General features: G+C 39.4%; 2 protein-coding genes across 2 annotated transcripts; one reads left to right on the forward strand and one right to left on the reverse strand.

Annotated features, from left to right (window-relative positions):
- Positions 1-6,171: 6,171 nt before the first annotated feature.
- DCLRE1A (DNA cross-link repair 1A) lies at positions 6,172-21,635 on the reverse strand. The gene is made up of 9 exons (XM_083865933.1): positions 20,548-21,635; positions 17,557-19,047; positions 16,132-16,265; positions 14,896-15,014; positions 13,247-13,390; positions 12,213-12,358; positions 11,076-11,230; positions 7,520-7,661; positions 6,172-6,885 (listed from the first exon to the last, which is right to left on the reverse strand). Exons 1-9 carry the CDS (start codon positions 20,960-20,962, stop codon positions 6,719-6,721), a joined length of 2,913 nt encoding a protein of 970 aa, XP_083722059.1. The 5' UTR covers positions 20,963-21,635; the 3' UTR covers positions 6,172-6,718.
- A 263-nt stretch (positions 21,636-21,898) lies between these two features.
- Positions 21,899-53,648, forward strand: NHLRC2 (NHL repeat containing 2). The gene is made up of 11 exons (XM_083866243.1): positions 21,899-22,269; positions 24,157-24,309; positions 27,583-28,038; positions 30,358-30,479; positions 31,556-31,685; positions 41,262-41,361; positions 41,779-42,010; positions 42,451-42,573; positions 43,653-43,862; positions 44,921-45,146; positions 46,017-53,648. The coding sequence occupies exons 1-11, from the start codon at positions 22,107-22,109 to the stop codon at positions 46,280-46,282; spliced, it is 2,181 nt and encodes a 726-aa protein (XP_083722369.1). The 5' UTR covers positions 21,899-22,106; the 3' UTR covers positions 46,283-53,648.
- The last annotated feature ends 18,441 nt before the right edge of the window (positions 53,649-72,089 follow it).

A 72,089-nucleotide genomic window follows, 5' to 3' on the forward strand; every position in this document is an offset into this window, starting at 1 on the left:
CCAGTTTTGCCGCACAGCACAGAGAAAGCACCTATCCTTGCCCCAGTCCCAGGGAAAATAAGAGGCTGTTCCAAAGTCCAAGGCACTCATGCGCAGAGGATGCTGCCGGTCACGGTGACAATACACTGAGCCCCCCCAGGCAGCCCGATGCTTTTCCCTGCTCACTGACGTATTTGGAGTTCTGTCTGGGCAATGGCTCGCCTGCTCTAGGAGTTTTTAGATCCCAATCCCACTTTTGCCGGGTGCTGAGGCCCACGGGAGTTCCCCTCATTTGCACGCCGGGCGGTGTCATGGGTTGCCATGTGGGCTCAGAGACCTCTGTGTCAGTACCTCCGGTGTCTGCCGGTCCCTTTCTGTTCCCTCTACCCACGAGCCATGGAAAAGCTCCCTTTGAATTCCGTTTTTCATCTTGAAAACACTACTAAAAAAATGTTACATCCATTTGGAAACTGCTCTCAATCCAAGCTGTGTCAAGACGCGGCCACACTGGGAACCGAAAAAAACCACAAAACCCGTGGGCCGGGCTCTGAGTACGTGCACTGCTGTCAAAGGTCCCGGCGGGACACAGTGCCTGTCCCCAGGCAGGGATGGGGGTGGCCGCTCCCCGGGAAGCCGCGGTGGGTTTGACCCTGCAGAACCCCCCGAGTCCCAGCACCACTCTGTTTGGAGCTCCATGGAACGCACCGGCTCTGCCACAGCAGCAAGCGGAGCACATTTCCTGTTCCCAGATCCTCCACAGCTGACGCTTCCATTCCGTTCCCTCCCGGGCTTTTTGACCGAAAGGTGTGTCGTGGTTTGAAAGCAAAATGAGTGAGAGGCTGCAAGTCAGAAATATAATTTAATAAGAAGAAAGGTAAAAAGGTAAAAATAAAATAAAATAAATGCAATAACACAAAGGACCACTGACAGAGTCAGAATACAACCTGAGCAGGATGGTGGAAGCAGTCCAGGTGAGGTGCTCTTCCTGAAGCAGTGATCCTGTAGAAAGGTCTGGTAGCTCTGCTCCTCTGGGAATCCAGTAGGTAAGGGCTGCTTGTCCTGTCCCAAATCCCAGATTATATCCAGGTGAGAATGCTTGGCTCCTCCCCCTGGGTGGAGCATCTCACAATGGGATGATGAGTTGTGAAGTGGGTCCTTGATGGCCCATTAAACAGAGATAACTCCTGGAGGGAGTTACCTGTGACTCATGGTCAAGGCGTTGATGGGCCATTAGCAGAAGACAGCCCTACACTAGAGCACTGCCCCAGTTGGTTTCAACAGTTCATGAAGACGGTGATAGAATAAATACTTTGTGTACATCCTACACTACAACCCAGGACAAGGTGGGATGACTTGGGGCAGTTTCTGTGGGCAGTGGCCAGAGGGGAAGATACGGTAGCCACGGTTCCTGCCCTGGTCCTCCAGGTAGGACAAAGCCATGACACTGTCAGGGAATGGTGTGCAGCAAGGAGCTTTAGAAGTGTTTAGAATAATGAAATTCCCTGAGTTACCCCAGCTGAGGTGGTGGCAGGGTGCTGGCGGTGGTGCTGGTGTGGGCAGGGGGGATGCAGACCCCAGCTCCTGCTGACAGCAGCTCTAGAGTCATTCCCTGCTTGCCTCCCACCCTGCCGTCCTCACCTGACTTCTCCCGTGTTTTGGGTCATCATTTGCCAAATGAGCCCTGGGGGTATCCCCACTGCCCTCCACCCCACTAATCTGCCAAGGCAGTGGGTAATTAATCATTTCCTAATGAGCTGTCACTAACTGCACACCACTGTCCTGCTGCATTCCTCCCTCTCCCTGCTATTCCTCTGTCAAATACAGAATACTTTGGGTTTATACGGCAGAAAACCAGGAAGCTTCACACATTACTGAAATGTTTGTCATGTCCTGGAAGCACCAAGAGTCCATAACAGCCCTGCCAGGCCCCACTGCCCCCCAGGGCTGTCTGTTCCTGCCCCAGCAGTTCTGTGGGATGCCAATTGCCCCTGCCCGGCTGTTGGCCTCACAGATGAGCTCCAAGGAACGAGCTGGGCTGTGACCATGAAGGTGTTAGTGGAAAACCAGGCTCCTGCTGTGCTGCAGAGCTCAGTTCCTCAGATGGTCCCTGGGTAGCAGCACAAAGAATAGAATTTCAGCTTTACCTCTGTTGTTCAGGCAATAGATGTGACCAAGAGCAGGGCAGAGAGCCAAGTAAATAACAAGGCCTCAGTAACAAGAGAAATCCAGCCTGCCTTTCTCTGACTGAAGAAGCCCTGCTGAGATAAATGCTCCAATCCATCTCTTCTCTGGAACAGCAGCTGAAAAGTGGGTCATATCCTGCTGCTGGCAGTGCCTTGTTTGGGGAGGTCTCTGCTAGGAGCTGACAAACGACTGGAGTGATCAGAAAAAAATCAACTTTGCTTCTCACAACAGAGTTCACTGAAATCATGGCTTCGGGAGGGAGGAAGATCGTGATGGACAAGCAGGAGGAGTGGGAGGCAGCAGGAGGCAGCCCAACCCCACAGCCAGCCCTGGTCTTGCTGAACTCTGCCCCAAAGTCACCCTTGTTGGCATTTGTGTCCTCGTGTCACCTTTTTCTCTGGTGCATTGCTTGTATCTTTTTCCCTGAGGTGGTGAATTTTCTTCCTGTTCTACCCCTAACAAGCAAGACAATGTACAAAAAGAAAGGTGAACAAAGTTAAACTGAAATGCTAAATGGGAAAGCTTTGAGGTTTTTCAGACTGTTTGGTTTATATAAGAATTTATTGGAAACTGGCACAAACAAGGGCCTATCTGCTCTGAGATACCAGAGCAGATGTGACAGAGTGGAAAATCCTCTTCCCTGCCAAAGTATTTGCTGGAGATTTGATAACAAGGTGCCATTGTACAACAGTGGGTAAAGATCCAGAGTAGAAAGGAGAAAGAGAAGAGGCCTCCAGGCAGTGCAGGGCTCTGCCTTTGTGGGCTGCAGCTCCTCCACCAAACCTCCTGCCTGCAGACAGCAGGTAGAGCTGGTTAGGTTCAGTGGGAAGGCAGCAGTCAGCTCTTCCATGCTGTCTTCCTTCTCTACAAACAGTGACAGACTGTCTTATCCCTTCATTTCTGTTAAGAGGTTGAAATCTCCTTCTAGCTTTTCTTTGCACTGCTGGGGAGAACATTAAATTCAGCACTCCAAATGCACATTTATAATTTGTACCAAGATGTGAAACTTAGGTACAAGATCTTCAATTTTTAAGATTGGTACTGACAAGCTTTCAGTACTTCCTGGGAATTTCATTCATCTGGGTCATAACTCCCATTACATACTAATGCTGTGTGGTTTACAAACATTAACACTGAATTGCAAACACACTTGGCTTGGAATGGTGGCTATTGAATAAAATTTCAAATCGTATTATTTCACTATAAATCCTTAACACATAAAGCGGCCTGTGACCCACCCTTAAAAATAATGGTCTTATTTGTTTTGGTTCTGAAATGAGAAGCAGCTGGTTTTGTGTAGCTAAGGGAGGATGGAAATGTTTGGGCTGCATTCTCTTGTTCTCACTACTCACCTGCTGCTTTTTTTTCTCTATCAAAGAAAACTCAAAAAACTTACTCAGGCACAGAAAACACATCAAAGCAATAACTGCCTCTTTACCCTAGCATGGAAATAAGTCTCCCACAATCCCCCCAAAGCAGTGTTCAAATTCAAAATTCATGTTCAGTCAAAATCAATCCCTAATTGCATGAAGGATGTATCTCAAGTCAAACTTCCTTAAAAAGAAAACAGAATTGAATGGCAATTTATCCAACAACCTTTACGAAGCTCATACAAGCAGACAGGTTTGATCAAATGAGAGAAATCCTTTAACCACGCCAGTGGCATCTCAGTTCCTTTCCCCACTCCAGGTTGCTATTGTTTCACATATTGCTATGTGAATTGATATTTCACATTGAGCTTTAAAGAAATACTGGCACCTTGAAGTTCCCTTTAGCTGCCCCTATGCTTTTATTCTGCAGTGCTTCACACGTGCCTCCCCAGTGGTGCCACAGGCCGTGCGTGCTTTCATTTATCACACCCAGTGCCTGAGTCAGCACAGCCAGGAGCCACTCTCCTCATCTCCCCTCTCTCCTCCTGCCACCCTTTTCCAACAGAGTTGCTTTTAGCTCATTTATCTGCCTGTTGGGTGATACGTAATCAGAGCAGGAGTCCTGATGGGAAATACAAAGTGATTCTTTAGAGGGGTTGGCTTTGAAAGCCACTCTGGGCACCGATCAAGCGAGTGTTACAGCTGCCCCTTTCATTTGCTTTGCCTCCTGCCCTGAGCCTGTCAGCACCAGACAAACAGGAAAAGCCTCTGGGATGGTCACAAGCCCATCTTGCTTTAGTGAAATCTGGTAGTATTTGTGTCAGTAGAGCCTGACTCCTCCACCTCATGGTCCAGGGGATCCTAGTGTTTCTATAGCACCGCAGAGATCCAAGTCCCCATCCACTGACTGTGAAAACATGGCACCTTTGCCGTAGCCAGAACCTCCTTTCTCAACCAAAGTAAGGAATGCTTTCATTCATCCATCTCTAATGCCAGCATAGCCCAAAGACTGAAAAAACCCTCAGTTCTTCATTAGGAAAAGTAGAGCCAGACTCAAAGTCCTAATTAATGACATCTGTACAATAACACTGAAATTTTGTTTATCCCAGGTCTGCGCTCGCCAAAGGACTTAAACTGCTGAGATCAGAGATGCCCCTTGGAACCACCAAGACAAGGGTAAAAGTCTTGCCACACATCTTCCTGCAAAATTCCTGTTAGTTATAGTTTTCCACATCTGCTTGTATGTCCTCCCACGCAATCTAATCCTATTATTAATCTTCTTCTTTATTATAAAGAGAACAAAAATAATTTATTCCTGAGTTTGGATTCTGAAAATACTTTTTTTTCCATAAAAAGGAAGCCAAGTAAGTGGGTAAGGCAGAGATCTCCTACCATGAAGGTGGATTAAATGCTGCAGAATTCACTTACACACAAATACCAGCTTGTGGAAGTGCAAATACAAACCAGAATGACTATTCCTACAGAGAATGAATGTATTCTTGAAAATGCAACTATGGAAGCAAGAAGATGTCTGAGCTGTGACTAAGATTTCACTCTGGATTGCTTATTCCAGCCTCTTATACTCTGTGCAAAAATTAGTCAGGAAAAAGACCCTGAAGGCCAAAACCTCATGCATAATTCCTTAATGATTCAACTGGTAAAAACAATTGCCTGCCAAATAGAATCCCCAAATTCACTCTGATTTGTACATGGCATTAATTCAGGTTTGGTATTTGCAAAAGCCATAAAAGATATTTCTTCATACACCTCCAAAAGGGGTGAATCCTATGAATGAGCACTCTAGTCCAAGACAGTTACCCATTCTTGTGACAGCCAGCTAGCACTATGCATGATGTAAAACAAAACCTTCAGATTCCTTTAAGTGCTTAATTTAAACTGAAGCATTTAACAATGCCATATGTCAGTGCAATACTCATTCACAATTCATTTAGTACAAAGATTCTTTTTGCCATGTTTCTCAGTTATTTCCCTCACAAGACAGAAATAAAACAAGTGACTTCACATTACAGAGCTTGTCACTCAGACAAGGATGTATTTATACTTACATCGATCATTCAAAAAATGTTTTTACAACTTAAAACAGCATTGAAGATTCCAGACAAGCTACTCTGAGGGGCTGGGGGATGATTCTTTACATGTGTTTCAATCCTGGAAGTTTGGAACAGTTTTTATTTTTAGTGATTAAAATTTTACTAGTGTGCCTGCATCCACATACTTTAGTACGTAAACACCAGGCAGATACAGAAAAAGCAGCACTGGATAATCTGGTAGGAATCAGGGCAAAAAATGCAAAGTGAAATTTACCTTTCTGCTGCCAGTACTAGTATTTGCCTTTGTTTTTCCAGAATTCAGGTGACAAACCTGTATATAAACAACTCTGCAAACCCCAATGGAGATTACGTGGTGAGGAACCAGCTCTGTGCTTTGAACACCTGATGAGCACTGGCACTACAGAGGACATGAGCAACTTTAGACAAGCAACACACACAGCACATTCACCAGAGATAGTGCAGACAGGTTGTTCAGGTTAGCAACTCTGGCACTGAAAGGAAATGAATTTTGCAAGGAAAGAACACATAGGCATAAGATATATTCTTTATTTTAAAAAAGATCACCAAAAAAAAAGCAGAATCTTGAGCGGAATATAAAAATGTCTTTTGTAAACAACTGTCTAAAATACATAAGTTGCAGGAGCCCAAGTCAATCTTCTTTCACAAGGTAAGTTTTTCTTAGACAAGATTTAGACCACAATAGTCAGTTCTGCCTCATAAAATGAGCTTCCCTGAAGCCTGAGTTGACAGCATGTGACAAGCTTAGTATTGTCACATTTATTACAATAACTTATTTTCAGAAAGTACCCTGGACTGTTTAATCCCCAGCATTACACATCTGAGCATCTCCACAACCTGAGGAAAATTAAGACCAGGAGAAAAGGAGCAAGATAACAATAACCCAAAATATGAACTTGCAAAAATGGTAAGTTATGGGGGAAAAAAAGTAGCAGATACACAAGAAAGAAAGGTGCCTTTTTTTTCTTTCCCCAAAGAATGGTAGTTTAGTCTTCCCTAAAGAAAGCTTTGTGGAAAAGGGAGATAAATAGAACTCACAGGAATTCAATTCCCATTCCAGCCTACTTCCTTTGAAATATACATTCTTCCTTCTATTTATTTATGCGTATTGCCCTCAGTCATCCAGTCTCTAAAATGCATTTCCATCAAGCTTCTGTCTCTCCAGTCACCAACATTCACAGTGGGGATGATTTTCTGTGGCTTCAACCACTGAACAAAACGCTTCATTTCCAGGTAACTGCTGTGTTCACTGTAAGGAATCCCTGGAATGAAAACAAATCACAACCATCTGTCAGTCTACTTAGCTTTCTCCAAGCCTCCCAGAGAAGTACTTTAGATAAAACGGTTTTTACAATTCCTATTTGGGATCTAAAGTTGATAGCTAAGGTAAAACAACCTCCTCCCCCTCCAATTTTCCCTTCTAGGAAAATTACCTTGAATTGAGTCACCAAATTATTCATCAGTGCAAGCTAAGCAACACCAATGACCTGGTTAAAGGAATATAAGGGATTTAGCTCCACCCACCAATAAGAACTGAGAGGAAGACATACTCTCTCAGAAACAAGTAAGACACAGAATGAAATCTTGGCTCTGGAACTACACTCCCACCTGCATCAGTCAGGCCAAGACTCCATTCCTGAAGTCTCCGCCTGTATCAGATGAAAAATCTGTATTTGCATGACAAGGACAGGGGGAAAATTTAAGTACAAATCTGCATTTATGGTGTTCTCAATTACTCATTTCACACATCTCTCCTGAAGAGATCTGTGCAGTTTCTCAATGAGTTACCAGAAAAATTACCACAGCAATTACAAAAATCAGTAGGCATTTCCAAAAGAAAAATAGGAAAAGCATCCACACAAAGCTAAATGCACTGAATCTTTGCTACTTTTATACCATATATAGTGACTTTTCCTCTTGTCTGAGGCTTGATATCCTCCAGAGAATGGCATGAATCAGAGTAGGTCCATCCCGTAGGTTTGAAAGCCAGAATTTGATCAAAATTCTCAGAAAACTTATTCAAGTGATCATGCAAGCCCTGTGGAAAAAAAAAAAAAGCACATACTTTATCCCATTAAATAGCTAATTAGACTAAAGGTTGGCTATTTCATGGTGGAGAGGCTTCAGACTACATTTTAGTTTCATGTGCTGCTATTTTTTAATTTTAATGATTAGCTACCTTGAAATTATTAATGATAAATATTGACATTTGCAAAAACAACTTGTCTGTCCCTTAGGATTTAAATTTCTTCATTTGAATTAGGCTCATATGAACAGCTATGCATGACAGATTAGAACACATAAGGAATAATCCCACCTTCTTATAAATCTTGCTCCACAAATTATTAATTTCCTCCTCTAAACTAGAGGTCAGCAGCTGAGTGGAGATAGAGGATGATGAAATGCTGCTTCAGTGCAAAATCATCTGGTTAATTTGCAGTGCCACAGAGTTCCTGGCACCTGCTTATGCCCAGAAGTAACCAGAGTTAATTAACCTACCCCAAAAACCTTACAGCAAGCCAGTGCACAAGCTGAGTATTGCTCTGAGCACTAAACCATGTTTTACCACCTCTCCAAGACAGGAAGGAAACCACCTCTCATCTTCTCACTCTAAAGCGAAAGTTACCTTGAAAAAGTTTCCAAGTATGTACAATCCTATTTCTGGATAAAGCAAAGTCAGTATTGCTTCAAGTTAAAAATAGAAAATCAATTTCATGTGTCCTGTATAAAATCTTACAGGCAAATTCCTAATATGAAAGTCCTAAAAGGTTACAGAACTCAAAGTCAAACTTTACATTAGCAGGAGGGAATATAAAATAAAGACTGATTAAAAAGGAGGTTAGAGGGAGATAGATGGGCTATGATAGAACATTACCCAACCTGTCAGACACTTGACAACTATAAAACAGGGCAGCAAAAAGCTGCCACGTTTAACATCACCTCCAGCACAATGCCCAGTAGCAACATACAGAATCCATCAAACCAGGTACAAGAAAGAATTTTTAAAACCCTACCACAGCAGACATTTCATTCAGCAAAAGGAATTACAGCTCACTGCTGTGACTTTGAATACACTGTGAATGTTCAGTTCTCAGTTGATTAAAGGTATAACTGTAGCAGTCTAATTCTCCTTCACACTTCATTTTGGGAGGATTAACAGATTAAGGTAATTATTCACATATTTGCTCCCCTTGCTCTAATGAAATCTAAATATAGTACTTCAAATGCAATGGTTATTATATTAACAATGCTAATCAGCTTTTGAATTTTGTTATAAATCAAGTATGCAACATTCACATTAAGGATGCAATTTCAATCTTACAAAAAAATTATTTGTGCATTTCAGTCACAAGCACTTCTGAAAGTCTCACCTCAATGCCAGTACAAAACCTTGCTGAGTTAAACAACATGAAATAAACTCATAGATCCACAAAACTCAGTTGCCTGGAAATTTTCCACTGCACAGTCAAGTTAGGCAAAAGCCTCAATTTTTGAGTCACAAAAAATTGTTTGTTGCAAAAGAACCATGCATGCATTTTGGAAAAGACAGTCTCTTTCCCCAAAACAAACAACTACAGTGTTTGCTCATAACAAGTCCATTTTAAATACACATTCCAATTTCTTTGTTTATTGCTATAGCCAACACTGTTCTAAACCTCCATCCTTTTGAAGGGAAAATATATTTCACTGCTACACCAACCTCCTTCAATCACCATGACAGCCTGATATTCAGAGTGACACTAAAGTCAGCAGTGTGCACAAACAGATTCCATAAGGTAGGAAAATACTCCAACATGATTAAATATTTAATTTACCACCAGCCCTAACACCACTTAAACTCATCTGGCTTATTCAAGAACAGCTATTTGTCAGTACATACAGCAATCCCTGCATTTTACTGGGGTAAAACCAAATACTGCAGTGAAATACCACTTCTCTGGGTGGTTTTTTTTTAATGTTTCCTTAATATATATCAAATCCAAAAGTAAGATAAATGGTCATATGAACTCATCTTTAAACATTTAGAATTCTCCACATTTTACTGACAGTGCATTCCACCCAGGCACTCCTCCAGCTGCAGTCTCACTGGCAGCTTGGCACTCTGGAAATGTGCCCAGCTTACATGGACACATCACTAATGATGGCATGAGACCACACAACTCCACACCTGAGGGCACAGCCCCAGCACAGGGGGCCCTGCTGTCAGACCAGGATTCCGGACCATGAGATCATTGTGCCTTTCATCTTTGCTGGCCCTTTTCAGGGTCCAGGCATGGCTTTTGTCACACCGCAGATTTGTCTAGAGCCTCCTGATCTCAGAGGTGAGGCCCTGCATGACACAACTGCCTCCCCCTGCAAAGGAAAGTTGCCCTTGAGGGTTCAGACACCCCCTGAAAGTCCTGCTGAGTATCCATGCATGCTGGGACAGGTGACTTAGCAACCCAGAAATCTGCAGAAGAAACTAAAATAAATTACTGCTTAAGACAACACAACACACTAAAAATAAATCCATACATATTTCCATTACTCATCTTCTGCCCCACCATGGAAAACATCATGGAACAAAGTTAAAGCATTAAGATACTCAGTTCCATCTCCTGCAGCTCCATCCAAACCATATAGCCTTTTTTACTCCTTTTTAGGTCAACTCTGACTTTGACTAGTCAGAGATGCTAAATAGCATCTTGTTCTGAAGGATTTGCTTGAGATGGTACAGCAGGCCTGAAGCAAAACAGGAAAATGAATCCAAGCCTGTAAGGCATAAACAGCCACTGTTATTTTCTTCCTTCCACGTTACCTTTAATCTAGAGCCTGCTGCTTTACCTTACTGCCCTTCAGTATTTTGGAGTCTATTTAGAATAACCTAGGAGTTAGTCATCTTTTCCAAACTAAGAAATTCCCAGAAAAAACATTCAACAACAAAAACTCAGTGTCTCAAATCTCAACCATATGTGCATTTGAAATCAACTTAGATGAAATAATGTTTTAAAGTTAACTGGCTTACTTGTTTTTTGACAAATATTAGAGAACTGTCAGTTGGCCATGTTCACAGGCTCCCTCAAAACAAAGGCTCACAGGCAGAAAATCCTTTTAGACTTTTCCTACACTGGACCAGGTAAAAGACAGGCTGAAAACAGGAACCCCATGTCACAATATATTAATTACTAAGAGGCAGATCAGGCAAGCATTACATAAATCTACTTCAAAAAGGTCTGCAAAGAGCAGGTCTTTGAACAAGCCTCACCTTATCTTGTAGAAGCACCACATCATGTTTGGAGAAGTTATTAATATTTAATTGCATTTCATTTTCAATGTATTGCTACATGTCAAAGCTCCACTAAATAAATATGAACTGACAAGAGGTTAAAAAGCACCAAACACAGCACTGGTTGGGAGGAGCCAAGAGAATTTACTAGCAGGTTCATCAACAGAGTCCATTTTCTGAACTTACCTTAAAATTAATTTGCATCATGGGAAGAACATGAAGCAAAGTACCCTTCCAGTCCATACTGATGAGAGAATTAACAGCTGCTGACTCCAAGCACTGCAGGGTTTTGTACTTGTCACGGGACATACTTGCTTTTGAGCCCAGAACTTCAGCAATTGCTTTAGGATTCATCAGGAAGAAATCAGATAAAGAAAATTGTAAGAGTTCTTTTTTGGCTTGTTTTGGAGATAATCCTGATTATTGTGCGAGATAATTTTTATTATTAGAAAAGAAATCCATATTCAACAGGATGTAGTGTTTTGTATTCTAACATTCAGAAAAGAATCCTATAATGGGAGTTAAAAACCTTTGTTCCATACATTTTAGCTGCAGAACTCTGTATGACAATTGGAAAAAGAAGGAAAAGTACCTCAATAAATTCTAAGTCACATTTCTGTGGTAGAATGTTACTGAGGTGAACTGGTATTTATTCCAAAGATGCCAGAAATGTGCAGTTTTTGGAATATGTAACAAACAGCCCACATTGAAGACAGACTAAATTTCAGTGAGAGTAAGTCTTGTATTGATGACCTTAAATATACACAAAAGCACAAATGGTGCATATCTGCCTAGTCTAAAGCAGAGATTTGGGCAATCATGTTGGTTCCTGGTGCCATAACTGAATGAAGCATAGCACACACGATCTTCATTTAATCAGAAAAGATATATATACTGGAAGGAAAAACTCATAATAGAAGTCTAAGTATAACATACTGTTATACTGTTTCTTGACAGCATGAAATTATTAACAACAAAAATGTCATGAAGACTCATTTATTTATTTTTTAATTGCCCTTAGCAACTTTCTCATGGCAGTCAATTAAAAAGGATCATACAATGAGTATATAAACCAGCCACATGTATATTCAGTGTGGGGGGAAGGTTGCAAACATGGTAGAACACTATTTCTTTCAGAAAGTCAAAATGTATTGATTAGAAAACTAAAAAAATAGCAAGAGGATTATTAAATGCAATTAATTTCTTTACACAATATCTGAACATTCAGACTAAACAACCTTTTGTATCTTCAAGAAAGCCATTTTGTAACACTAAAGTAGATATTAAGTTAGTTATTTGATGCAGTACACTTCTTTTACATACCTAAGAAAACTTTTTCTTTTCCAATGGAGTAAGTGCCACAGACAACTAGAGTTCTTGGGTTTAAAGTCACTGTCTCAAAGGCAATGTTGACAGCAAACTGGATAACCTCTTGTTGTGAGGGAAAGGTGTACTCAGGGCTACAGTATCTGGGGCATGGAAACAAAACGTATCACTTTGTTAAAAAAATAAAAGACATCTGAAATTACCATGGAGGCTCTCAAAACTCCAGGTACACAGTGAGTGAAAAAGACATTCTTCTATATAATTGCAGTCCATTAGAAACACTGAGCTGCCCAAATGAAATTGTTGCAACAAAAATTACACCGATCATATCAGTGTTTTCTCCACAACTATTCACTCTCCGGCACTGAATTCTACATTTTCTTCTTCATAAATACCAAATGCTCTTGCAAGCTAGATATTTGTATCATGTCCTGATTATATCCTTCTGTCTATTTTTTGTCATACACACAAACCAGAATGAAAGTCATTACGCATTCACAGAAACATATGGAACAGAAATAAAAGTCTGCAGCTGGGCATTAGTCACCATTCACACAAAAACAATTTTATCCACATGAATCAGAGAAAGGTCTAATGAAAAATCCCCAAAACTGATTCAATCTTTTGGCATTCTTTCACCTTTGAATTCCATCACACCTCTTTTCATAATAGAGTTGAATCCACTGAAAACCAGTGTTCCATAAACTTATTGTTTTAGAGTGGAACACTTAATGAGTTTTGACACCCAGAATTTAATACCACTTATAAATAATATGGTCATCTGAGCAAGTATTTCAGCATCTTTTCCACCACCCACTTCCATTCTCTAATGTAACAGCATACCTAATGAACAAGCTACACATACATGGACTCCTAATAAATATCTGCTTTTATTCAACACTAAACAGAGCTAAGAAGTGTTATCACAGCAATGGCATTTACATTTACATTTATTTGGTTCACATAAAGCCTTACTAAACTGTAAAGACTAAGAATAAACAACAGAACAAATCCATTTCCAGACAACTTACGTGGTATCAAGGTAAAGGGTGTGGACTTTCTGGCCCATCAGAGCAGGATAGCGCTCCATGGAAGGGTCTGCTCTGAAATCCCCTGTGTGCAGAATAACAGCCCCACTTGGCAAGTAGAAAAGGATCATTGTTGCACCTGGACAACTGAAACAAAAAAAAACCATCCACACAAATTATGTCAACTCTCTATCCTGATAAACTACTTCAAGAGATAGACCACTCTTCAGTAGTAGAAACGTGCAGAATAGCATTTTAAATCATATGCAGACTAATTTAGCTAGAAATTCCTGATTTCTAAAGGAATTCCACAGCTAATCCTATGGCCACACACAAGCTTCACTTAAGTTCTCACCTGAGATGGAAAGAAGAACCAAAAAACCCACATCAACAGTAAAGCAACCAAGCATTAACTGCCTTTTTGGGATGCCCCACCTTCTAGGCATGACAAAGATCCTGCCTCAGTTGCAATCATTCTATTACTTGATTCAAAAGGGAAACAGCACACCAAAGAGAAGCAGCATTCTTGTTCAAGAGAATCACAATTGTATTGCTGCAGATTCATCTTCCTTTCTGCAGGACTTACTGGCGTATTTTCTTTTAAATTCTGCTTGCAGATTTTAGATGTTGCCCTAGATCCAGAACTCCCTGGTTATAAATACAACTTCCTTACTGGTGACAGTGAATCCATCGTGCCTTCTGCAGTTGCTTGCCAAAGCTTTCTGAAGGGCAAGAGTTCAGACTGGAAAACCTGAGTGGGACTATTTTAGACATGTCATCTGCAAAGGGTAAATGAAATCTCAAAAAAACAAAAACTAGCATGGAACAAAGTTAAAATGACAGAATTGGTGAACTCTTGAAGAAGCTGAACTTTGTAGCTAAGGTATGTAAGGCTTTTAAATTGGAGCAGAGAATCAGAGGGACAAACAGGAAAAAATGAGAAGTATACAAATTACATAAGCAACAAGGCTTCCTTCATTCCTAGAGAGGGTTCTCAGGGGACTTCGTGGAGTTTTATCTCTCCAAGTATAAAAAAAACCTATACTAAAAAATGTTTAAGCCACCTGTGACACAGTCCTGTGTTTTAATATATGTACTGTAGAGAAGGGAGTCTTCCTCTAGCCCATGGCCAAAAAAAGTACCAAGAGGCAGAACAACAAGAGCAGAGGACTGGAAATCAGGTGCTACTGAACTTTAAACCCAGCACTATCACATAGTGCCAGTCTACCAGACAAAATCTCACCCTTTATCACCAAATTCAGTAGAAATCTTGCCCAGATTTCAACAGCCTTTTCTTCTAAGTTCCATTTTCAAAATGCTAGCTAGGTTATGTCTCACAGGATCCATTTTTCTTTAGCTCAGGATTTCCCTATCATCAGTTCAAGCTACTGAAATCTAATGTATCTGATAATCAAATCTACTAGGTTCCCAACTAGACACCAAAAACCAGGAAGTACCCAGACCACTAGAGAATCATTCAACATCTCAATGAACATAAAGAATTATGGAGCTACGTGTGCTTAACACAACGTACACAAAAAAAAAGTTAAATTAAATTCAAAAAAGCCTGTTTCATTTTTGAAGATAACTCACCTATTTCAAAAGCTAACTACCTGTAAGAAATTTCCCACAAGAAATGCAGTGATACCTACTGATTGGCATCGAGCAGCAGCACTTTGATCCCATTGACCACGCACTGCGTGTCCATCGGCAGCACGTGGACATACTGCTCCTGGACTCGGAGTTTGCTCTTCACCAGATTGCCAGTTACCTGGAACACAGACAGGATTTAAAATAGGAACAAAATCTAAAAGAAGCAGTCATCATTTTAGAAACAAAAGCTCTCAAAGCCAGTCTGGCTTACAGAGAAACCATAAGGCCCTGGGCATAATCAAGCCCTTCAGCATTTCATTTCTCAAAAAGGAAAATGAGAAAAGCTGTCTTTAGATAGCAAACTTTTAAAAGCCTGTCAACAGGCTATGCATTGGAATCAGAGAGGAGGCAAATAAGAGGGAAGAAGGTCTGTTGCAGACTATCAAGTCAAAAGGAAGAGGTGGGTGAAACATTCTTTAAAGAAGTTTCCAGGTAACAGGCCCCTGGATCTTATCATGGAGGACTGTAGTCACTCCAGCTGCAAGGACAACACAGGACACAAGCATTTCAGGAAACTTCCAGAATGAATCATAAATAGTTTTTTTGATGCAAGCTCTGGATGTGTTGATTAGACAAGGTGCCCTATCATGTTACCAGTAAAGAGCTGTTGGACATACAACAGCTAATGGCAGTCATGGCCTTTCAGCAGCCTGAAGTACAGGACACAAAGCAACAGTCTAAAACAATTCCACTTGCTTAACGTGGAAAACAGATGGTTGATGCAGAATCTATTTCAGACTTCCATCACTGGAACAGATACACAGAAAATGGAGCCAGATTCTTCATGATGCACATACACAAAAAACTAAGCTACAATGTCAACTTGCAAAACCAGAAATTCCAAATGTATTATTGGGGGGGAAAAAACCAGAAGAGGCAAGCACTGCAACAGGTTGCAAGGAGACATAGTAAAATCTGGCCTATGTTCAAAATTTGACTGGCAAAAGACTCCCTGCAGTCTGATCTAACTTTGAAGGTAGACCCACATTGTGCAGGAGATTGATCTGTGTGAGCTCTGGAGATCCTTTTTAAACTCGATTTTTTTCATGGTATCTACTCAGGGAAGTTTCACTAATCCTCTTGATCAGTCAGATCAGGGTAAGGATTTCTCACAAATAAAATGCATTTTTCTCTGTACATATCTACTGACCCAATAAAGGAACTACAGATGTTTTATTTACTTCCATCAGTACAAAAGCAATTACAGCTGCATTAGCAATCTTGAAAAACCTTACCTTATTACAGTAGATTGGAAACCTGAAGTTTTTTGTTAGTCCACTGTAGTGGTCAGAGTGAAAATGAGTAAGGAAATAAGCTGTGCAGCCTTCGATTTCTCCATACTGGAAGGCATCAACTGTAAAACCAGTTCCTACAGCAAAGAGGAAAGAGAAGCCAGTCAGTAAACATGCACAGTTCAGAACCAATTTCTAATCAGATGTAGCTATGTTTTCTTTCTTTCTTCCCAACTAAAAGGTAATAGTTTATTACCTTTGCAAATGCTTGAAGGAGCCACTTAAAGATTAACATTTTGTGCATCAGTCAACTGTTGCAAAATGGATTTTCACTTACTAAAATAAAAATTTCACAAAGTGTTCACAAACAAATACTTTCAAAGGCCTCCCAAATATGTTATTCAGCTGTCCTCTTATACAGATGGCAACTGGTTAAGCAAATGAGACATTTATCTGCATTCAGCTGGTATTTTTGAAAGTTCAAATAGACTGAAATCTAATACTAATGTCTTAACACAAAACAGGTAACTGCGGCTTAACAGAATTGCATTTTGCAATCAAACTGCAATTCTTCAATTATTCTAAATTTATTATTTCTCTTAAAGCATGCAATAACATCATTATTAAGCAAACAACCTGAAGTCTTCAAATCTATCTGCTGAGATGAAACGTGCCTGACTTGCCATCATATGCTTTCAGTGTTTGTATAAAGATGTTGCATAAACACAGATGTATAGAAGACAACCCTTCTCTCTGCAAATACTTCTTTTAAATGCAAACACAGTGATAAACAGTCCTTTTCCATTGGATTATGCTTTCTTAAAGCCAGCAAACATGTTATATTACACAAATTTACCAGATCTTCTAGGAGAACTAGAAATAGTTTCACTTAATTGAGGCTAGAACTTCAAGTCAATAAAACCATAGCAGTATGGTCTGTTACCAAAAATCCCTCAAGTGTTTGAGAGGTACCAGACTCAAAACTAACTTTGGTGGTGTGAGCATCTGAAGCTTTTCCAGATGCTGAACTACCATCCTTTAATTTACCTAATTGCTTGAGGAGACCCTGAGAAATTCTTGGCAGTTTTCTTAACTAAACTATTCTGCTCAGTTTTCTTTCTTTGTTTTCATAGTTGAAATAAATCATATTTCTAATATTATTGAATTTCAAATGCAAAATTAAACTCAATTCTTTTACCTTAGTGTTAAGGAAATGATTGCTATTGACAATGCTATTTTCAGATACAACTGAAGCAATGGAAAAGATTAATTTCAAAAATTAGGAGCCTGTATTACTAGATATATTTTCAAAATAATTTAAGACAGCAGTTATCAAGAGTAAAAATACTGAAGTGTAAAATTAGGTCAAAAGGACAACACTTCAGCCAAAATAAACTAACCTCTACAAAAAGCCAAATTACCTCTCACCTGGTATTTTCTTGTAGAAGGGGCAGTGTTTTTTACTTGGTTCTTCACCTGTAGCAGGTATTTTTTTAAATTTTTTTCTCCACCTTCGTTGGCCACCAGAAGGTACATCTGCAATGGCCTCATTTTTACTCGAACTTTCTGTAACTGCTTCCACATTTTCCACAGACCCCTCAGCCTTCCTTTTTTGCTGTCTGGGCCTCTTTCCATTAGGAGATACTGAACCTGGTATCTGCTTTTTCTCATTCAAAGACGCCTCTCCTTTGCGTTCCTCCTTTGCTTTGGGTTTTAACCCAAAGAAAACACCAATGTCCATTTGTTTAAGTTCTTTGGCAGGACTGGATTTAGTGTTCATAGTTGCTAGTGAAAGAGATGGCACTGATTTAGAAGAGATGGGGCTGGGAAAGCTCACAGCAGCTGTACTAAGATTTCCTTTTTTCTCCACTGCTGTCTGCAAACTCTCCTGGTGAGCTGTTTTATCAGTTGCACTGGCAGTCATTTTATCTGTTTGAGTTAAAATACTATTTGGCTCCCTCAAAACACTACTCTTCTGTGTCAGAAGAGAGCCAGCATCTTCTCTGTCCAGCAGTGATGATGTCTCAGTAAAACTCATGTATGCAGAATCCAGAGCACAAGCACCAGCATCCTCTGATTCTGTGGTTCCTGCTTTGGCAGCAGAGGAAATAAATTCTGGCTGTTCAGCTTCCTTGTAACTAGAAACAAAAGAGGATCCACTGGCTATCAACCCTTGCTGAGGATCTACATGGTTCAATGTTTTCTCTTCCTCACAGAGGCTTTTTTTAGTTATTAAATTTTCCATTTTTGTATGCTCATACTGAGGCTTCCTCTGTAAGAGGAGTCCATCAAGTGTTTCAAACACCACAGAGTTAGAGTCTTCTTCTGAGTTCTGCACTTGGAATAATTTATTCTGTGATACTTCTACTTTCTCCTTCTCTTCCTCTTCACTTTCCTCACATGTACTTAGTGGAGAGTAAGAAATTTCGCAGTCACTGAAGTCCACTCCTGACTGTAGCAGACTTGGCTGACTTGTATCTTTCTCAATACACAGATCTTTTCCTGTTTCACTTTCTTGAGAGGATGCAAAATCAAAAAATTCAAATTTACAACTATTATCTGCCGTCTGCGGAAGCTGGAGTGTCTGTTGAGGTTTTTCAATGCCTGCAAAAAAGGAAGTCTTTCCCCTAATTACATTTAGAGACTTCATTTGTGGTGAACTCCGTACCATTGATGCACAGTCATCATTTGGGATGTGCTTTATCTCAGTAGAGGGTTTCTCATCCCGTGAGGTTTCCTCTGCATAACTTGAGGAACAGCTGGGCTTTGCAGCAGTAGAACCTGTCATTTTCATCTCCCCAGCGGTTTCCAAAGAGTCCACAAGGTACTCCCCTGCCCTGTTTGCTGCAAGTAGGAAATGGCTGTAACGCTTGTAGTGAGATGGAATGGTGGAGGTGCACAGTAAACCATCAGGACACTCTATGGAAAGAGTTAAGTAGACATGTAAGGTTAATACCTTTGCAAGCATAGTTAAAATAAAAATCATACATGAAACAACACGTATGAGCTTCTTCTTATAAATATAGCTACTGGAGGACAGAAGGTGCAAGTAAAAAGTAATTTTCAAGCTACCAAGGGCTCTTGCTCTGAGCTGAGAAATGAGAATGCTTCCAGCCTAAAACCAAAGAGCTGCTGCTCATACAGCACCATGTCTGAGCTACACAGCCCATTAACCACAAGGATACTTGACCCTGTTTCAATGCTGTATCCCTGTAACCACATGGTTTCAGGTTTACAAATCTCACATTCAATCAACAAGCTCAGAGAAGCAGCACCAGAAACAGGCACTACATTTAAACAGAAATAGCAAACAAACCAACCAAATCTCAACTCTGAATTAACCTGAAATTTCAAAGTGTCTGATATTACACAGTAAGAAGAAGAAAAAAAAAAGTTGCTATTTATCAAATGAAGAAAATATTCAGCATAGAGACACTAGGAAAACAACCAGGGCTCTTCTCTAGGCCTTTCCCAGCTGACAGTTTGCCAGCCTAACTTTTCAGGCTTTTAAAGTGAATGCACAAACCCATCAGAAGGATTTTTCACCTGTTAATTATGGAAGTAAGATGGAAATTAGGTGTTTAAACACCTGCCTTAAATTAAAAGCACTGCCAAAATCAGCATGAAAGGACTTGTATTTCATTGTTCTGAAGAAGAAACTCTAGGAAAATTATCAAAATATAAAAGGGAGAGTGGTTGCATTACCTAAAACAGCCTTTATTCACGTTTTCTGTCTGCATGCTTTCTGTTTTACAAAAGTTATGAGGCGTATTAAGGACATAAATTGAATACCTGAATCTGTTCAGACATGGTATTTCCCCATGAAACCAGAATTTGGAATGTGTCAGTTTTATTCTTCTTGTACTCAAAAGAAAATGGTTGTCTTATGACACAGGAATGTTAATCTTTATTTCTATATATAATTTCTAAACCATACTGGCACACAAGCTAACAGTTCAAGTAAATTGCATATTTCAGCTTCCATATATCCATAGACAACTAAAATCCATATCTACAAAGAATCTGTATCTTGATCTCAAAAGTAGCACCCTTGTGCCTGAATGTTCTTTTCTGACCCTAACTCAGTAATTGTAACAGGTTTCATTATTTTAAATATGCACCTTCAGTTTGTTCAATGAAATACTAAAACTTGATAAACAGTCATGAAACTTTCTCAGAATTTTGAGATTAGATTCTGAAATGAGATTTTCATGTCAAACTTCCATGCTCCTCACAAAGAAGCAAGAACTTCATACAAAAATAGGACTGATCAGTGACAGCATAAAAAAGCATGACAGAAGTCATATCAACTACCATTTCAGATTTTGAGCTTAATTTTAAAAAAGCCAGGTTTGCAGCAACATTTTGTGAGAAGTCTGCAACTTGTCTCTGACAGCTTTTTCCATCCTCTACTCATACCTTTCTCAGCAGGTCCTGGAGTTTCCAAACATTCATAGACGTGCCACTGAGGTGTCTGGACCAGGAGCAGAGAGAAAGGCATCTGGCAGCTGGGGCAGAACCCATCGTGAAGGGGCTTTGCATGTCGTGAGCTCTGCTCTGCCAGGCTGCTCTCGCTCTCCTGGGAGTGCACACTGCTGTCTTCTTTACACTCATCCACATCCTGACCTGCCCGTGAGCTCGGCTTGGTTTTCCGAGGTGTACCAGTTTTTTCTGTGTGTTTCTTTTTCCTATTTCTCTTTCTTTTCGGCCTGCCCTTGCCATCACTTACTTCCTGCACAGGAGTAGAGGTGCTCTGTGAACTACTCTGATGCTTTTGCTTCCTAATGGATTTGTACTCCCAAATGTCCTCTTCCAATAAAGCATCTTCAGACATGGCAACACATGAAATATTCCCCTTTCTTTTAAGCAACACTTCACAAACCCGCCTTTCCTCCCGCTAATATATCTTCTCTTCCCTCCACTCTTGGCTATCTGAGGAAAGGCTCCAGAAGCCCATGGTAAAAAAGCAACACTGGGCCATAAATCAAGCAGCAGTCCCTGATGGGACAGGAGCATGGTGGACCCTATCCCAAAGATAATTTAATGAGCGCGTCTCTGTAGAATTGCAGTTTCTCCAGTGACACAGGGCCCGAGTCTGCAGCAAGGCCTTCCAGGGCGGGCCATTCCCTTCAGCTTCCCCTCGGCATCCTCAGCTCACCCGGCCTCGGCGGGGCAGGAACGAACACTTTAAAGGTTTGACAACAAAACGAGGAAGAATTCAGCTACGGGATCGTTGTCAGGGCCTCCCGGGATGCTCCTCCAGAGGGTCCCGGCACTGCTCCACGGTGTGTCCCGGTACCTCTGAACGTCCGGGATGCTCCCTGGGATGTCCTGGGTCCCCCAGTGTCCGGGACGCTTCCTGGGATATCCCGGTGCTCCCGAAAGTCCCGGGGTGCTCCCTGAGCTGTCCCGGCTCCCAGATGTCCCGGGGTGCTCCCTGAGCTGTCCCGGCTCTCAGATGTCCCGGGACGTTCCCTGGGCTGTCCCGGCTCCCGCCGGTCCCGCGGGCGGCGCCTCCTCCTCCGTTTCCCGCCGCGGCCGCTCATTCGCTTCCGCAGATTCGTCACCGCGGCTGTCGCTGAACTTCTCCGCTTCTCCCATAGTATGCCTCCAAAAAAAGACCCGAATCCCACCGTTTAAATTACGGGAGCTTGGTTTCGACTTTTCCCGGTGCTGCTCAATTTTTACATTTTAAATACGCTAAAGCAGCCGGGTGGGAAGCGCGGGCTGTGTCGAATCTGCTGCGCGGGAATCTCCACCGTGGCCTCCCCCCGGGAATGTGCTGCTGTGGATACCAAGGATACGTAAAAACATGCAATAAGTGAGGAGGTCCAGCTTTAAGACAGAGGAGTGATCGCCTGTCTGTGCTTTGTGCTTTGTTTTCTTTTTCAGTGGCAGTTTTCCGCCCCGGGGCCGCGGGCGGTGCCGAATGTGCGGCGGGGAAGCGCCAGGCGGGTAAACAGCGCCCGGGCGAGGCGATGGCGGCGGGCGGGCTGGCGGGGCTGCTGCCCGCCCTCACACAGCTCGAGTACGCGCTGCTCGACGCTGACACCGCGCAGGAGAAGGAGAACCTGGTCTACCAGTACCTGAAGAAAATGGACAGCCGCGAGCGGGACCTGACGGTGCCCGAGCTCGGCGGAGGTGGGTGGCGCGGCCCGGCGGGCCCGGGCTCTCCCCGGGGCTCTCCCCGGGCGGGGTTTGCCCCCCTGAGGGGCCGCGGCCTGCCAGGGCCGGGCACGGCCGGCTCCCTGAGCCCCTGGTAAACGGCACTTGGAGCTACAGGAAATGTCACTCCTGGAAGCAACAGGAGCGAAGGGCGAGGCAAAAGAACCCCTTTAAACATCCTCTGCCTGGTGCTAGCTGCAAAAACACGTTCTGTAAAGCCTCTCTTCTAAATATGGTCCCATCTGTACTGTGTGTTTATATCTGTCGTTTCTGGTCGTAGTGAGAACCTTACTAACTCTGCCTGTGCTCTCCTGAGCTCTCCTGGTTTCCCGGAGCATCCCGCAGGATGTTCCCCAGCTCTCTGTCCCCGTGACTCGCCGCCCTTGTCAGTTTTGTTGCCCCTGGTAATGCAAACTCTGCTGGAGATGTCATTCATCCCCCCGCGGTGCTTTGCCCCTTTCACACCTTTCTGTATCTCTTCTTGGGCCGAGAGGGAAATCAAAGGTTAAGTCTTGTAAGACTTTGCAAGTCCAGCTCAGGGTCTTTTTAACCTTTGCAAGGCTCCCTGCAGCTGCGGGAGCTCACATCATACTGCAGGACAGAGAGCTCAGCGGTGAGCTTCAGGGTTAAAATACACATATAATGAGAATGAATTACAGCTTTTAACCAGTGGAGCAAGAGGAATACTCTCTCCGTCTAGATTTGGGGCCCTGAATTGAATTTTAGCTTTGGCCATTAGTATGGTTTCAGTGTTCTGTCAAAGCTTATTTTCTCTTCTAAAAAGAGAAATAGGTAGCCAATCTCTATGAAAGGTATTTTAATTCTAGTGAAAAGGGGAGAAATTCTGTAAAACATATAAACTACCTTTTTCTTTTGAAAAGTGAACAGCAAAGTTCCTGCACTGTAGGAAAAATGTATATACTTGAATTATTCTCATTATTCTCACCAAAGCTAAATGTATCTGCATCCCTTTATAAGTATATGGAGATAGAGAAAAGTCCTCTTAGTGAAACACAAAACAAGCCTCCTGCTGACCTGAGTAGGAATAACTTCTGGAGCAGTTTCTGAAACTGTCAAAGTGAACGTTCAAAACCTAGTTAGCTTTGCATTTTATCATAACTATCTTTTCCCTCTATAATTTTCAGAAATGTTAAGAGATAATACTGGCAGACCACATTCTGGGATATTTATTCCTTATCTTGATACCTCTAATGGGATCAGGGGAGGAAAGAATGTTTTCATGTCTTGTGTCAAGTGGTTAAAATAAATGACCAGGAGTACTGCTATGCATACCTGAAAAAGTTGTATTTCCTCCCATGTGACAGTATTAATCGATACCTGTAATTTCAAACTTTGAAAATCAAAATCAAAGCTATAAGAACAAGAATAATGCAATGATCTCTGAAATCAGTTCTTTACAAAACTGTGGAAAAAATCATTAAGAGTTTAACACCTTTAAACTTTTAGTAGCCTTTAGTAGCACTTCTTAAATAATTGTTACCAAATGGCATTGTTGGGGGTTGAATAATGTAGATCATGTTTTAAAATGTATGAAATTTGTTTTGAGGTTTACATGTTCTTTCAATTAAAAAGTGCCTATGTAAAGATATGACCAACACTTTCATATTACAGTGAATCTTGTTAATTATATTTTAATTTAGTAATTATGAAGAATTGCAGAACATAAGGATGAGTTGGATAAATAAGACTTTTTGTTTACTTTTCTACCTGCATATAAAGGGATCTCAAATGGGATCTCAAACTCTTTTTTTTTTTAAGTTAAAAGTATCAGGAACATTGTGTGATATTGGGGCCTTTTCCTCTCCTTCCCCTAACTGGCTGTCACTCTTCTCTGAATTTCAGATCTGCAATGGTTAAACACTGAAGGTCCAATTTCTCTTCACAAAGACCTTTGTGGAAAAGTTGTGGTGTTGGATTTCTTCACTTACTGCTGCATCAATTGCTTGCACCTGCTGCCTGACCTCCACGCCTTAGAGCACCAGTACTCTGATAAAGGTAAAAGTGCTTTGGCTGGCTCAGAATAGAATTTCCTGGCACTGTTGCAGGCTGAGGAGCTGAGTCACTTTGTTGCTGGTTACTGAACTACTGGCAATATTTCAGGGGTGTCTAAAAATGTCTTCTAATCTTTTAAGTAGCCTAAAAAAGGTGACTGCGTGTACTTCCATCACATTTTAAATGGGGTTAAATAAAGTATCTGTTGTGTCTGTGTAATTAGGCAAACAGGATATGTGCTTGAAGCCCAAATCTGATACCTCTATAAGTAAGGTGACTTTCAAAAAGCTACTCAAGAATGTGAGATACAGGCTCAAAATTAATATAAGTAGGTGAGTTTGGACCCTTAACTGAGGAACCAGCTTTGAGAAGAATATAATAAAAGTGGTAGAATGGATATAGACAGGTGGTAGAATAGGATATAGATTACTTTTTTCCTTGTTGGAACTGAAATAACAAAATATGTAAGCTTAATGTAGATTTTTTTTTTGCATTGGCATCGTGTTGTATACCATTAATAGCCTTGTATTCTAGAGAGGGAATTATGGTCTTTAAAGTCACATCGGAAATGAGATCTGTCTCTCACTCTGACTGAATAAAAGTGCAGGGTAATTTCTGTTTAGAATGCAGTGTCTTGTCATGATGGCTTGTCAGAGATAAGCTGAAGTCTTACACAGTGTCAGCTACTCACTTATCTGAGATATTTTAATAGACTGAACAGGGAGATGAAGAACAGTGTTACTTTCAGTTCTGAAATGTTATATTTAATACTATATATATGTAGTAAATAATATTATAATGTTTGATTCTCTGTTGCTGCTTCTGATTGGTTTTAGTTGTGGTAGTGTTTATTTTCATGTGTTACCTTTTTCACTAGAGAAAGAAATTGCAATATCTTTGAAATTTACGTAGTGCTTTAGACAGGTTACTTAGCACTTCACAGAAGATTCAAACTATTTTTTTCTACCTTGTAAAGCTTAGATGTTTGCTTTGGAGAAATTTGAGATGCAATGTAATGTTTCAAATATTAGGAACTTTGTCTTGTATGGAAAAACCTTGATGGCATTTTTTTGAGAGGGAGTCAGTTTTAAGCGGAAGGTGAATGGCAAACAATAAGTGAACTGTTGTGGATCAGGCATGTTGGGCAGAAGGTCTAGATAGAAATTTTGGAAGATTCTATTGGCATAAAATGAATAATACCTTTAAATGATAACTATTTCATAGTATACTGCTAGTGTAATAATATTGCTGTCATATCCTTAACCTGTTTTTAACCACTAAGGTGTTAAATCAGCTGAAAACAAAATACTCCTCCCCCCTACAAGTTCTCACCTAAAAGTACTTGAATACCTCTATACAGGTGTAGAAGAGGCTGCAGCACTCTGAGCTAAAGGTGCACTTGGAGACATATTTTTTCCTTTGACTTGTATTAAACTTCTGTCACAGGAGTTCCTACTTTGCTGATGGGTGTATGGAACATTAATCTTAAATTTAAACCATTAGGAAGCAGAGGATAGTAGTTGGATTCAGGAAGAGATTAAGGTGCTTGATAGTTCAAACAAAAAGAAAAATGTGTTGGGTTTTTTTCACTGTAGATCTCCCTTTTGGTTCTTTTCTGCTGTTTTAATGTCTTGATTGTCAGCCCTTTTGGGATTTACTAATTACTAGGACAAAGGGGAGGGGAGAGTTGTTGACTTGAGAGGGTTAAGGAAGGTAAAACTTGGAAGAACAAAACATCTTGCTTTGGAAAAGCATCTGTCTCACAATGCATTTGGATCTTCAGTCTCTTGTTTGAGTACTTGAAGGTATATTGCCTATTTCTTCTTAGTTACAAGAACAAACCTTGATCTAGTTGACTGTACATTGTGTACATACATACTCTGGTGACTTTGTTTTAATGTGGTTCAAATGCCCTTACATGTTGAAAGTTCAGCTGTGTCATCACCAGATAGTAGAAATTTAAACACAAGAGGCTGTAATGTTAGGGTGATCCTAAGTCATTATAAACATTGTAGTACATGTGCCATAGTTCTATTGTCTGGAACTTCAGGAGATCTGTTTCAAAATGAAGACTGCTTTCCATAGGATTGAATGTCGCCCAGCATCTTTATCTGATATGTTCTCACTGCTATCTCCAGTGGTGCTATTTCTGTATTTCAAGTGGCATTCACAAAGTTATTTTAAACCCCAGTGCATATTCAGTTCATGTTATCAGCAGTCCAGAAATTACTTCTATAAGAGGAAGTGCTTTTTAATATTCAGAAATAGCTTGGCATAAATCCAGTGTTGTGCTCTGCTGTAATCCTTCAAAGTGTTTTAAATGGAGTGCATATTGTTATATCTGAGCATAGCATCCATCATTTCCACAGGAGTTTTCCTCACAAGGGGCTGTTGAACCTTACCTGTGCCATTCAAGTGTTCACTATGGAGTTGTCTTTCTAGCTTTAATGATGTTTTTGAAGGACAGATACAAGCACTGGTGCTGATCCCTTTACAGCTAAAATATTTGACCTGCTCTTTGGATTTCAGCAGTTAGTGATTGTACAACTTCAGCTGTCTGATACTGCAACATTCTGCTCCAATAGAGTTAATAAGACTGTAACAGTTATAGTGACTTCTTAATGTTTTAATTGTGACATTGTTATATTCAAACCTGCCCTGTTTGTAGTGAGTGTTATTTGTCACAGTTGTCAGTGCTGTCTTTTTTATTTGAAATACAGAATACTGTATTGATTTCAGAGACCTATCCATTGTATCTTTTGCTGTTTATCTAGAGGTAGATATGTCAAGGTATTCTGTAGTTCCACAATTTGGTGTTATTTTTGTGGCTTCTACTTAACTGTGAAAAAGAATTTTCTAGAACACAATAACTGTGTGTAGGAATCAGCAGGCAAAGAGGTGTCATAAGTATCTTTAAAAAAACCCCAAGTATCAGTTGAACAGCTACAACTTACCCACAATTATTCTGAAAGTATTTTCTGGCTTAGTATGTGGAGGTTCAGGAATTGAGAACAAATCCATGTCAACCAGCTGGGGAAGTAAAGGTTCTAAGATTTGGTAATTTTACTGAAGTGATATTTCTGAGTTTCAATATTTTCTATACATAGCTACCTATATTCCTACTGAGATGGAATTGTTTTCAGTTTGTTCAAATCCTCTCTCATTCTGGGAAGCGGTCAGTCAGATTATGAGATAACTGTGGTTCATTTTTTCATATTTTTTTAAATTATTATTATTCAAGTACATTTCAGTGCACAACTTCATTTTTCTTTGCAGATGGTCTTGTTATTGTTGGTGTCCATTCAGCGAAATTCCCAAATGAAAAAGTTCTGGATAACATTAAAAGTGCTGTTCTGAGATACAATATTGTCCACCCTGTAGTAAATGATGCAGATGCAACACTGTGGCATGAACTAGAAGTGTCCTGCTGGCCAACTCTGGTCATTCTTGGGCCTCGTGGGAATATGCTGTTTTCTCTTGTTGGAGAGGGACACAGAGAGAAATTGTTTTTATTTACTTCTATAACGCTGAAGTTCTACAAGGAAAGAGGACAAATCAAAGATAACAACATTGGAATAAAGCTGTACAGAGACTCCCTTCCACCTTCTCCTCTGCTGTTTCCTGGCAAAGTGACTGTAGATGATGCAGGGGAAAGGTTGGTCATAGCAGACACTGGACATCACAGGATTTTGGTTACTCGTAAAAATGGAGAAATTCTACACACTATTGGAGGTAAGGGTGCATATATGTAAGTTTTTATAGCAATTTCAGTTTAGGAGTAGAGTTTGTTTGCTGTTCCTCCTGGGTTGATCCTTTTCCTACAGGACCTGGCAGCTTGTAAGCATTACCAGAATTTTGTTTTGTACCAAAATAATTTTTACTTGATTTGGGGGATATGATGTAACACCATCAGTGGGAGACTGTTAATGCAATTGTTGGAAATGCCTAATTGTTTTTCATTGCTTCATTGACTAAAGTTCATGTTTTCATGTGATGTCCAATACCAATTATAAAAATGCATTTTGTATTCCTCTGAAGGAGTTGCAGATGGGTTTAGGTGTAAAGGATGTACATCTACATCAAGCAGCAAGGTAGGGAAAAGACAAGAGACTGTAGTGCCTCCCTTTCCAATAGAAATGAATGTTGAATTGTTGTGGTGGTGTTAGGAGAGGTTTTTCATGTGTGTTTTTTGTTTGGTTATTGAGTTTTTTCAATGGAAGAGCATTCCTGTTTAGGATCTCCTCTAGTTTCAAAAGCAGAGGAGAATTACTAAGACCATTGGCATTCCAGTGAAGTACACAGGCACCTGAAAATATAGTTGCCTTAGTACATATAACAATCTCATCAAAACTGAGATTATAATGTATAAACAAGTTATGAAAATAATGAAAATATTTTGAATTTAGTTACATTTATTACACAGTTTATATAAGTAACGTTTCAGCTTTAGAAAACTAACATCCATAGTTGCTTTTGTGAAATAACAATGTGCTTTACAATGCAAATGAAGACAGTTTCCACAATCTTTGTATGGTTTACTGTTTCCCAAGTGAAATTGTTCTTTTTTTAAACCTATTAAAATGATCAGTTACATCTTAGTGCGTCAAATATATAACTGTTAGGACAACCATAATAGACAGATTTAGGAAGCAGTGGAATCCTCAAATTATTGAAAACAATGGTTTGTTTATGTCTCAGAATCAGACCTGTGTGCTGATGTGTCCTATATTACTTAGTCTGGAATTGACTAATGCCTGCCCCAGGGCAGGATCCTACAAATCTCATCAAAATACTCTTCTGTTTAAAGAAAGGAGGAAAAATTCTCTTGCTATTTGAAGTAACACTGCATTGGCCAGACAGGCTATTTATTCAAGTTAATCTGATTTATCATTAAGGCATTAGTCTAAATACCTTTCTCCTTTAGGATATGCAAACAGAATTTCTTGTGACAAATATGAGAATTTGATTTCTGCTTGATATGTGAGGAAGTCTCTGCCTACAGGCTACCCTTTAGTGTTCTGGGACAGTCATTTAACAGGAATTCAGGAGTGATCTGAGCTCCAAACTGGTACCCTCCTTCCATTGGCATTGTGTGCTATTCCCTTCCCTGGGGTGTGCACCCTCTCACTTATTAGGGGAGCTGCTGGAATCTGACACATCTGTACTTCAGTCCTTTGTGTCTGATAAGGTCTAAGTTGATTTCTGACAGGAGGTTGTAAAAGTTTGTGTATTTCAGTGACTCAGTTAAATGATTCAGTGGGCAGAAAATAATGTAATGAAGTTGATCATGCAGTAGTAAATGTGGGCATGCACAAAGGTTGAAATTGTTATTTGCATCATAAATCATGGTACACACATAACTCATACCTAAATGTCTTCTGCTGACACATCCTGCTAATGCACTTTAAATGCTACCTCCTCTGAAGTACAGTGCTTACCTTCAAACTGTTATGTTCCTTTCTATTTCCTTACTCTTGTATGCAGAGGACTGTCACTCCATCATTCTTAGTGTTCTTTTGTGTAATTAGTTCCATGTCATCTTTTTCCTAATTAGTTTTCTTAATGAGAAAATGTTGCTAATCAAATACTAGTTTCATTTGTAATTACACCAAAATATAAACCAATGAAATGGAGTTGAGCTTTGGATTTTTTTCCTGCTGGCTTGTTTTGATGTAGTCAAAAATAATTTTTAAAAAAAACACCTGTAGTTTTTTATTTTTGTCTTCCATTGTTACTGTTGTCTTTTAGTGCAATTTAGAACCCTATTAGGACTCCTCTAGAACAATTTAGAGCTCTATTAAAACTTCTCTTTAAAATATGAGCTTAAAAAGCAGAGAACTTGTGCAGAATGAACTCAGAATTTAATAACACCAGGCTATTTTGATTACATAGCACAGTGACTAAAATGAGACTATACCAAATAGTAATAATGTAAAATGTACAAGGTGCTGTGAAAGCAGCTCTTGGAATATGTAATTCTCCTAGAGGTTTAAATGTATGTACTTTATCTTTTCAAAAATTACTTTTGAGTTTGCTGTGTTTTATTTTTAGGTCCAAACAGTGGAAGGAGAGATGGAGGATTTTCAGAGGCAGCTTTCAACTCACCACAAGGGATTGCTATTAAAAATAATGTTATTTATGTAGCTGATACTGAAAATCACCTAATTAGAAAGGTAAATCTTCCATAAGGAAATTGAAAGTTTAATTCTTCTACTATAGTCTACTTACACAGATGAGAATTTACCCCACATGAATTACTCTCCAAATAACATCAGAAAGGAAATTTGGTCCACTATCTTACCAAGAAATGCTGTTGTGCAGGTTTTTTTAAGGGCTACATATACTTTTGTGCTTCCTTTCAAATGCAGATGAGATGGGCTACTCCTTATAGCATGCCAGGGTTCTGGTTTGGTTTGATTTCCTAGTCACTCTTACTTTCCTGTTTTGAGAAACATCTATTCTTAGCTCTGGAAGCAAAAACTGGTTTTGTTTCACTTCCAGTAGTATCAGATTCTTATCTGAAGTTATTGTAGTGCTGTGGTGCAGTGAATATCCAAACTTCCCTTGGCTGTCTGGGTCTCTCAAATACAGGTGAGTGTCCTAATACCAGAATTGGCTGCAAGTGTGTTCTTTTTCATTAAACATTTGCAAAGCTTTAGCAAGTAGGAATTGGATCTTACATTAGGTTAGATCAAATTTAGGATAATTAGAAGTTTAGTTTGCTGGTGCAACATGATGTTGCCTTATTATTTAAAGTATTGTGTGCATCTCAATAAGATCTTGGACTCAGGTCTTCACCAATATACCATTTTTTATTAGAGGTGCACCCTTAATGCATTTGAGGTGCCTTTGCACAGATTATTTTATGTGGAGATGGGAAATACTGTTACAGTATGTGAGGTTTTATGTCATATTCCTATACAAGTTTAAAATTAAAAAAATACACCCCTTGTTTATCTAATTATTTATCCAGAAATTTGTGATGGTTTCTTCTACAGCTGTTGAGCAAATGCTGGCAGAGCAGTGTTAATTTTTGTTGCATATGGACTACAGTTCCACACACATGGTTTTCATGCTGTCTGCTGCTTCCCCACCCCCATACTCCCTGTCCATCAACAAGCATTGTGATAAAATTAATTATTTCCATAAAAAAAGATTTCTCTGGTTTTAACATCTATCTCAAATTATCTGTAACTTTGGTCAAGTTAATTTCATACATTAATCTAATGTGTCATTTTGCTCCACACAGATTGACCTGGAGTTGCAGGTGGTGACCACTGTAGCAGGCATTGGGGTACAAGGTGTTGATAAGGAAGGTGGAGCAAAAGGAGAAGAGCAGCCCATCAGCTCTCCGTGGGATGTGGTCTTTGGAAGTTCAAGTACTGTATCAGTTGAGTTTTAACATCTCATATTTGTATGTGTGGCTGTTGTCTCAATGTTTTCCTGTTTTGGTATTAATCTGAGATAGAAGAAGTAAAGATTTACTGTAAAACTGAGCCTAAAGCACAACAGTTTCTATTGCAAATGGTAACTGCAGTTCTGCTTTGGATCCTGAAATGTTACTTGATGGAAGAAAAATTCTTTTGTATCAAGTTATGTAGTTACTGGATCTAAACACAGACGGAAATCATGATTGCTTTTGTTAGGCCAGTGCCTTAAGCCAGAATCACTTAAGAAGCAGATGCCTTTTACAGGAAGCAAGCACTGTCTAAACATTCCTTTCCTTGATTATAGAGACATGTCCGACCACTTGTAAATATTTGAGTTTAGGAAACAAAAATAATTTTTGTTGGGGACCTCTGTTTATTCCTGTTTAGGTGACATCAAATCATTAGGTTCAAGATCGCTATAGAGTCAGTCAGGAGGGGAATACCTCAGCACAAACCTTGCAAGCATCAGGTGGTAAAATAAATCTTTTCATATGATGCAGGAGTCACCTTCTGAGGACTTAAGTAGCTTTCTTTCCCAGTTCACTTAACACACACCTACCTGAGCCTGGCATCTCATAGCTGCCATGTTTTCAGCTCTTACTGACTGTGAGTTGAAACACAACTTTCTCACGTTTCCATTTCAATCTAATTTAGAAGTTGCAGATGCCATTTTTTTAAAAATGACAGAACAGTGCTTTGATGTGGCATAAAACCCTTAGGCTGGTATTTCAGACATGGAAAATTGACTTCCAGTATTAGAATTTCTTTAATCTGCAGGTGAACAGGGTGGGGAAGGAGCATGATTTACCTCTAATATATTGATATTAGAGGGGCTTTGCAAGTTTAGTATTATTTTACTAATGTGGAAGCATTTGTTAAAATCTTGTGTCAGATATGAGGGAGGAAAATACACTGAAATGTAAGGGAACATGGAATCACAGAATCACAGGTTGAGGTTGGAGGGGACTTTAAAGACCATTTTTCCCACCTTCCTGCTATGGTCAGGGACATCTACAAGCGCAGGTTGCTTAAAGTCTCACCCAGCCCAGTCTTGAACAGTTCCAGGGATGGAACATCCACTGCTTTCCTTTTACATGTCTTGTACCGAAAAAAAGTATCTTTTTTCAAAGGTCTGGTCAGCGACCCTTACAATCTGTGTTAAGCATATGGAATCCTACTTGGAAAGGCAAGAAGGAGCACCTGAAAATGAATCTCACTGGATGTGGGCTGCTACTAATGCAGGCATGAGTTTTACTGAATTTTGTATAATCTGATTTTCCTTTAGTGAATCAGGAGACTTGTGTGACTAGATGGTGTCATTTTCAAGAGATCTTGAACCAGAAAGCTGATCCCTGTGGGATGTTATTGCAGAGCTGTTTCACAGATCAACAAAGAGGAAACTAATAACTGATCAGTGCTTCAGAAACTTGAGCTGGTTAACAGAACTATTCAAAATATCCTATAATTTTACTTCTAATTTTTCATTATGCTTTCTTTTGCTTCTGTCAGTAGTTAAATATATGATTTTTTTTTTCGTTTTGAGAGCTCTGTTTGTTAAATGTTAATTGATATGATAATTGTTATCAACATGAACATAGTATTTACTGAGTTAGTCACCTGTAGAGGATTAGTCATCTGTACTGTTGAACACTGACTGCTGAATTTTAATAAGCATTTGCATAGAAATCAGATCTTCTGAATGCAGTTTGTTCAGACCGGTGCAGATTTTTCCATATTCAATTAGAACCTACTAGTCAGTTGTCTGTTTAGATTGCCAAAAAATATGAAACAAACTGTCAGTTAAGCAGAGATTAAATCAATTTAAATTCTTTCTTTTTGAGAGGATAACAAGCCTAATAGATAAACTGGGGAAAAATATATATTACTGTAATCTAAAATTCTTTAGAAAACTTAACCAGAGAGACTTGTGAAAATGGAGAGTTATATTAACATGTTAACAGGAGTCTGTCCCAGAGCATGAGGAACCAGGGCTGCAGTGCATGTCTAGCAAGCATTTTTTACTGTCATAAGCTGCAGTGTGACTCCTTTGTTTGCCAGACATCAAAATAGTTTGTCAGCAATGCAGCAGAGTTTACCAAGGTTGCATTCTTGAGTTGCAAATTGCTAAATTGCAACTTGCTTTAGTGTAGTGGAATTTACTGCTACTCTGCAGTATAACATAGAGTGCCTTGGTGCCTCTCAGAGTGCTGCTCCTGCAAGCCTATACCCTGTTGTCACAATATTAAAACTGGTCTGCCAGTGTCAGGCATTTGGATGATTGAAGTAATTTAAGAGAGTTCCAAAAATTACTTTTGTTTGCACCCATACAGCAGTGTCCTTTTTTTTACCTGTACTTATATCTCTCTGTGCAAGTTGCAGGAGTTAACATGCACTTCAACAAATGTAGGTTCATTATTACAAATTTTAAAAGTTTGACTTTTATGTTAACTGGTGTGGGATGTGGGAAATAACACCATACCTTCCTACTTTCCTTAAGTCTATGTAGCTTAAACGCTGCAGTTTCAGAAGATAGATTTATAGTTGGCTTTTTATATATATTTTCTTTTATAATTTATAATTTTTAAACAAGTGATACTTCTGAGAGATTTCTTTCAGTATCCAGCACCGTGCTATCCAGAACATGAAAGGGAGAAAAGGAAAGTTTTTTAGCAGGTTATATATTTATATATATATATATATATATATATAAGCAGGTTATATATTACACTAGATAGTATTAAATAGCTTATGCTTACCTTTTTCAAAGTCTCAAAGGGGAAAGATTGCCTGTTAAGAGAAAGGTTTTTCTTCTATCATTGGCATTTTTTGAGTTTACTCCTGTATATGGTTTAGAGTATGTATTGACCAACTGAAAAAATCATTCTTTCTTTAAAACCTTAATATGTAGGTGATTGAGAAATGGACTGGGAAAAACTTTGAGGACGTTGATAAGTTAATATTCAGAACTGTTACTGTGTAGCATTCTTTTAAGTATGCACATAGTATTTTCCTAAGAAGACTTTTGTTGCCCTGTTCTATACAGATGTGAAATCTGAGACAGAAATTAAGTGAGTGTGAAGCACTATTTAAACGAAATTTGACAAAATGTTTCCCTTTGAGGCAAGGGAGTTAAAGAAGACAAAACAGATGGTGGGATTCAGACAGAGTATTCTTCTTTGTCATCTTTTTTATTTCTTCAGTTGTGGCCATTGGGCTTGTGTTTTACCTTCCTGTTAAAATTCTTGAATGAACTCCATGGATTAAATTCTGGCTTTGCTGAGGTTGGTGCTGAAATTTGCATTGACAGAGATTGTGTGGGAAATAGAAGGGGAGGGACAGCAGCTTAAAAATACATTACAAAATTACTGTGTGCTTTTTTAGCTTTCTCTGTTGTGCCCTTCTATTTTTATTTAGTGGGTGTTGAAAGCAAGTGATACTTTAATGCACAGTTGATTTGAGCATGAAATGTTCTTGATAGCTGCATTCTTGCTGGAAGGAGCAGGACAATGACCTGTGCTTGGTGACATAACTGTGTGTTTCGCATTCCAAAATCTGGTCTTAAACTGCATGGTTGTGATCTATTTATAGAAACTCCCAAGTACAGTATGGACCGTGATTTCAGTAAACTTGTTGGAAATTTTTACATCAAATTAAATATTATGTAGATATGATTTAAATGAAAGTACAGTATCTTATCACACTGGAGCAATTTTTATAGCCCTTAAAAGGCAAAAGTATGTAAGATATTTTTCATCCTTCTCTGTGTGTCTGCTAGAGGGTTATTTGGTACCACTGCATTCCATAGCAAACTTTTCTTTTCCTGTATTACTCATGGTGATTCTTTCATAACGTTAACAAAAATAAAAATTAAAAATCACTTGAGCAGTAAGCAATTAGCACATCCTACTTGAGTTCAGATCATGCATGAAGTGTTTATGTCTGAAATGTCTGTGTCTTGAAGGGATGCTTTCTTCTATATGTCACCCTTTTTCCTTCTAATTTGGTCTCATTCTGTCATTGAAGCTCTGGCCACTGTCCTGTGGACAAAATTTTCCTGGGCAATAGCTGAAAATAAAAGAGCTGCTTTCACTATCATCAGGCTTTAATTTGGAATCGTTTTTCTGGACAAAGCAAAGCTAGAATTCTTCCAAAGATATGTTGCATATGTGATATGATTTCATAATGTAGCAATGTGGATTTACTTGGAATGCAAAAAGCCTGCTCATCTCTTCAACAATTCCCTATGCAAACCACAAGCTCAAAGGTACCCCATTTGACTTTGCCCTTATACAAATTTAATTCACAGAAAATCATGGTAAGAGACATCACTGACACAAAACTGCATTATCTTTCTTTTTTGTTGATCTGGCTCCTAAATTACTTGTAAATAGCCATTATTTTTTAATTTAGATTCTTGCAATTTCAAAGAAGAAGTAACTTCATTAAGGAGAAGGGTGAACTAAAGTGGAAGAGTTACAAGAAGATTTTATTCCTGTGTAAAAACTGTTTAAGGTGAAAAAGTCATTTGAGAAATAAGAAATTAGGAAGTTACAGGGCAGGATTGCAGTGAAGCAAGACCTTACCCAGTTTTACTTTGGGTTAATGAGTATTGCTGAATAGTAACAGTAGCAAAATTAATTATTATTTCACATGTTCATTATAGAAACAGGTTAAGAAATGAGGTAGTTAGGTCAATATTTTAGTGTAAACATGCCTGTGACATACAAAGGCTGAAGTCTTGACATAAGGATATAATGGGAATGGTGGCTGAATATTCAAAAGTAATCTTACTCAATTTAGTTTGACAGACTACTTTTCTGAGTTGGACTTCTCTGTCTCTTGACAAAATGCAAAATAGCCTTGATTACTTTCTGCAGTAAAAAAGCAGTTGGATTAGTAGAGTTGCCATCCTAACAGGTGTCAAAATCATTTTGAAGTCCATGACTTGAAACTGGCTTCTGTAAAAAGGGTGTTACATTTGTACATGAAGTGATGGATCTCATTCTCTTTGTTCCAGTCTGTAGTCTGATTCTGTGAATTAAATCTATGTTCACAATAAAGAAGCTTGAACTACAAATCAGATTTCTAAAGAATAGTTGGTGTATCAGTTCTTCATTTCAGATGCAAAACTGCTGCAAAAAACACAAGTCTTAGGCTTTGACAGGCATGCTGGGATCAGAAGCAGACACATTTTTTTTAATTTTAATTTAATTTTTATTTTAATTTAATTTTAATTTTCCAGTGTAACCATTGGAGGCTGGAAGTGCTTTTGAATATGGAGTGCAGGTGTTGGAAGTAGAGGAAGACTGTGGTGCTGAACTACCCTCAAGTGTGTGTTTGCTGTGCTTAATTAGGAATGAGTAAAACACATAACCAGACTTAGTTCCTTCTGTAGTTAAAATGAGGCATCCCAACACTAAATAATCCAAATTAGTTCTTTCATGATTGCAAATACTATCTCTTCTTGGGATTTTTTTGAAATATTTACCACCATTACAGTTAAAAGGCCTGAGTTAGAAAACTTGGGAAAGAAATAAAAACTACCTCATTACAGTCATAATTTTTAGCTCCCTGTTATCTCCACTGTATGAAACCCCCTTGGTATCTAAATCCAAAGATTTCCCTTAATGAGAGGGAAGGTATGTTAACTAAGGAGGAAGATTCCAGAAGCATTTTGTTTCATAAGGGGTCGTGCTGTTTGCGTGATGCAACACTGTGAAAGAGTGTCAGAGGAAAAAAAAAAAAAAAAAAAAAAAAAAAAAAAAAAAAAAAAAACTAAGAAAATTGATTTTTAGTCATCCAAAAAGGATGATGTGTACTTGTAAAAGTCCAGGCTTCACTAATAAAGCATGCCTTTGGAGCTTTTCTGTTTGTGTCTCACTGAAGAACACTGATTCTCTATTTTTCTGTAACATTTGCATTTAATTTGCTGAACTTCCACTGACTGAAGAGCAGGTGGGATGTGCATTCACTGTGCATGTGCCTGTCTGTGAACTGCAGGGTGTGTTGTGTAGCCCTTTTTGCTTCTTGAGAACTTGTAGAGGATGAGTGTACTGACAGACTTACTTCTTCTTGGTTCTTTTTATTCCTTCAAAGATAAAATTAGTAGACAGGAATAATATTTTCAGACTTCAGTCTATTTAGAAAATGTCAGTGGTGCCAGCCACAAAATGTAACTTTGATTCCCAGGCTTTTAATTCCCAGACTGGAAGTAAGCATGCAGTCCCAGACAGGGAAGCTGGAAGTGGGGGCAGTCCTGGGAATGGAATCCCTTCAAACAGATACTGCTTGTGACTGGTGCCAAACAGAGTAATTTCTGTGCATTCAGATTGACTCACCAGTAATGGTCAGCAAGGTTCTGACTGTTGGAAGATGTGATTGTGTACAGACAGGACTGTGAATTCTTAACACACAGATATAGGAGAGATAGAATTCAGGAGCTGCAGCAGTGTACAATAGCTGAGGCATCATCCAATGGGGGATGTTTGTGCACTCAGAGCTGTAGCTCACTGTTAGTGAACATTTATAACACGAGGATATCCCATTTGCCAGCCATACCTCACTTGGATTCAGGCACACCACAGACAAGAAAGCACATACCCTAATAAGGAGAAACTACTCTGCATTTTTAAAACAGCTCAAGATGGGTTGGAATGTGGTGCTTAATTGAATAAATGTAAGAGACTTTCTTTGCTCTCTTGTGTTGTTTTATAATAAATTCTTTAGAAATAAATACTTTCCATTCATGGATGATAAGGAGTTATTATAGTGATGGTATTACCATAATTTTAGCATTCTGGCTCTCCCTGGCCCCTTTCTCCTGCGAGAGCTGCACAAGGATAACAATGGTGATGTCCTCAAACTGTTCTATCATGAAAGAAAAAGTTTTTCTGTATCAGAACATAAAGCATTAAACCATGTGAGGACTATTGTGTGATAAAATATCTTAGCCGTGTAGCATTAGTTCTAGTTTTCTGGGTTTGTGTATTTTTTTTTAATTAAAGCTCTGACATATTTTCCACAATTTCACAGAGCTTGTGCTGTTTCCATGCTTGCATGTATTCTCTTTGTTCGAATGGCCATCCAGTAGAAAATATTTTTATTTAAAGTGTTAAAATTTATGACAGTTATGGAGCTCTTACTTATTTTTACTGCCTTATTCCCTAGTTGAAGAAGAGATCTTCTCTGTATCAATCTTACATATTCAGTAAAATTTAAATTTAATACTGATACTTTTTTCTCATATTTCATATGTCTTTCTGGGTGCAAAATTAGAGTAAGAAGCCTTTTCAATTTTTCAACAGCTAGCTGTCACAGAGGAGTTTTCAATCTGTGGTATTAGAGAACTGGGTAGATGAATGGAACAGATTCTTCAGCAGTACTCAGTTCAAGTCTTACTCCTTCATTTAATTGGTGGATAAAGTGAATATTAAATAATTAACAAAACTTTCTGAGATAACTCAGAATGAATTGCACAGCATAGCAAGATAAAAAAGCTCACTTTCTGAATAGACCAGTGATTTTAGCAGTTTTCATTCTGGGGTACTTAGAATAGCAACATCTGAAAGTGCAAGATATGCATAATGGAAATAGAAAATCCTGAAGCTGAGCAGTTACTATATAGGAAGGAGTGAAATGATTTCATAATCTATTTTCTCAATTTAAATCTCACAGAAACGAGCTCTAATCAAAAAGTGACTGGGACAGGGAGGTGTTGTTTTCATTTTTTATACTGGAGTGGTTTTGGCATTGTTGGAACTTTGGTAGCATTTCTGGTAATTTATAAAATGTGTGTTTTTCAACTCAATTTGCAAACCTTTTTGAATCAAGAAAAAGCTTTTATGCACTTTGCAAGTTTGACTTTCATTTTTGGAGCTCTAGTTCATGTAAAAACATGGAGCCACAGGGAGGTGCAGAAAAGAGTCACCAGAGTTACTTTGATAAGTCTTGGTAACTTGTATTGATCCAAGAAACAGAAAATGCTGAAGAAAAACTCAGTTAAAATCATATCAGTACTGTTCTGAAGAGAGCTAACAGTTTTAAGGAAATTATTTCTGGAGAAAGAAGGATGCCATTTTTCCCCTCTTGTGGTGTGTAGTTTAGAAAAGATTTAGAATTAGAAGAGTGGCAGGATCTTAGTTGGAGGAATGGTGGTAATTTCATTTTTTGGACTAACTTGTCGCATTTAAAATGCTTGCAAGCATTTTGCATAACATTGTTTTTATATTGAAACTCCAAAATATTTTGTTAGGGAGGGAGGGGAGAATTATCCATGAGATTGTTTCCAGGAACAGTTATGAGATGCACAGTGCTTTGCAAGTTCATGTGAATAAAAAGTTTCTGTGAGCAATTTGAAGGTGTCTTTCTGTTGAGTGGCTGATGGTTATTCCAATACCTAATATATTTATTTAGAAGAAAATGTATTGATGTTGTCTAATAACTACATGGGAGAGTGTTAAAAAGATAACACTGTCCTCATTTTAATGCAGTTTTTGAATGTCAAATTTCTGTTCTTTAAGATTTTCAGGAAAGACTAAGTAAATTTCTTTTGGGTTTGGGGAGTTTTTTCATTGTCTTTCACAATCTGCCTGGATGCATTTTTTTTACTGCTGTACTGTGATTACATTTAAAGCTATTAGAGTGCAAATATGTTGTTCAATTTCCACTTGTATAATTTTCTTTGTGAAGTATTATCTGGGCAAGCTTTGTGTAGTTATTTATAGATCTGGATTGCTGAATAGTAGTTTTATACTTCAAGTTGAAAAATAAATAGATGCTTGACACGTGCTTGAACACTTCTTGATCAGAAAGTCACTGTTCCACAGATCTGCATCTTGCATTTGTGACACCACATTTACATGTGCCAAGAGAAAACAACTTGGAAACTGGATGGTTACTTCAGGAGGAATTAGGAAATGCCCAGGTCACGTTTAGTGTTTGAACAAACTGCAGTTGGTGCTCTCCAGGGCAAGCAGCAGTTACCCTTAGCTTAAAACATGATGTTCTTTGTGTATAATGTACAATGATACTGCCATGGTTATTTCTTTCAAAACCTATAAACAACTCCCAGTAGTTTTTTGGAGTATCTAATTTTGTCACTAGTGTAGTGAAAAGATCAAGATTGCATCCCCCAAAACAGTGTTTAGCAAAGATAGGTACTTATTTGTTGGCTGGTATGAATCAAAACTAGCATGTGAGACAGACACATTAGTAGAATGTTGCAAAGAGAAAGATCTTGCTTGAAACATTGCCTTTATCAGGTAGGGATATTAAAACCACGATTTTTAAACCCCTGGGAATAAAATAGCAAGAAGAAAAGAAGAAAAATAGCAAGTTTTGGTAGATGAAAGACATTGTCTCTCTCTCTCTTGCTCTGTTTTTTGGTTTTATTTTTTTCCCCTGTGGGGAAGATGAGTAGGGGGTGGATGGGGGACAGCAGGGTTGGTTCGATGATTTCTTTGTGTTATAAAACATTTCCAAAATGGGTTTTTTTTTAATCTGGTTTTCTGTGTCCCTTTCTAAAAGTTTCAGGCACGCAGGAAGATGATGTGTTATGGATAGCAATGGCAGGCATTCACCAGATCTGGGCACTGATGCTGGAAGGTGGAAAACTACCAAAGGGAAGGTAAGCAGCTACTAAGAGAAATGTGAAATTGCTGCTTGTCTTGATAAATAGCTTTCAAATCCCAAAGAGAGAGATAATCAAATTAAGCTGAAAATAATTGAGTTTAAAGGCTTATATGCTTAAAAGTCTGCCTCCTCTTCCCATATCTGTTAGACGAAATGAAAGATGTTACTTCAGCTATACAGCTATGATTTGGTAAGGTCCATTCATGTAATTGAATGTTACTTTTCCTTGCATTTGCTGAGTTACCTAGTAATGAATGGTGTGCTGAGGTGATATAAAAGTTAGCACAAAGGCATTGAGTAATTCCTCACTGCTGCATTACAGTTGATTTTATAACTCACAAATGCCTGTTCTGTAGCTTCTGTTTGAGCTGTTTCAAACTCATGATTGAAATTGGGTTCTATTTGCCTTTAGTGACTTAAAGAAAGGAGTGTGCCTGCGCTTTGCTGGGAGTGGGAATGAGGAGAACAGGAACAATGCCTACCCACACAAGGCAGGGTTTGCCCAGCCCTCGGGGCTCTCCCTGGCCCCAGAGGAGCCCTGGCAGTGCCTGTTCGTGGCCGACAGCGAGAGCAGCACCGTGAGAACCATCTCGCTCAAGGACGGGGCCGTGAAGCACCTTGTAGGAGGAGAGAGAGACCCTTTGGTAATCACCTCAAACTTCCCCACACTGCCCTACTAATATTCCTCAAGCCTGACCTGGAGGAACCACTTGTGGGGTGAGAGGGTAAATCAGTTTCTGTGGCCGTCGATTTCTTAACTTCACTGCTTGGAGTGCAAATGTGTGCTCAGGTTGTAGTGCAGACTGTTGCTCCTTTGATAAAAAAGTTACTTCACTTATTCTTAAAATAGCCAGTTTGATTCAGCATTGTGTGGTCATTTAATCAGCTGGATTCATATTTATTACTTAGATGGGAGAGTTTCCATTTCTATGGATGGCATCCACACTTCCAGGTTTCAGTATCCTTGTTTTGAAATTGTCTTCATTTTTTTTTAAGTCAGTGAATTTCCATTTAATTACAATAATTTAAATTCATGTCCACATTGAATAACCAAATATATTAATTAAATAAAATAATTTTTCAGAATTTGTTTGCTTTTGGTGATGTGGATGGAGCAGGCATAAATGCAAAGCTGCAGCATCCCTTGGGAGTAACATGGGACAAGAAAAGAAAGCTGCTCTATGTGGCAGATTCCTATAATCATAAGGTAAGTGTATAGTATATACAGACTAGGAAATTTTTATTGCTACAAAGAATTATTTTAGTAACATAGACAGATTTTTCTTGGTCCTGTTAAGCTGAGAAAAATTAAATAAAGAATTCCTTTGTGGCTTCTTTTTCCTTCCTGCCTTTCTGCCTCCCTCCCTCCCCTCCCTTCTGGATCCTTCTCTTTACCATTGTTTTGCTGTCACATTCTTCTGTGTTACTATGATGGTCTTTTGGGGAAGGTGAATTTAAAGTGCCAGTTACAATCCACATTATAGACTTTTTGTGTACCTTCCCAAAGATGCTGAACTAGAGTGAAAGAGCTAGAAGGGCTTATTCAGGAATACTGCAGGTTTGATAAAACTGACTGGACAAGAGGACTTGCTTTTCCTTTATAAAAGCCACCTAAGTTTTGAGAAGTATTGTGGGTTGCCTCCATGGATCTCTGGGATAAGAGACATTGTTTTGAATGATTTTTCTTATGTGATGTTATATAAGCATTATTGTCTAGAAGGTTTTTAACTGTACACTGACTACGTGCATTAAAAGAGAGGTAATCTGTTTGATTTGAAGGAAAAGGTATATAATACTAAATGTTTATTGAAATTTTAAGGCAAATGATATTTGGTTTCAGATCTTGTATAAAACATTATAAACTTTTTTGCTATTTAAAAAAACTCCCATCTATTTGTAGAAAAAAAATAATGTAGAAGTTAGCCTGCCGATTTTGTTATGCTCTCACTGTTTTGCAAATGTTTCTAGAAAGGCAGCAAACAGTAGAAAAACAGCATACTTTTATAGCTGAGGGTTAGATACCTTCAAAACCATGGGAAGGAACCCTGAATGAAGACCAAAGGAAGAAGTGAAGTCCATAAGGGAGTGGGGAGAGGGAAAGATGGGACGTGTCACTTGGTAAAGAGTGATAACACAACATCTAGGATGTACTTTTTGAGTACCTGGTAGCTGAGGTACTCAAAAAGCAGTGCTGGATATTGGAAATGTGGGACATGAGATAATATGGAACATGTAAATCCTGCTGCATTTTCTCAGAGAAGCTTTTTGTGTCTTTGTTGATCTTAGATTAAGGTTGTGGATCCCAAGATGAAGAACTGTGCCACCCTGGCAGGCACAGGAGAAGCAGGCAATGTTGTTGGTTCCAGCTTTACCCAGTCAGCCTTCAATGAACCAGGAGGTTTGTGTGTTGAAGAAAACGGTCGCCTGATGTATGTTGCAGACACAAATAATCACCAGATTAAAGTGCTGGATTTGGAAACAAAAATTCTTTCCATGGCAAGTAATACTTATTAAACAGACTGATTGTGGTGTTTCTTGATACAAATTACTATTTCAGACTTCAGTAATTGTGATAAAAATAAGACAGCTCACTTTGGGTACAGTAGCTATATCCACAGGATGTTTTGTGATGATCAGGCAAATAAACATTGCCCGTTAGCACACTTGTTGAAATCCTCAGTGTTCAGAAAAACAACTTTTGCATGAAAACAGAAAGTGACAACTCTCTAGAAAAGGTTAATACAGAAATGACACTCATTAAAATGTACAGCCCAGTTTTTCATCAGGAAAAGCATTTCATGAGCACTTGTAAAAAAAGGAAGTGAAATCGATTACCAAGCCCTGTAATGATTTTGAGAGGTCAGTAACTTAAAGCAAGCTATATAAAGGGCTTTCAAGTTGTGAAGTCAAAACCACTGTCAAAATTGAGCACAGCTTTATTTGATTGTAAACAAACAAATCTGTGCTCATATGCACCTTACAATGCCACTATATCTTAATGAAATGTTTATCTTTTTGAAATGTATTGATACATATATTTATGACATAATGGTCCTAATGTCTTCCTATATGTTTCTTGCATTTAATAATACACAGTCTCCATGTGTGTTTAAATTTTCATATCATGTAACATGTTGGTGGCTTTTCTGGGAAGTTCTCCTCTATTTTACTGCACAATGTGCATGGTTAAAATCCTGGATTTTATTACTGAAGCATGCAGTTTAACACCAGAATTAGAAGGAAATACATTTACAGTTTATCTAAAGCAAAAATATAATCTAACTGTAAAAATTTGAAATTAAAGGATACTATGAAGTAGTTGTGGGGCTTATGGCTTTAATAGTAAATATTGCTTTTATTTGGATTAATCAGCGTTTTTTCATTTTAAGAGAACATTTTGTCCTTCCCTTTTTCTGTTTTGTCATAGTATTGTTGCACACTGTCAAAAGGATTTAGCCGTATAATGCCACTTTGAAACTATGATTGTGTTGTGAAAACCCATTTATTTTCAGTATTAATAAAAAATAAATATTTTGTTTAATTTCTCCTGATAGTTGCCTATCCTGAAGCCAGAAGCATGTGATGTTCCAGATAACTTGCCTGTGCAAAAGGATAAAAAAGCAAACCTTCCAAGACTGCCTAAATCTGCACCAAATGTTCAACTTCCTTCACTAACTGTAGCTCCTGGCCAGACAATTCAGTTTTTGTTAAAGTTGGCTCTTCCTCCGGATTCAAAACTGAATGAAGAAGCTCCCAGTGCCTGGTTTATCACAGCAGAAGGTAAAGTCCTGCTTAGGATGGGAAGTGGCTTATATCAGCACATCCTGCAGTGCAGGGGATCTCAGTCTAATGAATCAAGACGTCCCTTCCTGTCCTGTGTTCCTGTTTGATCTTGTGATGCAATACATGATATTTAGAGTTAATGCATTTAACAGCTGGAGTGCAAAGATTGAAAAAAGCCAAACAGCTGTTAGACTGTTTTTTGCTTGAATTAATACATGCTGCATTGTTTTATGGCTCAGTGCAATGAGTTAGGTGTATGTAGTGTACAGGTTGTTTTTTAGTTAATATACTCTCAAATATTTAAATAAAAATGAAACTCAGGTTTCATTCTAACAGTCATCCTGAGCATTGCTAAATTGCACCAACCCGTCTATAAGACCAACACTGTTGTTTGGAAATTTTACCTACAGTTTAATGCATTTATGGCAGGTGTCATGCCTGGTGTAGTAGATCTCTGATGTAAATGTATGGTAGCTGTTAATTTAAGAAGCTTTGCTTGTGCATATCATAATAAATTTTAATATCCTTTAAAGAGTGTATAGGAAAAATTGCAGTTCCATTGCATTTAAAGAAGATGTACTGTATATATACATATATAGTGCTGATGCAAAGCCATGGATCTCTCCATCTTTAAATGACTGATAAAGGATTTATATATTACTTTTCCTTTTTTTTTTTTTTTTTTTTTTTTTTTTTTTTTTTTTTTTTTTTTTTTTCTGTTAACAACTGGAAAAATCAGGAAGGCAATTTCCTCTAATGTTTCATTTGGAATGTCCTTGTTGTCCTATAGGTACAATAAAGTGTTTTCTATGGCTTTCAGACATGGTGTTAAATACCCTAATGATAAAATCTGTTCTCCTTTTGCAGATAACACCTGGTTGTTGCAAGGACAGTGTCTGACAGGAGAAATAAAGGATGTTCCCTATCAAACTGTCATTCCCTTTCAGTTGCCTGTGAGCTGTGTGTCAGCTGAAGCCGCCCTGGCCATCAAAGCGTGCCTCTACTACTGCAGCAAAGGTAGCAGTGCCTGTATGATGGCAGGAGTCTCCTTCAGCCAGCCCTTGCAGGTCACTGGCACAGACCAAGGCAGCCCAGCTCAAGTGGAACTGATACACACCTTTGTAACCAACTAACACAAAGCCAGTTGATTTCACACTTCCTTTTGCTATCCACCATGTCTGTGGGAGAAAGTACAAATAGATAACTTCGCTCTGTTTCTTCCTGGAGCTTATGACAAAGCTAAGAAATAATATGCTTGGTAAAATGAAGTAGTTTTCCCCACAGCCTAACGGGAAAATTTATCAGCACAACCTCATTTCTTTACATTACAGTAGCAGCAATAACTTTGTAATACTGTAGACTCTGTTGCCAATTGTGAACATACTGGATGTCTGCCAGTCTTAAGAAGTGAGCAACAATTTTTAGAGTCCATTTCAAAGAGCTGGTGTTACTTTGTGATGTTACTGTAAGATCTTTGCACTGTAAATAGTGTTAGAGTAGATAATTTTGGACTAACACTTCAAAATTCCTTTTGTGCCCTTATTACATTTGAATAGAATGTCAAAAGGAAGTTTCTTTTTCCAGTCTATAAAAGAAGTATCTTGCTTATTCTTCTGTAATACACTTATGACACTGTATTTTGAAAATACACCTTAAACTAGGTGCAGCTCTAGTTTTATGCAAACTGAGTATTTTGCTTTAACTCAACATGACTGCCTTACATGAAGAGCAAAGGTTCATCTGTGAAAGGAAGTGTTCAAGTTCCTGCAGAAGAATTTCATGCTGATTTTTAACACAGAATGTGCCTCTCTGTAATGTCTATATGTATATAAAATAACCACCACTAAGCCATGCTGGAGCTTTTCTGATACATACCAATTTGCATTTTATAGAAAGTGGTAGGTAATGGTTGAATATCTACACTGCAAAAATTAAATGTCAACCATTTCAAGCAGCGTGATTCACTCCCATTTTTATGATTTCTCTGCAAAGACTATTCTGAAGACTACTGTCTTGCATTTACATAATATTATAAAGAATATTACACTCTTGAAGTCTGATTCAGAGTCTTTAGGAGTCACTGCTGGTCCTTGGCTTTGTTACAGTGGCCACTGAACCAAAATTGTATACTTGATAATGGATTATTTGCATTCATGTTTAGAGCTTCTGATCTTTTGCTAGAACACTGGTAATCTAATCTTTGAGTAAGATGCTTTAAAACTCTATTGCAAAACTCTGCCCTTGGTGGTTGAGTGTTTTGCAAATAAAATTCCCTCTATTTGCCATAATAACTAGGGGCAGGTTGATAGTGGTGGTGCAAGTTTATTACTTGAACTGGAAGAGTTTCCATCATGCTTAAGTGGTAATTGGGTTAGACCCTGTGCTCTGGTCATGATGATCAGTTCTGAGAAGTTGATTTTGGTTTAAGTTGAAATATAGTATTGTCACACATATTATAAAGTGCAGTAGTGAAAGATTTTTTATATAGTCTTTCCTAAAACAATTACTCCTGATGCCTGTCAGTAAATCCCCACTATCAGTTGTTGTTGCTTTTTCTTACTTAAAGGCTGAGTGAAGTGTTGGTCATGAACCCGAGAGGCTTTTGTTTAAGAGAACCATATGGATTGGTGTGGTTCTTCCTTCCATTGAAATGCCAGTCTATCTGAGAGTTCTTTGTAGCACCAGAAATGGTTCTTATCTCACCTGTCAGCAAAGCAAGAGCTGAAGTGTTATTTTTCTTACTTTGGTTTTTAAGCAACTTTTCTAATTCACTATTTCAGCTCCTTTGGGTAAGCCTCTCAATTTTCACATGGCATTTTGAAGAGTGAAAAAGCTTTGCTACTTTGTTCACAGATGGTAAATGCTGTTGGAAGGATGAAGATAAAGAAACTGATTTGGGCATTTATTATTTTTTACACTTCAGTAAAACTCAGTCTCTCACAATTTTTTGTTTGTCTGTTTACCTTCGGATAGTAGCCAGGAAACCTTCAATCAGCTCCTAGATAGCCTGGAGATTTTCTGTTGCTCTCTGAAAAAAAAACAAGCATTAAGTTCAGAAGTACAGAATAACGAAGCAAACCACCACAGTTACCTTGAACATGTAATAAACCAGCTGGATCTTTTCTCTCTCATTTTGTCCCATCATGGAATGGTTTGGGTTGGAAAGAGACTGAGAGACCATCTTGTTCCAACCCCCTGCCATGGACAGGGACACCTTCCACTAGAGCAGATTACTTAGAGCTGCGTCCAGCCTGATTGTGAGCACTTTCAGGGTCTGGCATTTCCAGCTTCACTGGGCAGCCTGTGTCTGACAGTGTCTGACAGTAAAGAATTTCTTCCCAATACCCAATCTAAATCTGCCTTCTTTCAGTTTGAAACCATTCCCCCAGTCCTGTCCCTACATGCCCTTGTCAAAAGTGTCTGTCCAGCTCTTGTAGCTCCATCAGGTACTGGAAGATACTAGAAGGTCTCTCCAGTCTTCTCCAGGCTGAACAGCCCCAACTCAAATTTTCAGCTAGAACAACATTTTGTTTTTCTATTTCAATTGGATCAGGTCATGCCTGATTCAAGTATTTAAAATAATAATAATAAAAAAATCTGTTTTGTTATTGACACTTTCAATTAATGTATTGCTGTAGGGGAAAGACTGTATTCCTCACTTTATTTAACTATAGTATATAATGTTTAATTGCAATATTGTAATTATATTTTTGATCTAAATGTTCTTTCCTTGCTCAGTCTCTGTGCTCACTGTGATTGGCCTTTAATCCTATAGTCTAACACAAAGTTTTATTTGTCCAAGGGATAAGGATGCACATTCCCAGAGTCACTACTACTTTCACTTCTAGTGTACAGAGATTCAAATGTTCTGTGATTAGAGAAGACAGATTTTTTTTAGAGCTTATGGTATTTAGGGATACTATTTCCATTTCTTCCTCCAATGGTTTACATGCTGCTCTTACAGTAAAGCAACAAGTGCCATAAATTTCACCAGAGAGGCAAACTGAATAGCATGTACAAGCTACAAGAAATTTAAGTACCAGAAAGTTTCTTCCAAATATGCAGAAAAATAGGAAATCTTATTATTCTGTTTAAAAAAAAAAATCAGATATATTGATGACTGCTACCTCTTTGTATGGGAACTAACTTTTTGATGTTCCCTGATATAAAAAATTCTGAGCAGATTAAAGTGGCTCAGCACTCCCAGATTTGTGTCTCACAGTAAAAGTTTATAATCCAAGGCTTCTTCCAAACATGACTTTTTACTGGCTTAAACAGGTTTTGCAACAGACCTTAATAAGCATTAAAAGGCTATAGCAAGTCTCTGAAGAGTATTGGTCATGGTTGATTTGTATAATGGAAATAAGTTCAGTGGCATTTTAAGTTTTTAGTTGTAGTGTTTGCATTTCTGGGACAGCTTTTGGTTTTGAATGGATGTATTAATGGTTCCATGAGATGTTTTTAATGATTTTATTCAATTGCAGTATAATATTTTTTATTAGGCTAGAAAAAAGATAATGTGGTTTCAAAGAGGGAGGATAATTTGTTTTAATAGCTCTTTCAGGTTGTTTGAATTCAGTAATATCTTTCTGTAGTTTCCTCCCTTCTGTTAAAGGAAGGGTAGGGATGATGACTGTGTAAACCTATTGATGGGCACATATTTTATGCATATATTTTTAGTTGATTTCTTTTTGTGTTAGATTCTTACATTATTTTTAGCTTTTCTATTGGATGCAATTCTTTACAGTTTGTGTTTGGCCTTTCATATCTTCCACCTGTAGAGCACTATAATATTTGTATAATGCTGTGGTAGTGTGGTACCAAGCAAGCACAGACCAGGTGAGTAATACATGAGAAAGTAGTTTTATAGCATCAGGTAAATGCCTTGTCTGCTTATCCTAAGAAAAGGTGCATATGGCTTCCAGTATATTGTATATATTCTTAATGCACTGATTTTATTTCAGTAGGAAAATATTGTAGCTGAAACCATGGGTAAAACTTTTGTTGAGAGACCATCAAGCGAAATATATTCCTTACCTCTTGACCAGAGGAGGGGGATGATGAAAATGAAGAGACTTTCCTTCTTATGTAGGACCATGTCCTTTTGTTCCTTTAATTATTAACTATTTATTTTAGCAAAGATAGAGGCATTATTGACCACAAATTGTCTTGAATATTCGATTCCTAACAAGGTTTTCTACGTACATGGAAGCTTTAAATGTCTGACTTTGTAGAGTTATGAGTGATAAATCTTGTTTTAAATGGTTTTAGTTTAGCAGACAATAGCAGAGATTTATGTACATTCTTAAGATCTGTAATCTTTTAAAATCACTGGTATTCATTGACTTACCTCAAAGACACATTGAAGCTGCACTCTCACAGAAGTGTGAACTCAAAATTAAGTTTTCTTTGTTGTAGAACGTGTGAGATGTGCTGTGGCACATTGTGTTCTCCAGGCTGCAGTTGTGCTACCTAAGAATTTTCCACACACAGCAGCAGCTCATCAGTCACCCCCAGTAATTCACTGAAATCTGCCAGGCCACTTGCTTGCATAATCAATTAATATCACTGATTTATGTTAGCAAACATCTAGTATTCAGAATTTATTATTACAATTTTCATTGAAGTAGGTTTATCAGGGATTAGAGGAGCTTCTCCGTCCCAAGCAGACGAAGTATGGGAATGGTGACAAGTAATTGGAGATAATTTTTGAAAATGTGAGACCTCGTTATTTTTTAATTAAATCACAACATCTGTTTTTTGAATTCAACAACAGATCATTAATTTAAAAACAATATTCTAATATTCTACAATATTCTAATATTCTACAATATTCTAATATTTCACATTCCATTATGTTCATGTATCTCCCATTAGAAGATATCTCCCATTAGAAGCAGCTGATCTACATTTTATAGTTTTTGTACTCTAATAGATAGTCACTACTCTCACTTAGGATTAGGATTCATTCCTGTTCAGGACTCATCACACCTATGACTGAGTTTCCAAGTTTATCTTTGTTTCTTTGTCACACAATTAGGGGGATTCTGGTTAGGTTTTTGAGTCTGTCCTTTACTCCTGTATGCAGCCCATATCTTGTTACCATGGAGGGATCCAAGTAGGAAGGATAATTCCCTCCACCAGCTCCTTGCCCCTCCCCTGCTTCAGGGATGGGGAAACAGCAAGTAATTCTAGATAGCACTAGAATAAGATGATATCCTCAGGTCAGCTTCATCAAGCTTTGCACTGATGCAGCTACTGTCAGAAGTTTTACCTTTACCTCTGGCCCTGTCCACTGAGCACCTGAAGTTGTTTGTAGCTGTCCCAGAGCATCCCATCAAGCTTGAGCAGGGATTCTGGTGGCTCTTGGTTTCAGGAAACTTTGATGCTAGAGATCAAATGCTTTAGCTGCTATAGGTTAAATATTTTATGTAATTTGCTATCTTGTTGCAGGTTGTTTAATTATTGTCAGGTAATGCACTTCTGCTGCAGATGAGAAGCTGGAATCCTTGGGTGTGAGTTGAGGAATGTGTGCGTAGCTATAATTAAATATTGCTTAGTTTACCTCTTTGGTGGTCCATTGCTTTCAAGCATACCAGGGAACTCTGTCCAATTGCAGGCTCTAGGGCTAAGCAGAAGAATTGCAAGTATTTTTTAAATCTTGCCTAGTTCCTTTGAAACACTGACAATTTTGAGCTTAAGAAATGCTGTTTAAAGAAAACCTGTTCATACATCTGCCTTAACTTAATGCTCTGTACTCAACATGCCTCAGAAGAGAGATATTCCACACTGTATTCTTTCCCATTTTGACTAAGGATTGAGAAATTCAACCCATCTGGTCATTGTCAGACTTCATAGAAAGCAAAACAGCAATTCCCAGTTTTATTTTACATCCATTAAAAAAAAAAAGAAAAAAGAGTCTATTTTCCAAGTTTTTGATTAAACTGAAATACTGGGTTTGAACCGTATGTTCAAGGAATCTATCCTGAGAGTTGCTTGAATCAGATTTCCAAGTCTGGTTTCCAGATTTTAAAAATGGATTGATAGTGGAGAAACAATTTGCTAAATGTTTTATCTATTGAATATTTAACTTCAGAAGTGTCCATTTTCACTTTCAAAATAGCATTAGAATAACTAAAACATTCTCCTCTCTGTCATTACCATTAATGTACCATTCATCATTGTATCATTAAACCTGTGATCGATCGATGTGATTTTGTAAGAAAATCAATAAAGAAAAAGAAGGTAGTTGTTAAACAATGACTGGGTGAAATCCAGATGCTCCAAGGTTAGTGGCAAATATCTTTAGGGCCAGGAGTTTGGCCCAGTGTGACAGAAATTCTGTGGGTTTATTACATCTGATGGCCGAAGGAAAAAATCAGTGCCTTTTGTAACAATACTTGAAAAATACTGGAGTACTGATTGAAATAAGGTATTTGACCTTCATGGTTTGCAAGCTTCAGAGGGATTTAATTCTACTAATTCTGAAACTGTGAAGAGTTTTCCTTCTCTGTCACCTTATTGAATTAATTTGAAATTAAGGTGCTTATTTGTCAAACTCCTTTTCTTACAAAATACTTCAAAATGCAGTTGTTCCTCCATCTTGCGAGCTTACTTCTGAAACTATTGTTACCTCTTTTGTACACTCCAAAACAAATGTGGGAGGGAGATTTCAAACACTTTGCTGAAATTTTGGGCTGAGTGATCTGGAAGGCAAAACATGCACTGATCTAAAGGGGCAAAGGTGACGCCTGTGGGTATTTGAGGGGTGGAGGGTTGGTTGGTCTTTGTTTTGGAGTTGTTTTCATCTGTCCTACAGATCAGCAAAGATGCTTTACACAGCAGAAGGTTGTGTGTAGAGGCACTCAAGAAGGGTCAGGTTATCTCACTGTGAAAACCTGTAACTTCATTTAGGTTCTGCTGCTGGGATATCTGAAAGTCCCAGCAGTATATTGCTAGTGAGGAAATTCACATTTGAGCACTTAACACCTTAATAAATGTCTCCGGGTGGTTTAAGGGGAAAAATAGGTATTTTATTTTCTTCCTTGAGAATTTTAGTGTTGCTTTGTAGGCATTGGAAAATGTTGTCTGTTCTTTGAGACACTAAACCTTTGTTTCTCCATTACATTTGATGCAAAGCCTTTCACATACCTGATTATTTTAAAAATGTGATTTACATTTGTTGTTACAAAATATGAGAAGAATTAAAATGAAAGCACTTCATCTACAGCTGATCTAGGTCATGTAAATTCTTCACTGACAGTGTTGCCTAACAATGTTCTTAACAATATTCATAGATGATGTTCCTTTTTAAATAAAGGGCAAATGTCCTGTAATATTATGAGAACAAATAAATCCACTGTAGAAGAAATGTCATCCTTGGCTATCAAACCAACAGATAAACAGTGATTAAAGAATGTACACTTTCTCCTGTGCAGCCTCTTTCTCCTTGTAACGCTTTTTCATGGAAAAATAAACATTAAAAAATTTCATGTTTTCCTTCAAGGCTGGCTTTTTCTGTCAATCTTTGTGTGATCATAGATCTAGAAGTTATGAAATGTGTCTGCTGTGAGGGGTTGCAGCTTGAATAAAACACTAATTAAGAAGTACTGTTTGTTTCCCACTCCCTTTGCCACAGGCTCTGCAGCCGTGGGTGTCAGTTGGCCCTTCAGTGACCAAGGGTTTGTAAAGCAGTGTGAGTCGTGAGGACTCCCCCCTCCAGGGCTCTGGGAGCAAGAGATCTGCTTTGATTTTCATTTCTGCACATAAGAGACATTAGAAATGGTGCAGTGCATGAGTCACAGACTGCCTGATTGTATCCTTCAGTTTATTGCAGAGATCCCAGAGCAAATTTAGCTACGGGAAGAGATCCCTCTGCATGGAGCTGCACTTGAAGCAATGTTTGTTACTGTGGTTAGACTGTGCCACACTTTGCAGCATGTGGGTGCTTGTTCAATTATAATTATGGTTGAAGTGTATTTTAGCAGCAGTGTCTAAAAATGATTGTTTTACTCAGATAACAGTTTTGCAGCTTTGGCCCAGAATCTGTGGGTATAGGGCAATAATGCAGGCTCTCGTGCTCCAGTACAAGGGGAGATGGACACCAACATGCCTACAGAGATGATCTCTTACTTGTGCTGCTCATCGTGTGTTTATTGATACAGTGATTTCTCATTACTGAAAGCATTGTGTGACAAAAATTCTGGAAGATCTACTGTAGCTCAGCCTCATAAATTGTAGTGTAACTATGTTGAATTTGTGTCATTCTCACCACCACACTAAAGATTATTCCTCGTGTTTATTCATCTATTCAAATATTTAAAATATTTATACACACAGTAGTGTGTATAAAACTCAGCTAACTTTATTTGATTTCCATGCAGATGCAATATATTCAGCTTAGCCTGATGCAGCAAGTCTGGATTTGACAGACACTCAAATTGGATTTCTCTGTTTTACTAAAAAGTTCATCAAAAGCTTCTGCCAAGCTAAACTCAGCTAGTTTGGGCCAGGTCACACAATCTCTCAGCATCTTAGTGAGCGTTTACCACAGATCACAGAGCTGAACCTTGGCTGGCTTTCAGGTGTCAACTCTGAAATGACACCTTTACCCCCAACTTCTCAGTGTTCTTAAAACAGAAATCCTGTGTGAACACGGACCTGTACATTCTACTTGCAAACAAGTCTTTGATGTTTTCGTTTCTAATGGCATTTGTGGGAATGTCTGCATTTGTCTGCATTTTGCCAGAACTCGGGGAGGCAGTGCCTGGTGCAGATTTCTGTGGTCACAAAGTCACTGCTCTAGGAAACTATTAATTAGCTGGTTTCTAAAAGCAAGGGAAAGGAGCCTTTCATGTTAAAATCACTAACAGGGCCAAGATATTTTCTTGTTATTGCAAGGGATTCTGCAATCTCCTGCCAAGAGTAACTTATCCAGAGATTGGGTAAATGGGGCATTAAATGGCTCCTCTCCCTGCCCTGTCCTTCCCATCTGAAGTAGTTTCCTGCAGCTGTTCAAATTCATGACTCTGCTGCCTCCTCTGAATTTTATCTTTTCTGCCTGTCACCCTGGTATTTTGTGCACACAATCCCACCAGGAACTGAAAACAATACCTGGTGGCTATTTTATGTGCCAGTGTGGGTAGCAAAGTGCCACCCTTTTTGTAACTGGGCTTTCTACAGCGGGTTTGTGCTCCTTTGCCCTCTGCTTTAAGCACAAAAATCAAAGCAGAGGTGAGGATTTCAGCCCTTGCGTGTAAAGGAGTAGCTTTCTAAAGTGTTGCTACAGCAGCACATACTGTTTCTTTTTTTGGAAAAGCATTAGCAAGTTATAACCCTTAGTTAAATCTCTCCATAATTTTACTATCTCAGACATTCCCTTAAGCAGACTATATGAGAATACCAGGACTCAGAGCTCCAAGCTCAGGCTGTAAATTCTGGGTATATTTTCAAAACACTGAACAAAGCTGTAATATTAAGGAATAGTTAAATATTAATGAAGATTTTGTTTCACTAAACCCAAATACTTAGTCAAAGTTGCCCTTGTGCTGTATAACTTCTGAAATCCATTCACCCTGGAACTACAATGTTATTTTTGAAGCTATCATTGCAATTACTGTCCTTGAGAACTAAATAGTTGTTCTAACACCATCTTTATTTTCTAACAAGAAGGCAGCACATCAGGTTTGATATCTACTTTAGACAGCAGGGCTTGGGTGAGCACATCACTCTCGTAGTGAAGTAAATCCCATGTCTGAGATGACAGACATAATGTGTGACTTGTTTTAATCAGAGCAAAGCAGAGTGAGCAGTTTAATGATGTTTTTATTGATACAATGATTTATCATTGTTGAAAGCATTGATGTGTGTCAGCAGCAACCGTAAGCAGTAGTTTCATCAAGGTCTGTGCATCTTCCCTCCCCCTCCTTGTGCACACTGACACACTTGGGTGAAGTGATGTTTTCCAAGTTATCTGGGGTTGATACTGAGACACAGAGATCACCAAGAATGAGAGATGTAACCGTTTTTTCAGAATCTTAATACATTCAGCAAGTGGAACCACAGGAGAAAATATAACATTGAAATGCAGCAAGCAGTGTGTAGGTGCATCAATGCCTAAGTGGCAGTTAAATCCAAAGGAAACTTGCTGGGGGCTACTGAGAAACCCATCATTTAAATTTTTCTTTTCTTAATGCAGTTGAGTGAAGAAGATGGATTTAATTTGCATTTTTGCCATGCTCTTAGCAGTAGAAGTGCTATAAAGTGCTGTTGTTATCATAGTCTCAAATCAGACGTGCATGTGGCAGAATTTCTGAGAGCTTATGAGGAAGATGCAGAGGGTGTAATGGAGTCTCTAGCAGACAGTGACAAAAATTTGCCTCACAAATTCACTGCTAAGTGTAAAGTGAAACATTTACTGAATCATAACTGGATTAGTTATGAATTTAAACTAGCAGGGGATTAAAATTCTTATTTACTTGAAGCTGCTGAACAGAACGATTCTCTTTACAGGAGGCTTAGATTACATGGAAGTACATAAAATAGAGAAGAAATACAGAACTTAGTCAAGAAAAGTGAAATAGGATGGATGGTGTATTTTATATAGAAATGTGTCTTTTTTCCAATATATAGCAAACTTGCTGATTGTTAAAAAATACTTTTGTTTATATGTTAGTGGATGGAGGTCTCAGCAGCTTTGAGACCCATTTCTGGTCTATGTGAGTGCATCACCTGTAATCACAAGATTGTATGTTTTTCTTAGACACTTGGTACAGGTTCTTTCCTGCTTTCACATACAGTGGTGGCCTGATCACACTGACACCCTCTGGGACTCTTCATTTTACAGCATTTTTCTTGACAGTATGAGAGACTACCTTGCTACAGGCACCTGACAGCAGGAATGCATTGGTTTTCCAAGAACAGCCAAGCTCAAATGAACCTGTCAGAGTGACTGTTTTCCACCTTCCTCTAACCTGCAGAAAGCTTATGGACTGCCTTGTACAGTGACAAGCAAGAAATTATCAGGATTTAATCCATTATCAACTTCTCAGAGTCTCATAGGAAAATTGTATTTACAATTAAAGTGCTCCCAGGAAAGAAATAATTCATTGTTTGCAGAAAATCCCAACAAGTTAACCCAGAAAACTTGTATGGTTTAAAATCAGAAATATTTGCAGTCAAGCAAAGAAATTTTCAGGAGGAATCAAGTTATCCCAAAGCAATTCTGACTTGCCACCTTACCAGTGTGAGGACTACAGTAAGCAATGATACATCCTGGTGGAAGGTGTCCCTGCCCATGGCAGGGGGGCTGGAATGAGATAATCTTTAAAGTCTCCTCCAACCCAAGTCATTCTATGATTCTATAATCTCATTCTTTCTGGTTGTTGTTGTTGGGGCTTTGTTTGGGGTTTTTTGTTTTTGCCAGCTAAGGAAATTAGTGAGGAAAATCCACTAGAATTATTAATTATATAATAATTCCTTATTATACCATTAATAATGACATTATTAATTATATCATTTTTATATATCATATATATTAATATATATTGCTATAAATCACATGAAGACTGAACCCTCAGGTGGAATAAATTTCCGTGCTTCCAGCTAGGCAGTGGTGTTTATACATTTCTCCCAGGCAGCAAATAGATGCATTTATCCCTGCATTGTCGTGCTCCTCTCGTTAATCTCTGCAGAGTTTTTTTTTCTTAATGACCACCACATGACCCTTTTCACTCTCCATTCAGCTTTGTAATTAGTTCTCCCAAGGCTTGCAGCCCAGTAACTATGTGCATGTAGCTCCCTTCTCTCAAAAGAAAAGCAATTTAGTTTCTCTGGTATTCGAAAAATAATTACTACTACCCTGTGCATCCCTTTCCCTTTTCATTTTACTCTCATGAGAAGTGTTATTTGCAAGAGGTTCTGCTTCCTCTATTTCACCTCTATAGTACATTCCACTAATGTGGCTGTCTCCATGCTGACCATTGAAATTGCTCTCAGCAAGGTTTCTAATTATCCATTGCTAACCATCTTCAGTCTTCTTGGCCTGCTAGTTGCCTTCAATGTACACAAACAGTCTTCTAGTTTTGAAATTTTGTTTGCCTCTGTACTTCTCTTTATTCCAACTCTCTGCATACTTTGGACACTGCTCCTTCATCGTGTTGAATAGTTGGTTGAATAGTCCTCTTTCCCATCTCCAGTTTTTGGTGGGAATTTCTGTGGACTCCTACCTTTCTTTCCCTGATCCCTTTGCACATTTTTGTCTCTGGATGGTACAAAGTTCCTCAACCACCTGTGCTGAGGAATGAGAGCCCTCCCTCTCTCCTCTCTCCTCTTTCTACTAAAGTCTTACCATTTATCTTCCTCTGACTTTATAAAATGTAACATACCTGAAAACTCATCATCTATTCATTACTCCTTCATGTTACTCCTTTCCTTTTGCAAGCAATCTTTTGTTAGATTACAATTAATCTGGTTGCAGATTATTCTGATTACAGACAAGCCTTAGAAGTTCAGCATTCATTCAGTTTTAACAGCTCACTGGATCTTTGCATTTGGACAGCATCTGAATGTTAGCAGATTTTTTTTTTCCACCTTCTCTCTGCTCTCTCTAATCTGAACACTTGTTTGAGGTTTTCTACCTGATGTCTCAGTTTCTACAATACACCGTGTTAGTTACAGAATCTTGTCCTGCTCTTACCTATCCCAAGTGTGACCCTGTCAGGTGTTGATTTCACAGTCCAAAGGCTGGTGACTGAAACATGACTTTCTAGAATCCAAGTGCCAGCTCTCTCTGCTTGCTGGTATCAGTCACATATTTCACTGTGCCCCTCAGCCTGGTCATTTCCTATTTATGAGATTCTATTAATTTTCAAGATACCAACTCCAGCCTCTGTTTTTTTAATCTTTCTGCACCATTACCCACTATTATTCTTGCAAATATTGCACAGCTAAGCTCTGAGCTTCCCTTAATTTTTCAAAAGGATTTCCTCATCAACACTGGCAAAGCCTTTCTTACAACACTGAAATGATATCAACTTTTAGGCTCTCCTGGACTAAGATCACTCACTCCTGCACCAATAATATCTCACTGTTTGCTGTCAGTCTCTGGCTGTTGGCTGTGCTGTGCCATTTGGTGCCTGGTGTTGTCCATCAATTGTAAAATCTCAGTGTTAGCTCTCCATGGACATGGGACTTTTTCTCTTCATGTGTTTACACGGCACTCAGTGCCTTGGAGTTTTTTCTGAGAACTGTGGTAATATAAATGGTAATAACAGTTGGTATGACAGGTTTATTTCCCTGGCGGTGCTTAATCTTAGCAGAACAACTTTTAAAATCGATTTAGGAGCCAGAAGAATAAAATAGGTGGCTTGTACAAAATTTTAATTTCTGCTTCCATCATTCCAATGTCTTGATTTTGCCTACGTGTTTGTAGATAAATCTCCCACTGCTTGTCCCACTGAAGCTTAAACAACGTATAGGAAAATAAATTTTAAAAAACTTTCCTGGGCTGGGGGAATTTTGTCCTTAGTCCAGGAATTCCAGAAGGGCACATGGAGTTCAGCTGAGCTGGATGTCTGTCCAGGTTCAAATCCTAAAGGATCCAAAGATTTTATCATGCTTTTAATAGGGAGGTTTAATCACATACTTAAAAAATGTTGAAGTTGGCTAGAGATGCATCTGCCTTCATGATATTTCTTGGCTTTTTTCTCCTCCTGTGGATGAGGAGACAATTGATAAAAAACACAAGAGCATTGCATGTGGGGTTTGATCCTGCGATGTGACCTCTGAAACACAGCAGACCCTACACATGTGAGGGAACCTTCCCTCTGTGGGCTGCTGCAAAGGGCACATTTGCAGTCCTTGGGAGGCAAGTTATGTGGCTGTGTTTAATCCCAATAGAACTAGAGTCCATGGCTTTGGAAAAGTCCCCAGGCTGTCCCCTGCACTGAGGGTTGTTAACCTTATTGGGGGTTTGAGTGACTGATCCATGATCGTCCTTAACACCTCCCTGACTCTGTGGCACTGAGCATCTGGAAGGTCACAAACAATTTCCTGGATTTAATTTGAAGGCTCAAGATTGGGGCAGAAGGATTCAATCTCCTCAGCCACAGACCTTTTCTTCTGTATGAGCTGTTCTTTCCACACTTCTCCACACTCGGCATCAAAGGCTGCTTCCCATTATCCCCATAACATTTGCTGCTCCCACTGCTCCTGCAGAGTGGCACAGGCCCTCAGGTCCTTCTGGCAGGGAGAGGCTCTTGGCAGTTTGGACCACAGGTAGTTTCTTCTGAGAAAAGGCAGCAGTCAAAGCTCTGTTAGCACCAGTCAGAGGGCACTCTTCCATGGGAAGCCTTTTTCGGCAGAGTAGGAAGATGTGGTGACCTCTCATTTGCTGCTGTCACTGCCAGGACTTTGCTGCAGTTCATGGAATAAGTGATGATTTCACCTTCAGTGTTGCAGAGCTGCATCCCAGGCAGGAGGAAACAAAGCATTAATAACTGAGAGCAGCAATCTGCCAGGTTTGATGTCTCTGGTCAATGAGAGGAGGTGGAAAGCCTTGCCCTGGAATGGAGCTGTGTGATCCTCCATGTCTGTGAGGAATCATGGGGCATTCCAGCTGCACCACCAGTGGAACCACCCTGACAGATGGATGGTCAAAAGCCCCTTGTTGGGGGGAAGTTCTGCCATGACACATAAATCTTCTGGCCTGGTCTGGTTTATTTTTACCTTTAATCCTGAAGAATTCCTGTCTGATATCCTAACCTTGTTTTCTGATGTTTTATTAGAACTAACTTGCAAAGCCTCTTTCCAGTATGTGTGGAATCCTGAGCTCAGCTCTTTAATAAAAGCTGCCTTTTTAACTCTTTCACACCTTCCCCTAGATAATTTTTCTATTAAGGTAGTAGAGTATCTAAGGAAAATATTGGAAGGAACAACGTGCTCTTTTTCCTTTTCTGTAAAATTGAGGAGCTTGAAGTGTAAAGCACCTAATACATGACATTAACCTGGGAAAGAAGCATCTAAGACATAAAATTCAGCAACAAAAATTAAGATATTATCTTAGGATCCTTATTTTTTTCCAGATTCTCTAACTTTCATTTATTTCTTTTACAGTCTGAAGAGAGTCACATATATACTTGTCCTAGTTGGACAATAACTTTTTAAGATATAAAATAAATAAACAGCCTATAATTGCAACTAATGAAACTAATATTCTAGTCAAGAATGTAAGGCTGCATACCCAAAGCTGTCATAAAACACAACAGAGCCCAAGTCAGATCTTGTCCTTTATGACAGTAAGAGAACAGAGTACTCAGTTCTCAGTCATTATATATCATTTTCATACCCTCTCAACCATAAATAAGTACTGTCCTTGTTGGTACTGGCTTACTAATATACTACTTTCTAGTACACTTGTCTTTCCCCTGCCCCAGAATATCTATGTTCTTTCTTGATGCCCATTTTAGAAGTTTTAAAAATTCTGCACTTCTTTATTTAAAACCCTTGACTGCAATCACCCCTTCTCCAAGAGAACTGACAGCCTCTTATAAGCAGGCCTGTATGATGACAGATATGTGATTATATTTAAATAGCCCTGTCATGAAAAGCATTTCCTAGATTTTTTTTTCCCTTAGCCTGATATTTAAGAGGTTGCACTACATTTTCTGTGCATTTAATGAAAACTTTCTGCAGTGTGAAAAAGGAATTAAAAGCCCTGAATTAAGCATGTAGGTGCTATTTATCCTACAAAATAAAAATGGAAAAAATGGGGGGGAGGGGGGGGGGGTGTGTGAATCTGTAATGTGCCTTTGAGAACTTCTCATCACAGCAAAAAATGTTCCAGCCTGCTCAAAGAACAGATGAATTTGGATTTCACTTCCAAAGAAAGGCTCCTGCTGCTAATCTCTGTGTCCTGCTGTTTCAACTCATCAGCTTCAGAGATGATAAGAATATGTTGTTATGCAAACTATCAAAGTTTATTTACACAACTTCTTAAAACAGATTCTTTCAGTGGTATGGCCAGGTGGTTAATGCTGATTGTTGGATTTTTTTATGCATGCCAGCTTGGTAGTGCACACTCTCCATCCTGTAAGCAAGATACTGTCTGCTGTACAATGCTCTGTCCTCCTAAACCTCAGGGGTTAACACACTCTCATCTTTAATCTCCTGGAATTTTTCTTTTCCTTTGATTTTAAAACATATGAACATTTTCGCAGAGCAAATCCTCAATAAACACAATAAAAAAATCAAATAACCTTATTGCAGTAAGTTAGCCGAGACTCCATTTTCTTCACATGGCAAAAGCCAAAATGCTTTATTTTCACAACTCATTTTATACAGTTTGTACAGACCTCGTGTGCAGCTTTAATTGGTTAATAGCTTTCTTGCCAATTACTCTATTGGTTAGTGGAAAAGATATTCTACTTGTCTATCAAATCTCTCTATTCTTGTATTGTTTATGTATTTTCCTTACTGATTCTCATGGGACAAATCCCTTGTTCTTGCAGGTGCATTTCTTTTTCAATCCAAGAACAGGTTGTTATGCTAATGAATTTTCATACAAAGATTGTTTTTGCATGAGAACTTGCAAATTACTTAGAAGAAGTGACAGGCTAACTGGCAATTTAGCGGAGCAGGCCTGATTTGATGAGGCCTTTCTTTTATAATTCTTTTACCTGTCACAACATCTCCCTCTTTTTTACTAATTTAAAAAGCTTGTATGTTCTAATGTTAAAACAATTTGCATCTTATTAAGGCTATTGCTGGTTATCTATTAAATACAGAGCAAGATACATAAAAAACCAGTTACAATCAACAAAACTTATGAAATCAAATCATGTCACTGACACAGGGTCTTGCAGCAGAAGAAAAATTATGTCCAATATCTCTAAGGGGAAATCGAGATAAATGACCATTGTTTTAAAGTCCAAATAGTTGAGACTCAGGAGAAAGTCCATTAGCTGGAAATGTTGGTCTTTGACATCACTGAATGTCTTTTCGGGAGCCTGGAACAGGGAATAACTGAAGAAGGTTAGTAGGAACACTATACCATGATGAGATAAAACTTTTGTTGACACGTTTCCTCTGTAAGCCTCCAGATACAGCCCTGCTCTGGCAGTCCTACTCTTGCTCTTGTGGTTATGAAGGTGGTGTGGTGGTGGGGTCATTTCTCTTCTCACTGGGCCTCATTTTCTCAGAGCCAATTGATGTCTGATCAAACGAAGAGATGGCTACTTTTAACCCATTGATGATAAAAACACATGCATATCTTCTCTTTAAGGTAATGAATCAATTAAAAAAAAAAAGGGGGGGGGGGGGAGGGTAAAGAGAAAGACAACTCCGGGCGCTGCCCCCTTGGAGCTTCTCGGGCAGAGGGAAACAAAGGCCGCCGTGTTGTGCCGACATCCGCAGGGATTACATCCCTCACTCCCGGGCTGCGGCATCCCCGCCTGCCACAAACACCCGCGGGACAAAAGCGGAGGGGGAAAATCAATATAAGAACCCTCTAAAGGCCGCATGTAGCAAAACGGGGGAAAACACCGGAAAAATTACAGGAAAGGTTCAAAAGGCACAAAGCGCTTGTGGGTCCCGCTTTCCCCCCCGGAGCGGGCGGAGCTCCGCGGGGAGAGGCCGCCGATCCCGGGCCCGCCGGGGCTGTTGAAAATCCCGCGCAGAGCCCGGGAGGGAACGAGTTGGAACTTTGAATTCCAATGGAGCCCAATCCAACTCCTCTGGACAGGAGTTGTGCTGCAGGAAATGCGCTCCCCTTGCTGCCGTCTGCAGAGCCGGCGCGTTCCGCATGGAGCTGCGAACCGAGCGGTGCCCGGGGCTCGGGGCTTTTCTGGAGGATCAAGCCCCCCGAGCGGAGCTGTCGTGGCCATCGCCCACCCCCGTGGGCACCGCGGCTTCCCGGGGAGCGGGAGCGGCCGCCCCCATCCCCGCCCGGGGACAGGCACTGTGTCCCGCCGGACCCATTTGAGAGGGGCGCAGGCACACAGGGCCCGGCTCCCGGCGTTAGTGCCCCGGGCCTGCACACGGCTTAGAGTGACAGCATTTCAAAGTGGAGATAACATTTTTAATAGTCTTTTCAACATGAAAAACGGAATTAGAAGGTAATTTCCCATCGTTCGTGGGTAGAGGGAACAGAAACGGACCTGCAGACACCGGAGACACTGACCCACAGTCTCTGGAGCCCGGGGGGGGCGGACCTTTCCGCAGATTGTAATATTTTTTTACCAATTTCTAATAAAATACCACGTAGGTAACGATTTTATGGCCACTGCCCACAAAACCTGCCCCATCTCGTCCCACTTTTCGATAGAGAAGGCACTTTGTACAGCTACTCTCACGTTGGTTTCTACGCCGTACTAATAAATTTCGCGGGTTCTTTTTATCCTGTTTTATCTCTTGTTTGAGCAATGTCAGTGCCCACACACGTATTGCCGCTTTTTCGTCAGCTGAAATTCGGGATTTCCTGTATGTTACCCTTGTTAAACCGGCCGTTCCCGGGGTTGGGGGTCCCGTCCCCCCATCTGGGGTCTGGCCCAGCTCCTGGCGGGGGTTTGGCCCCGCGGCCTCCCCGAGCCCCACTGGGCGCGATGCGCTTTTCCGTCCGTGCTCACCCCCCGCGCCGGGCGATGCCTTCCCGTGTTTGTTTCTCTGTTTGTTTCTCTGTTTGTTTCTCTGTGCTGTGTCCCGTCCCGGGCTCTCCCCGCTGGGGTCCCGCTGCCCGCCCGGTTGTCTCTGTGCATTTTGTGCCGTCCCGCGCGGGCTGTACCCGCAGCCTTTCGCTACTTTGTCCGTTCGCTGCTTGAATCTCCTTTCGCTGCGGGCTCTTGGTTCGCTGTTTTGCTTATTCCATCTCTCGAGTCTCGTCTGGGCTTGGCCCGCGTCCTTTTCCTCGGCTATAGCCTCCCGTGATCCTGTCGGGTCATCGGGTATTGTAATGATGTGTTGGCCGAGACTCCCTTTTCTTCATGCGGGAAAATCCAGCTGTTTTCACAACTCATTTTATACAGTTTTTACAGACCTCGTGTGCAGCTTTAATTGGTTAATAGCTTTCTTGCCAATTACTCTATTGGTTAGTGGAAAAGATACTTGTCTATCAAATCTCTCTGTTCTTGTATTGTTTACATATTTTCTTTACTGATTCTCATGGGACAAATCCCTTGATCTTGCAGGTGCATTTCTTTTTCAATCCAAGAACAGGTTGTTATGCTAATGAATTTTCATACGAAGATTGTTTTTGCATGGGAACTTGTAAATTACTTAGAAGAAGTGACAGGCTAACTGGGAATTTAGCAGAGCAGGCCTGATTTGATGAGGCCTTTCTTTTATAATTCTTTCACCTGTCACGACATCACCTAAGCAGCATTAAGTTCAAGATTAAATTATGTATCAAGCAGGAATCTGGCAATGCAGTGCTAGTCTACCATGGAGCCTTTCATCCATGCAAATCCTGTGAGCACTTTGCTGCTCCCAGATTGTCAGGTAAGCTCCCTGTTCTAAATATTTTTAAGTGGCTTAAGCACTTAAGCACTCAATTCTGGGATTCCCAGCTTAATGTTTCCTCAAAGGATCTAATTTACAAAGGATGGCTGTTCATCTTCTGCCATCTATAAAGTGAGCCCACAATTTAACTGCAAACCCTTTATAACAGCTGGGATTTGTCAGGTCTTCTGCATTTTAAAAAGCTTTGCTTCTGCATGGGGTATAAATCACAGAATAAAATGTATGAGGTGCAATGGGAAATGGAGATATCACCTTACACGCAAAGGAAATGCTGAAGATTTATTGTCAGTGATATTCTTAAATCTGCTTATGCAGGCAGGACAATAGTTTCCAGAATGGATATGACTGTAGTTTTTCACATTCGTAGGTCAGCAGTTTGTGGGGGACCTTTAGAGAGCTCAGACTCGAACTAAAGGGCACTTACAGTAATGAAATGTCTTCAGTGAGCACCAAACTGCTGGGGGCTGCTGGAAATCACCACTGCAGTGGGGGCTTGGTGTCACCCTACCCCTCACCCAACTGCTGAATGTGACAGTGGGAGCTTTGGGGTGTGTTGAGAACATCTCTGAATCAGTGTCACAGGGATCAAGCTGTAACTGGAGCCCTCAGCACATCAGGGCAGCATTTTGAAAAAAAAAACCATAATCTTATGCCTAAGTCAAGTTACAGCAACTTGGAAAGATCAGCTGGACATTTTGTGGCCTGTGTCACCAGCAGGGTTATCTGAGCACAGGCAAAGTAACTTAGATTACTTTATGTTTGCTGTGGACTAGAAAACCACAGCCTCAAGGGGCAGGAATAACAGAAACAGTCACCTGAATGGATATGTGAATTCTAGACACCTTGGAATCCAAAAGTTATTTTCTCTTCACTGTCTCTGTTGATATTATTTCCCCTAACAATAAAGAATGCCTCAAAAACTATGTGTTATTTTCCAGCTAAGGTTTGACCTTTGTTGCTTTTCTTCTTCAACAAGTGACACCAATAAAATTATACAGCAGACAAAAAAGCAAATAAATAATCCAGCTATGAAAGACTTATATTGAAGCTGTGGGAAAATATGTAGTGGGTATGACATTCAGGAATTGATTAAATCACCACACTTGCAATTCTTGAGTGAAAGACCACAAGCAAATTTTGCAGAGAGTTTGCAGTAGATATGCAGCAATATCCATGAACAGTAAAACCAAATCTTCTGAGAGTGTGTGTGGCACTTGGGGGGACAGAAACACTCGCTGAATGTTAGATTATTTTGAGTTGGAAGGGATAGATAATATTGTGAGTTTCATTCATACAGATATCATTCTCATCCAGCTTACATCTACCAAAACTCTGCTTGTTCAGAAACCAGAAATTTGTTGGCCAGAAGGTTCTCAAGTAGGGAGTAAACAAGAATTGTCCACTTCATAGCTATGTAATAGCCATTATAGGTAGTGTCAGTCTGTTCTCAGTGGGCATGCAGCCAGCCTCCAGAAATATGTCATCAAAGCTGACTGGCATTTGGCTGGCTGCAGAAAGGAGAAATACTGAGGAAATTGGAAGGGAAGTGCCTTTTAGCAGGTCTTTCCAGAACTGAGTTAAAGTGTAGTGGTGTAAAGACAGTAACAGACATTTTTATGCAGTACATTTCATCCCCAGATTTGGTTAATCTTGAATAGCTGCTGCCACAACTGAGGCTGTTCTGTGGATGAGAGGAGTGTCCCTTCTATTCCGAAGAAAGAATGTGCAGAAAGCAAAGATTCACAAAGTAAGCCCAGCCAAGGTTTTCATTACTTTATTTATGTTGGGAAGGTGGAAGACAGAGCAGACTTTCTAGGCTATTTTGGTAACTGGAATGATTTAAAAACATGGCTAGGCAATAATGTGTACAGACCTCAGGCTGTTCTGCCAGCTCACCTGTCATCATCTGCAGCATCATTTGCTGTTTGGTTACTAGAAATCCTTGGGGCTGAGCACTTCAGTCATGCTGCAGCATTCCAAATAATTTCATCTAGGTTTTCTGTTTATCACCTCAAGGCATTTGCCCACAGAGGATATCATTGGATGAGCAACTTCATTTCCCTTTGTGCTCTGCTCTTGGAGTTGGACTGAGGATGCAATGCCCAACTTGTGCTGGATGCACATCAGCTGCAGTGAGGAGTCACTGGAGCTGCAAGGTCCTGCAGCTCGTTATGGCTTGGCTATGACATTGGAAGCTGAAAATCTTGGCTCCTGTGACAAGGGAATGAGCAGCAGAGAGGAAACAGCCTGAGCCCTGATTTCCTAATCTCCATACACTTGTAGGAAAGGCCAATGGTACCTAAGTGGGACCCTGTCCTCGAGCAGGGCTGAGCTGTTGGGCCAGGAGGAGGACACGGTCTGCTGTCCCAGGAGGAGGGGAGCTCCACCACCTCAGTACTGTGGCCCTCACAAACACATGTGGGTGCCTAAACATGAATGTGGAGATTTCTGCAGTCAAATCTGGACATGGTGTTTAGATTCCTCCAGGCTGGGCACTGGGGTGCAGGTAATGTGGTTCCTCTCCAAGGCCAGACTTACACAGCACCTCGGTCACTGCCTGAATTTCACCCTTAAGCACAAGTCCTCATTTCAGTGTTCTCTAAAGTCCTCCTTGAGCTTTTAAACCTTTGCCCTTAAAATATATTCTCTTGATAAGATACATGGTTTAATAACCCTTTTAAAAATAATGAGGAAGAAAGAAAATTGAGAACCCGAATTGTGTAGACTAAGGTCAAATACTCAGTTTTTTCTCCAAACTGAGCTCATCATACTTGGAAAATTCAGGACATAGCTGGATTGGTCCAGCTTTCCTTTGAAGCATTTTAACCTGATGTCCAAAACAAAGCAGTAAATTAGGTGAACCAGTCAGCTGAAACTCGATGTCTTTAGCTGAAACTTGGCATGTAGTTTTGCCAGCTCAGTTATAGATTTTTTTTGGTTTTGTGACTATTTGTTTTTTTTATTTCTCTCTGTGCCTTTTTTTTTTTTCTTCTTTTCTTCCTAAAAATATACTTTCCATTACAAGAAGCACAGGAAAGCACCACCTTACTAACTCCTCTAATGTAGCCATTTTATTTAAATATTCTAGACACTAGAGACATTTTCTATTAAACTTATAGGTTTCTTTCTTTCTGTCATTAGAACACAGTTTTAAATGAAAAAACCTGAGGTGTGGAAATGAGTGTAATGTGGAAATTCACTTTGCTCAAATGAAGCTAAACAAAGCATTAGAAAAGATAGAAAATAATACCGTCCTGATCAATACAGGGACATCTTCATTTCCATTGCTGAGTTCTGGCATCAGTGAAATGAGTTTTTCTCCAGGTAGGTCTTACTTCAAACAGTGAATAATACAGTATATTTTGAAGATTTAAGTTTTAGCAGTGCACATTTGAGGAGTCACTTCACATCAAAGTTAGCAGTTTATTGCTTAGAATTACCAAGGAAGTTTTTGTACAGCTGGTTTGTTCCCTTTGCTCCTAAAAGTTGGAATATTACATCTTCACTTTACTTGTGGGTCATTACCATCTTGAGAGGAATTGCATGGCCAAAGGTTCTTGGATTGCCACTCTATTCTCCATCCTCAGCTGGTTTGAGAGCAATGCTCACTACCAGGGATAGTCAGAGCTGCTTAGAAATTGTGAAACTGCTGCTCTTTCTCTGGCTTCTGGATTTGCTGGCTTGTTGCTAGCAATTCCAAAGAATCCATGGTTCTCCAGCCCAGACAGAAATATTTACCTCTCTTGAACTTGCCATGATTTCTTCTCGAATTTCCTTCAATGTCAGTAAGGGAAGCAGAAACAAACAAATCAAAAACATGAACTTTACAATTTTTCTTGGGAGGAAAAATCAGCTAAGGCAGCTTTCTAAGGAAGTAGAAACCAAGTTGAAATTGGCTTTCTTAAATTCAGCTTTAAGGCTTGACCTTCAGTTCTATGGGTCACATGAACACCAACATTTCTATAGACATTTTGTTCCAAATAAATCCCCAAAAGAATAACAGCATACAAATTCATGTGACTACAAAGGGAAGTTTGAATTTCCCGGAATCATGCATTTGAAAGTTTCCTTGGAGTGATATTATCCTACAGGCATACCTTATATCTCTATACCAAGTGAGTGAGAATTAGATGATGTATCCTTTCATTCTTAGAGTAATTTCTTAATCAAGATGGAATCTCAATCTTATTTATTACAGTGAAAATACAGAATAACCCCACTAAACGAAACAGTACAAATACTATTCTTTTTGTGTACAAAACATAATAGTCAGTGCAGTAATGGTGTGTGTATGTCTTAGTTTATATGTGTCCTTCACATCTATCTAAATATTTCTTCAAATATTAATGCATCAAACTCCAGCTGTATTCTGGGTGTAGCTCTCTTAGAGAGGTGTTCCCCCTCCACTGAGCTGTGGAGGGAGAAAATAACTGTCTCGCAAAAAGAAAGGTTTTAACAGAATTCAGAATGGAATCCTTATCTCCTTTCCAGCCCTTCCTTTTATTGTTGCACTTTTTTCTTTCCCTAACTCATGGAACAAAAGAAATCTAGCTTAATGCAGATCTTATCTTCTGCAGAGTAGCTGTGAAATAGCAGCTCCACAAAGCCACTGTCCTTTACACAGCCCAGAGTGACTCATTAGCTGTGTCAGGAGCTGTTTGCTCCTCTGATCTGCTCATCCACAGAGCTGCATCCAGAAGCCTGTTTGCACATAGGATTCGTGCCCTCTGTGCATTGATTGCTGTAAATAAAAACACTTCCTCCCCCTTTCTCTTGACTGCTGGGAGCTGATGTGCTCCAGCTGTGAGGTCGCTCCTGTCCCTGGTGGTGTCCCAGCTCTCACCAAGGCTCCAGCAGGAGCAAGCAGATGGTCCGTGAAGGTGGGAGGTTGGAGTGGCATTTCAGAATATCAGCAGTCATGAGAGATATCTGACATCCATGTTGGAATCGGGACAGGCCCACCCCATGGGTTTTCCATCTTAAAGCCATCTGGAACTTTCCAGAGTGAGCTTTTGTTTTCCTGGGAGAGCATCCAGCCTGTGCCCACGTCTGTGCCCCTTGGCTCAGGTCTGTGTGTTTGAGGGGCTGTGAAGGAGCAGTCCCCCCACTGCCATCACTAGACAACATGCAGTACATGAAAGAGTGGAGAATAATATACTAATTAGGAACTGACTTCATGTTTTTGCTCTATCAGTCTTTTTATCAGAAATGTATGAGTCCACATGAGGAAAATGCTACCCTTTGTGGCAGTCATGCAAGGTGATTAAAATCAGATTTTTTGACTGAGATGCAGCTCTATAAACAACAAGAGCAAGTAGAGTTTGATAAGAGGAGAGAGAGCTTCCTCTTTCTTCATACACTGCAACTAAACTTGGTTCAATTGTTTCTAGTTTATCACAGTTCAGCCTCAGGCTTTAGAAGTTCAAACACTCATATGATCTTTCTCCCTTCTTTACTCTAAGAGGTCCAGACTAGTTATTACATGCTATTTTTATTCTTGGTCCATCTCTATAGAGTTGGAGTGGGAAACCTGCTGCAGCACCAGATGGATTATTTCTCCTTTTACAGCTATTTTCTGTGTACGTGTTGGTGACTCCAAAGTTTGAAAATGAGAAGCCAATCTCCCATTACACAGCAGCAGTTCCCAGTGGGCAGACTGTTAGAGATGAAATAGCAAATCACAAGCACTGTATAGAGATTTAAAAGAGGAAAATTAAAAGCTGTATCATTTGATTAACCTCTGTGTCTCACATTTGAAAATTAAAGATAATTATGTTTACTTTCATGTGAGCCTAGAAATAATTCTCTGAGAATTTGAAAGCTCAGAGCATTGTCATTTACTTAGAGCTGATATTCTCCTATGCAGTTTTTAATAGATTATACACAAACTCATGTCTTAATATTTTTACAAGATAGTATCTGCAATATAGATCCTTATTTTTACCATACTCTCCTCCTCCCACTGTTCTACAGCTTCACTGTTGAAGAAGCCTGGGATGAAAAGCTGATGGTTTAGTCCCACACTATAATTAAGTGATGGCTAAAATCAAGTCCCTGATTTTCCAGACACTCTTTTCTTATTTTTTTTTTCCTTTCTGTTCTTCCCACTGACCATGAAGAATAGAAACTTACAGGTGAACAGAATTGTCTGAAACAAATTGCTTTAATGATGATGCTTTTTCCATGAATCAATGATGCACATTAAAGATTCAGAATGCACTTTAGAGCAATCCAAAATGTGGAAAATAGCAAGATCCCAGTGTGATCCCCCTTTAAATTATAGATTGAGAATTAGATTCTACTTCCAATCATGCAGGTGCAAATCCATTAATTTCAGAGCAGCTTCTGCAGGTTGACATTCAAAAACATGTGAAGCAATAGTTTAGTTCTCTTTTTCTCCACTGCATGTTTATTTATTTATTTATCTGT

The sequence above is a fragment of the Zosterops lateralis genome, assembly GCF_965231275.1.
Source record: "Zosterops lateralis genome assembly, chromosome: 8".
Taxonomy (NCBI): domain Eukaryota; kingdom Metazoa; phylum Chordata; class Aves; order Passeriformes; family Zosteropidae; genus Zosterops; species Zosterops lateralis.

What these genes read in the sequence shown, in the direction of transcription:
- DCLRE1A (XM_083865933.1), bottom strand. Translation starts at nt 20,962, where the DNA reads ATGTCTGAAGATGCTTTATTGGAAGAGGACATTTGGGAGTACAAATCC. An exon ending in TCCAGGACCTGCTGAGAAAG is followed by an intron (nt 19,048 to 20,547) that starts GTATGAGTAGAG and finishes CTCTTTCCATAG; the next exon opens with AGTGTCCTGATGGTTTACTG. An exon ending in TTCCAATCTACTGTAATAAG is followed by an intron (nt 15,015 to 16,131) that starts GTAAGGTTTTTC and finishes TCTGTGTTCCAG; the next exon opens with GTAACTGGCAATCTGGTGAA.
- NHLRC2 (XM_083866243.1), top strand. Translation starts at nt 22,107, where the DNA reads ATGGCGGCGGGCGGGCTGGCGGGGCTGCTGCCCGCCCTCACACAGCTC. An exon ending in GGTGCCCGAGCTCGGCGGAG is followed by an intron (nt 22,270 to 24,156) that starts GTGGGTGGCGCG and finishes TCTGAATTTCAG; the next exon opens with ATCTGCAATGGTTAAACACT. An exon ending in CAGATTCCTATAATCATAAG is followed by an intron (nt 42,574 to 43,652) that starts GTAAGTGTATAG and finishes TGTTGATCTTAG; the next exon opens with ATTAAGGTTGTGGATCCCAA.